Here is a 72,089-nt window from a genome sequence, read left to right on the forward strand (position 1 = left end):
AATAGCATCCTGGATATGTCTATGGTGAAGAAAAGCAAATTGCTCCTGGGATATGTGATTAGACAAGATGGGCTTTAAACGATTGGCAATGATTTTGGATATAATTTTATATAGACAGTTGCAAAGAGAGATTGGCCGGAAGTCATTGAAAGAGGCAGGGGAGTCAGTTTTAGGGATCAGAGCTAAGTAGGTGAAATTTAGAGGGGGATAGATATGGCCAGATATCCTACTTTCTTCAATGACTGCCAGTAGGTCCTGCCCCAGAATATCAAGAAATGCAGTGTAGAATTCGACAGGCCATCCATCCGGGCCTGGACTTTTGTCCTTCTTAAACCATTTTAGGGTGCTCTCAAGCTCCCCCATAGTGACCGGTTTTAGAAGATCTTCAAATTCATCAGGATCCACAAAACTAGGGAAATGGCCAGCCAGATTAATGATATCAGGGAGGGTGATGGCAGCGGGAGCTGTAAACTGATTTTTGAAGTGTGATATACCCAGCCTTGCTAACTGGGGGTGAGTGGAGGCCCAGCCATCCTGATCCCTTGGCAGCTGCCAAATGGTGTTTGTAGCTTTTCTACCATTGGTGAAATTATGAAAAAAATTTGTGTTGCCATCGCCAGCTTGAAGCCAAATAGCTCTGCTTCTAAGCCTCCAAAGTTCTTCTTTTTCTAATAAGATCTTTGCTTTCTGTGTTTCTAGATTTACTAGTTGAAGCTTTGTATCATTTGAGAGGAAACCAAGCCCCTTTTCATCCGTTAGATAGGCAATCTGTTCTTCTATATCCTTCAGGGTCTATTCATCTCTCACTTTTTTCCTTTTTGACCAGTCCATAGTAAGTGTTCTGAGTTTGTTTAGGCGACCATAGAAATCAGCAGCCATTCTCTGCTCCCTGAGAGGGGGTTGAGCATTCCAAAAATATGAGACTAGTTTGATATAGTCTGGGTCTTTTAAGTATCCAGAATTGAATTTGAAAGGGGCTTGAGGCTTTATAGAAGGGCCTGAGACTTGTAAGAAGATGGGTGAATGGTCAGATAGTCCTCCAGTACCAACCCATTGCCTGTATAGGGTGAGGGAATGGAGGAGATCTTCATGAATTAGAAAATGATCCAGCCTCCGACCCAGGGCAGCCTCACCGGTTCTTCTATTATGCCAAGTAGGCATTTTCTTGTTCATGGGCACATCAATGAGTCTATGGTTCTCCAGAAGTATGCCCATCTAGTCCGTAATAGGGTCAATCTGAGAGTGATGGCCCCAGGATTCCTCGTTCCCCAGTGAAAAATTTAAATCACCTCCGATGATGGTGGATCCCGTAACAAGAGGGTAGTCCAGCAAGGAGTGCCAAAATTCAAGTCTGTTCTGGTTTGGAGCATATATGTTTATGACTCTTAATTGAATCCCCAGTTCACTCGCAAATACATCCATGCCTAAGAACCCTTTCCCACCCCAGGATGAAATAGATTTGACCGATTTGGGGTTGATACCCATGGCAAGACCCCCAGATCTGCCTACAGCATCCAAACCTTGGAAATACCAGCCTGGGAGGAGGGAGTGAAGGGTTTTGGATATGTATTCAGATGATCCAAGAGTTTCTTGGAGGAGGAGGATGTCGCAGTTGGAGTTGTTCAAAAGACACTTGAGAGCCAATCTCTTATTGGGGTTGGCTAGTCCCCTACAGTTGAAGGATAGCCAGATCATGGGGGAATAGGAGCAGAGGGCTCAGATGCTCTAAGTGCCCTTTCAATAGTGGATTGTCGACCCTGTGCTACATCAGCCACCACCGATCTGATGGCTTTTGCAATCTTGGATGGGCACCCTCTGGTGGGTTTTGAGTCAGTTGAGATAGGAGTTAAACCCAATCCAAGGAGGGGAGTATTTTGCAGGGATCTGGATCAGAGGTTATAGGGATGGGACCCCAATGCAGAGGGGGAGGAGGTAGGGGGGGAGGGGGAGAGTTTCCCTAGAACAATGGAGGTGTAGTGGAGAATGTGGGGGGGGGGGGGGGGTTTATGATGTTGCAAGAAATGGTGGGGAGAGGGCATGGGGAAGTGGCAAGGGGGGGGGAATGGAATATGAAGAGTAGTATGCAAATCATTTGAAAGAAAAACAGAGGTAATGGGAGAAGAGTCATTACCTGGAGGGGGAGCCGATCCCGCAGCCGATTTGGAGTGTTTGCGAGGTGGTGAAGGAGGGGTCTTCCGCGAATTTTTTTCCTTCTGTGTCGACACCCCATCAGCAGCCTCAGGAGGGACTTGTCCTTGTAGCTGGTCGCTCATGTTCCGCTCTTCTGAGAGGCGATGTTTGACCCCTCGAGTAGTCTCTGAAGCCGGCGATGAGAGAAGTGGGCAATCCTTGTACAGATGCCCCACTTTGTGGCATCTTCTGCAGCGGAAAGGCACTCCTTCATAGTCGAGGATCTGTCTGCGAGAGAAGTGCCTCCTGTGGAGTGTAATTTTCTCCTCAAGTCCCTCCCTGGTATCAAGATGAACCAGGATCCTGGCCATGGTCATGATTCCAGTTTTTTCGTAGGACTGGTCGTGCTCAAGGTAAGTCCCCAATGCATCGCCAATGCGCTTGAAAACCTGAGGGGTCCAGAATTGCATGGGTAACCCTGGCAGTCGGACCCAGATTAGTCCCGCTCCCAACTGCTCTCGTTCCGGATCAAACAGAGGATCCCATCTCTTTAGTAGCACAGGTGCCATCTCAATATGCCAGTAACAGGAAAGAATCTAGTCCGTATACTCTTCTCTATGAAAACGGAGGGAAAACCAACCATGTGCCAAAACCCTGATGACTGGGAGTTCTTTTAATATGGAACCCCAAATTTCCATAGTCCATTGTCGGAATCACTCCACCAAATATTTTATTCCATGCACACACCCAACGAGAACCTTCCTTTCCATATCAACCGCATCTCCCATCGGAACGTCCTTGCCGAAAGTCAGATTAATGTCTGTATCCACTGCCTTGAGGCACCTTCCCTTTTTTGGCTTGTCCGTGCACCGTCCCGTGGGGTGCTCTCTCAGTAGACTTCTGCATGCCTCAGTGGAACTGCGAGGGGTTGACTGAGTGGATCTAGGGTTTGGGATGGGAGAGCTAAAACATCCGGAGCGAATCAGAGAAATAGGGTTAAAGCTGCTGGACCCAGGATGAGCAAAGGAATGTGCAGGGTGAGTAGGGTTTGATGGACCAGCCGGTGCGAAAGAGTATGAGGGCACGTTCAATGGCATGGAAGGAGGCAGAGACGAAACCAGGGGTGAGTCAAAAGTGGGGGAGGCTTGAAGGCTGGTGCCGAGCAGGTTAAGGGTAGCTAGAGAGAGTGGAGGGCAGTCCAAACTGGGGAGGTCTTCAATGTGGACATCAGTTGGGAGTGATTTGCCAGTGGAAAGCGGGTGGAGAGGCGTCAGTCAAGCATCTGTCACCTGATGAGATTTTGTAGGCCTGGGACCAGTGTCGGGGCCAACTTGATATGCCCATATCTCTTGGTCGGGTGACGGGTCCTTCTCGTAGTCCACGAGGTCCTCCTCAACCATCGGGAACCGACAGTTAACAGACGACTGTAAAACCAGGGGAAGGTAAGACAAATGATGAAACGGGGTTCCCGCAAATCCAGGTCAAAAACCAAACCACAGTAAAACCAACAGAATATGGGTTACGAGGGTCAAACTTGAAGAATCAGGAGAAATGTGGTTAGACCCACTAGGATTAACCCCCTGAACTGCCATGAAACCTGTCGCGAGTGAGCAGAACTAGGTCTTACATCGAAACCAGACAAACTTCCCGTGGATGGTTTGACTTATAATTAATCACGGGTTGATTAATTATGTCAGGTTTTACTGTAAAGTTTATTTTTCAAACTTTCAGTCGGGATATTAATATTAAGGGGTTTAAATATATATGGGAAAAGGGAAATTTTGGGAATTTAATACATATAATTAAAATTAGGAGTTAATATGAACATTGCGGTAAATTGATTAGCGCTAAGTATAATGTGTATTTGAAACTTATTTGTTTTTCACATAGAGTCATTCATTACAACTTAGGCTAAGTGCGTTTTGTGGGTTTTTCATAAAAAGGGGTATCCATGGGGGTGCTTGCTTTTCCTTAGGAAAATGGTGTTTTGACCTTAGGAAAAGGGATTTATTAGGGAAAATGAATGAATTTGAAGGGGGTGAATGTTTATGAGGGGTTTTTAGTACTTAAGATCTATAAGTCATTGGGCTGAGGGTCTGGTCCCTCCAGAAGTCAGAGAAATGCTCTGAGCCCCTTTAACTTAATATTTTAGTTACTTTAAGACTTTCCTTGGAAATTAGTTAATTGAAAAATGTAATGAATGAGGGAGGTTAATCAATTGACTTTGTGTACATGATACATGCTCAATTTTCATCCATACTTAGAAATTTGATGATGAAGGTGAATGATATGACCTTATCTAATTAATAATCATAATTCTGCAACCATACAACTACTTACCCATCTACTCATCCTACCATTTTTACTTCTTTTTATTAAGGTGCACTTAGACTGGAAAACCCTTTATCAAAACTTTTTCTTTTCTTTTACAAAAGTAATCTATCTAAGTCTAACCTTGTTACATCCAAGGGTTTAGATTAAGTTGTTGAGCTCCTTTTATTTACTATACCTATCTACTTATCTACCAATATTAAACAATTTGGTCAGATTTTATTCTCTATATCTAAGCATAAAATTGAAAACATGAAATAGCCAAGTTTAAACATTTTGACCATCCATGGATTGTGGCAAAGGTAACAAGTTGCACACAATCTTTTATTCTGCATCAAAAGTAAATAGTAGTGGCATTTTTAATTGCACACTATCATGGTATTTTTTCTTTCTTGGGGTTTGTTTTTCCATCTTTTTTGACATTTTTTATTCTTTTTGTCCTTTGATTTTTCTTTTAGGACATACCCTCTTTACATTTTTTTATTTTTTTGATTTTTTGAATATGGAAAACATTTGCAGAAAGAAAAGCTATGTACATATTACAGATTTGACCTCAACCATTCAAAAATTATGACACCTATTAGTATAGGAACATAACAGATTTACTAGTGGTTTTCCAAATGTTGTATCCACTACAACAACACCCAAACTTTTCAACTTGTATATCTAAATTTTGGGTCCCCCCTTCTCTTTTCAAGGCCTTTATTGATATCCCTGGCAATTGTAATGGTCCAACTCCTATCATCAAGGGTACAAGTGTTAGTATGTCCACGACGCACACTACATTTTCTTGATTGTTTGACTTCAACCTCAATATTGGGGTTTATGGAATTTTTCATTCATTCATTTAACAGACAATATTTCATCAATGCCTCTCCATTTGTGTTTAAGATTTGAGAAGTTAGGGTTTTTAAGAAATTTCTAAAACCATATTTATGTGTACCTTTTGTTCCCAAAGTGTTGAACGAGGTTGCAATCAAGCTAGGATAGTTTACTGCCATCAGAAGCATCTCATAATAAGAAAAGATACTATTATTCCAACCAAGGTAATTCTAGGTATTTATGAGGACACTTGTTTCAAGTCAAAGGAAAAGAAGCCTTTCACCAAGTATTCAATTTTTTTTATACTTGGCAGTGGTCTTGAGTTTGAACATAATTTTAAGTATGTCTAGCAAGTTGTCCCAGCGTTGTTCTAACTAGGCAAATTTTAAAGGCACCTACAGATGTTAATGTGAAGAATTGGACACAATATTTGTAAATCCTCCAAAGTTCATTCACCTTTGCTACTAGCTTCTAACTGTAAATGTTAAGACCAAGCTTGCTATAGTTGGAAGAGGATTGATATTTGGTTACAACATCAAAGTAGGATAAGGTTACGTTGATTGAGAAAAATATGGGAGGTTTTTATTTCTCTATCACCATTCAAACAAGGCCCTCTTTAAGTATCCACACTTAGAAAATAATTAAGGATTAACAAGACCACAATCACTAGGTCTATGGAAGTTTCACTTGTGCTACTTTGTGATAACAAAGCTTAGGTTGCAAACAATGTGAATCAAAAGATGAAAGAAGAACTATAGTGATTTGATGGTTGGTGTGTTCTATTCGTATGATTAAAACTCCAAATTTGAGACATCTGTACATGATGAAGGGCAAGACATGTGGCAAGTTCATTTGGAGTTGAAGGAATATGTAGCTACTCTAAAACACTATGAGAATGTGTTTCAAAGGGACCAAGTATACTTAGCACAAGATGAAGTTTCTTTCTCTGCTAAAAATTTCATGAGAACAAAGTCCTTTTATGCTAAGACAAATTATATCATGTAACTTGAGGAAATTTCCATGGATTTAGGAAAGTTAAACACCTTTGATCCAAATAATCATGCACTAATCTATTTCGAATCCCAGGGATCCCCCTTACACCTTCCTTATGATTTCTCAGCAACATAATTAGCTTGTTTAATAGTAGTGAATGAGTCTTATCATGGCCAAGTTGCTTGTTACTAATAAAGTGAATAGATCACACCATCATTTTGATAATTACGAAGGTAAGAATAACAATCATAAGAAGATCTACTAAGAGTGTTCTTTGGGAAAGGAAGAGTTACCCAAAACAAATATGTAAGACTTATATTCATTGAAGATGAAATGTTTTGCACTCTCCTTGTGCCTCAAACTATGTTGGCATTTGACATTGGAAATTACTCCAACGAGGTATAGATTCATCATGGTACGAAAAATGAAGAAGCAATGGAGTGAATTTTTGGTTGTGTAGAATGAAAATGGAAATGTTAGACACGCTGATGGATTGGTAGCAGAGAGTATCGGTGATAATGTTTATAACATTTCACCAAAGTCACTTCTTTTTTAGGGAATAGAAGTTGTGAGAGGGCTAAGTTTGTTTCCACATTCTTCCAAATTATCTAGTAACAATGAAGTAGGGGTCCCAACCACTAGGCAAGTAGAGTATCTATCTTAGATGAAAGATTTGAAACTGATTTTACTCCAAGGCACTTCTTTTGGCAGTGATTTTAGTCAATTTTTAAAGAATCTTGTCTTTCTCCATTGGTGGGACTTCCCTTCTCAATCTATACCTTCAAAACTTTCATTATGAAATTTGTAGGTTCTGGACCCTGGAAGAGGAAGAGTCGTAACATTGTGGGATGAGGATGATTGTTGTCAGCTTCCTTTGAAGTTACATGAGCTCAACTTAACATAATGAAACCAGCTTCAAAGTGCTCCAAAAGAAATAGACCAAATAAGGGTTCTAAAAAAGGTATTTTTTAAAATATGTAGACTTCTAAATACCCTTCCAAAAGCTTTTTCTTATCTACATTTCCTAGAACATATAGATCTGGCCAACCGAAGAAGTCTTCTATCATTGCCTAATAAATTTGGAGGACTTAAACATTTGAGACATTTAGATTTAATATTTTTATCTAATTTGAATATGTTACTAGATTCATTTAGTCAATTGTTACTGATAAAGTACCTAATGTTTCAAAATTGTAAAATCTTGAACTAGACCCAATATTCTTGGAAGTCAACCAGCTTAGAATAGTTGGATTCCAGAGGTTGTGAAAAGTAACAAGTGTTCCCTTGCAACATCACCTCCTAGAAGCACCTTAAATGGCTCAAAATATTTTACAAGTGATTTAAATAGCTACCAAAAGACTTAAGAGAACTTACTGGTTTGAGATATCTTATTTTGGAATTCCCCCCAGATAACCCAAATTCTAGATTCCCTTGATAACTTAATTCATTTGAAACATGTCAATTTTATATCAAGTAAGTTTTGCCACATCTCTAAAAGTTCTAGACGGATTAAACTCTTGAAACAATTGGGAATTTGTTGATGGTCTTGGATAATGCAAACTTACAGGGGGTCTCCTTGATGTGAAGTCCAAATTAGATCTCACACCATTTGGAGTAGGAGCCCCATCCAGAGTATCGGCCCAACCAGCATAAAACAAAGGCTCGACTTAGTTTCAATGAATAACATAAGAGATTGTATGCATAAAACTTGAATAAGCAAGTAAGTTGACATTGTGAAACACTAATTGCAATGTGTGAAAGGAGACCTTCACGAGTGGGAGACAAGAGTGAGTCTCTGGAAGGAAGTAATAGTACTAACCTAAGAGAGACACACGAGAGCATGAAAAGATTAATTAGCAAAATATTTCACATAATGATTATTAAAGTGAATAAAAAACACATTCAACAAGATGAATAACAAAGCCACCAAAGTAGTTCAATTTATCCAGTACATATGAACACAAAATATATTGTAAACATCCCAAGAATAGTCCTAAGACATTTGTGATACATGCATTAAAATGTGTTGGCTCATTGAATTCCAATTAGGTGAAATATCCAAGTACATAGTTACAATTATGAGGCACTAGTTCCAGTAGTGGAACATTAAGTCACTTCCTATTTCTCCAAAGCATAGTTTTCTCTCCTATGCCAAGTATAGAAGCCAAGACTAGCTCTCCAAAGCTTTAAGCCTCCAAAATCCTTTTGCTTGAGTTATGAGGTTTCTTTTATAACAAGAGGAATGCCCTTTCATCCCCCATTGACTCTTGGTTTTACCTCATGACTCTTAGACTTCTAATTTTTCCTTTGGACTTCTAAAAAAAATTTGAACTTTTAAATGACATTTGGACTTCTCTATGTGACATTTGGACTTCTTTATGTGACTTTCTTCCATATATGACTATGTGACTCTTCATATTCCACATATGACTCTTGGACTTCCACACATTACATTATTTCCTTTTCCTTGAAAATACATCATTACATTCCAAATGATGATGTGGCATGACACATGAAAATATATTGAACATTACGATGACACTTGTACAAGTTACAACTTGACAGTGATGACATGAACTTCATGATGAGGTGGCAATGCCAAGCTATCTTCCTTGTTGCTTCATCTTACATTCTTGATGGTAGATCTGATCTATGCTTCATATTCATGAAATATCCACTTGGTTTCTTATCTTCACCCTCCTAAGGATCTTAGGTCAACATTAGAAACCTGTAAGTCATCATGCAATGTCTTTTTTCTATTTTGGTCCACGATCTGCTTCATATCTCCATGATCGCTCCCTTTTGTTCTTATTCTCCATAAGTGTTTCTTTATGCTTTCTCCTTGCTATCTACTTTGAGCATTACCTTTTCATGCTAGGAAGCTACTTTTTCCAATGAAAATAATTCATGACAAAGAAAAATCATTCTTAAAAACATCTATTTTATCACTACCTAGCTCATGGAATGATCAGCTCATGATAGGCCTGCGAGAGGGTTGAAAGAAAGAGGCTTGATTAAGAGGGAACAGTAAAACTCATCAGTGGCTTAGAAAGGCTCTACTATTAATTTTTCTTATGTCATGCACTATGAAGAGAAGCTCTCTTTGGTCAAACACAGTGGGGAATCTTAAATGAGGAAGGATGAAGGCTTTAGGCTTCAAGATTATGCCATGCGCTCTAAGGGGAAGAGAGGAAGAGTTAAAAGCATAGTTTGACTAGTCAAGGCTGAGAGGAGACCTCCTTCAGCCTTCCCTATTACACCATCAGTAGAGGAGAAATTCATAAAAAAGCTTGAGAGCAGTGCACATTGGGTAAAAGGTAAGGTGAAATCTTTAGGCTTCAAGATTGCACTATGCACTAGGAGGAAGAGGAGGAGGCCTTAAGGAAAGTGTAGTTTGACTGGTCAAATATAGAGAGGATGCCACCTTCAGCCTTCCCTACTATGCCATGTACTCTAGAGGAAGAGGCTAATATATGATTGGGCATAGAGCGCATTGGGGAATCGAGAAGGGTGAAGCATTTAACTTTCAAATGGAGAGGAGGCTTGAAAAACAATGCAAATTTATTCAAAAATGGGTTATTGTTACTTTTAAATGTGATTTTCATCCTAGGCTAGCACATTTTGACCCAATAGTTGGTGCTTTACCATTTGGAATTCACTTTTCATTGAGGGGGGCCATAGGAGGAAGCCACTTTGCCTAACTTGGGGGTTTTCACTACACTGGGAGGATAGGAGGGCCTTTGCATTGCATGTTTTTCCTCCACAAAAGGGTGGAAGAGGTCCATGTTTATACATATGATTTCTCTATGTTTCATTCATGGAAGAGGAGACCAAAACTTAGTGTAGTGAGCTAGTATAAGCAAGAAGGATTAGGTGACTTCCCTTGGGAGGTTCATAATGTGCAACAGTTTTGAAGTGATCTTGAGGAGGACTTAGTGCACCATTCTTGGTGAGTAGGATTAGATCACTAAGGCCCATGAATATGTTAAGTTCCTCACTTGGTAAGAGGACTAATGCCTTCACAACTTGCACTAGGTTGAAGGGCCAAGAAGAGCTCCAAAATGGCTAAGTGTGAGACCAACAGAGTAAAAGAGAGAAATGCATTCAAAACTAACTCAAACATGGATCACATACACAAAACCATAAATACAAGCCATAATTATACACAGGACTCAAAGATAACAATCACACCTCAAAACGACAATGAATCGACACTTATTTCTAAGTGTGATAGTTGAAATGACACAATATGACACTTAGAACACAACTTACAACAGAAGTGACGACTGTGAACAAAAGGTACGCTAAGCTATAGGAATTTGTCTAGCACATATTATGATGATATGTAAGACCATATCGTGCAAGTATTGCAAAATTAAATTTTCTAATGTGCAAATTTGTGACACATGGAGGAGTGAAAACGACAAAAGCGACACTTGGGACAGGAGTAAAACATGAAGACAACAATTGAAAAATGTGAACGACCTTGAAAGAGACACATTCTAGAGTGAAGATAACATGAAAATGACACTTATTAAAGTGAAAGTGAGAAAAAGAAATAGCCACAAACATAAAATGACACTTGTGAAAGCTACAGTGTGCAAAAGTGACAACTAGGAAAACTCACCGTAATATAACTACAAACGCATCCAAAGTGAGGGAGACTGTCAAAAAAAGTCTGCACTGACTGTCAACATGAAATGAACATCACACAGGCACTGTCTTGAAGGATGATGTTATGTGTGTTTAAGCTTGCATAAACAAAGTTCACTCATGAGTTCAACCAGGATTGTGCATGTGTGAGCAAGTGACTTTTAAATCGCAAAACATTAATCAACCACGAAGGGATTATGGAATGAAAAATTGTAAGATCCTCAGTAGGCTCCAAAATTCAAGTGTAGGAAAAATTTTGGAGGGTTTTGATCGTAGTGTCAATAGAATCAAATTTCATAGACTCTCTCATTTTCCTAATGTCATGGGACAGCTCAATAATCTCCAAAGTCTCTTTCTGGTGGGTTGTAAAACACTTCAAGACTTGCCTCCTAGTTTTTAAAACCTTACGAAACTAGTAACCTTGGATATATATGATGTTCATAATATTCAGATTACTCTTGGAATTTTGGATTGAAAATTATAGAGGTGTTATCCTTATATGGATGTAAATCACTAGCTAAGGGTTTCATTTTTTCATTTTTCCCAAAGGTAGAGGCACTTGAAATTTTAAGACTCTGTAAAATAGAAGTGGAGAACTACCTATAGGTTCTAGAGCATACTTATTCAAGTATTAAAACCCTCAAAATTTACACTTGTAAAAACCTGGTCTGGGCTGAAATTTGTGCCACCACCTTGACATAAGTCAAACCCAAACATTGCCTCTAGTTGAGGACAATTTCATGGTTTTCAACTGACATGAGGCTAACTAAATTGCGTCTAAGAAATTGCCAAGAGTTATTTGAGGTGATGAATTTGGGAAACTTACACTTCCTAGAAACTTTTCACATAAGTGGGTGTTTAAATATGTTCTTTGAAGAAAGCCATAATTTTTTGAAGCAATTAAAGGTGATAGATATTTTTTTCACCCATGAATCCCTTCGAAGTCAATGTAAATGGTTACAGAGATTCCCTCTCCAAGAGAACTCAAAATAAGTGCAAATTCAATTTTCCCAGATCCAAATGAAGGATTAAGCCAACTACTAAAGCCTTTTACCGAATGGAAAAGGAAAAATATGGGCATGGGTTAGAATTTAAAATACCTACATACATAGAGATGACATGCATTGTAGTTACAATATGTTTTTTTTCTTCACGTCTTGTAAATGACAAGGATGACTATGAGATAATGTTGGAGCTTTATCTTTAGTATGAACAAAGAACAAGGCGTGTTTCTCACTATTAAATGGAGAATGAAAACCTTATTTTTCTTACATATATAATTTGTTGATTTATTTTGGGTCAGAGTCATGAGAAGTGGAGATGTTATAATCATAAGGCCCATTCTAACAATGAATGGTGTTCCTATGATGTTGGAAAAAGAATAGTGCATATCGTTCGCAAATGAGAAGAATTTGAGATTCATTATGTTCGCAATGTTTTTTTTCCTGGAAGATACCGGGAAGCATAGTTATCCTCACTAAAATCTAAAATTGTGACTTGCGACCTTTTTGGGTTGAAAATCACACCTTTAACTCACAATTGGTTTCACTATACAATGTATATGTGACCTACAACATATCTGTTGCATGTGGTAAAATTGTTATGCACTTCCAAGTTGTGATCTCTCCACAGGTCGCAAATCCTGAATGTGATCTCTCCACAGATCGCAATTCTCAAATGGGATCTCCATAGGTCGCACTTCCTAAATGCGATCTCCACAAGTCGCAATTCCTAAATGTAATCTGGCATAACAATTTGGAGATCACTTGTGACCCTACTGTTAATTTCAATTTCATCTAGCCCCTTTGTTAATCCCATGAGGTCGCAAGTCACAATATTAGTCCTCAGTGGCATTAGAATTTGGAATGCGACAAAAAACTTGAGATTTATCTAGAATCCTATGTAGGAAATAGCCTCACTACTAAGAGGGAGGGTGATCAGTAGTGATAGGGTTGATTAAATCTTTAATTATTTTTACCCAAAACACCCAGTTGTTAGCATGTTAAATCAAAATATAATAAAACATATTAACACCATGAACAACATCAATCATGCACACAAGGGAACACAATTTTTTCTAGTGGAAAACCCCCTCCAAGGAAAAAAAACACTTGTTTCTATTGCTACTCAAATATTCTATTATGATGAACATTTTTTTTACATAGAGGAGCTACCACCCATTAGTTGGAAGACTCAACTACTAAGATAGTCTACTAGCAACATCAATTGGAAAGACTCTTCTCTCATGAATCTATGAACAACCATTAGCTAGAAGCCACCACAACCAACGAGTCTCACCCAACTCTACTGGACTCTAGAGAAACTGCTTCTCGTACTGATTTGTCTACTAGAAGGCCCCCACCTTATATACACATTGCCTGTTATGAAGCCTTAATTCCTTCAACACCTCCATGTGAATCACGTTTTATGCATTTTCAAAATGGGCTCTCAAATCTGCTCAACATGAGAAACCTAGCATCCTCACCAGTATGAATCTAAAAATGATATGTTGATCTCCACCATATACTCAACACAGCTACAGATATGCAATATATTATACACAACACTATAGCACCCACTCACAGCCTCATACATACACACACCATCAATAAAAAAAATACATCCTTCTCACACAACTATAAACGAAAATATCCTCAGTTATACCCATACCATGGGCCCCTGTACCATGGTAATCTTTAGCTTAATAACTTGGGTAAATACCATGGTTATGCCAATACAACAGACCCTTGTACCATGGTAATCTCTAGCTCAATACCATAGGTAAATACCATGGTTATGCGAACACCACGGACACTTGTACCATGGTAATATCCAAGTCAATACCATAGGCAGATACCATGGTAATACCAATACCTGCAATTCCAAAACCAAGTTTCGACATGGACCACACACAAACCAATACTAAGGTAATTCCAACCATCTGTGATACACCAAACACCATCTAGTGCCTACACAACCGTACCATCTTCACATAATCCAAGCACACCCACATCATATTCAAGTCAAACTGCAACACAATCATCTGCCAACACATGCCCAGGTTGACATCAATGCCAACCATCAATCGCTGAAACTAACAACAACATCAACAACGGCATCATGAATGCCAACAATCTCCCCCTTTGGCAGTGATGACAACCCATGTTGAACCATCAGAGGAAAAGGCTTCACCTCAACAATGATGAAACTGACAAAAAATCTCCCTGAACATTACTTGGGTCAAGAAGAAATGACCATAAATCACTCTGTCATGAAGCAGCAATAGAAAACTCAACCCTCATATGAAGTAGTAGTAACAAAGAATGTAGTCTAGTAACAACAAACCCAATCAACCGCTCCAACTACCTCAACAACAACAGTACATCATAAGCACCTGTTGTGGCCATCAACAACCCCCCTCTTTGTTTAGTATTAGCAATAACACTAAGCAAAGGGGGACCCTTAATAAAAAAAAATTAAAAAAAACATTTTATAAAACTTTTTGTATTCTACTCCTTGAAATTATGTCGCATCACGCGAAGAAGAATAAAGCATTTCCTTATGAGCATAATAAACTGCGAAGAAGCGACGCGAAATTCATCGCATCGCATCATTAAGAAGCGCTCTTAAATGAAAATCTTAAGAAATCTCTGACGGCCGATATGCGACGTCGCATATCGCAATATCGCATAAGCAGCACACAATGATTTAACGACTTGTCGCGATCTGTGATCTGCGATAAACGCGATCTGCGATAAACACGATCTACGATCTGCGATAATTTGATCTGAAAAAATTTGCGATGACACATCTAGGTAATGTGATGACGCGATGCTGCTATCACCCATCGTGAATTTCCTCGGCTCAACATTCAAGAAAAATTGTCTATAAACCAAAATTGGGCGCACGCCTTAAAGGAAATTAATGATCGTACACCAAAGTGTTAATGAAGGACAGTTTTGTGTTTTTCGAAGAGTCAGTTCACGATGGGTGTCATGATTTTATACATTCATAGAGGTTAGAGCTTTCATATCAGTATTTATTATCATTACTCTTTTCCTTTGCGTGAACTGCAGGAATGAAAAACAGGAAACAATATGAAGCAATGAGCAGGAAACATCTAAGGAAAAGGGGAAAGCGTCAATGCTCGGAGAATAGAGAAGAGATGCCTTCATAAACAGATGCCGCATGCAACAGAACCACAGATTCCAGAGTATCACTCAACAGATGCTGAGGTCAATAGGTGATTCAACATTCAGGGTCAGAAAGCTCACAAAAGCAGCATGTTTACGAAAAATCCTGAAACTTCTACCCGATGAAGGAAAAAGCGCTAAAGGCGGAAAACGCACCAGAAAAGCCCGGATCAAAGAACAGAGGCAGTTTTCGATGCGCGATTAGGCACTAAGAAAATTGTTCAGAAAGCAAAGTCCCTAACTTGCTTAGTCATTCGCAAGTCCGAAAACCGAAATAGCAAAAGCAGAAGCAGTTTGAGGGAAATTTGGGTTGTTGCCAAGTATATACGCAGTAAATTCGCCCAACCAGAAGATGATTCTCAAAAATATCTTCTAGTGTACTAAAAAGTGGTGCCAGTGCTTGCCATTTCTGTTTGCGTAACTCAAACAAAAGCAGAAGGCAACCATCCGACTCTTCCCAGGCGAATGTTGAATGTTCGCAACACTAAGGAGAAAATACAGAAATAGTTAGGAATTAGATTCAATTTGTAGAAATAGTTTTTCTTTAGAAGAAGGGCGGTCATTTAAACCGCATCCTAAATTTATGTAATTAAGTTAATTAGTTAGCAGTATTTAAACCCTTCTCATGCATTTGGAGAAGGGTCCAGAAATTTGTCAAAAAACTTGTCCTCAGAACATGCACTTTTGCACCCTCAGAGGGGGTTTTGATGAATGGATGGATCAAGGTTTATTAATGTTTTCATTTGATATCTGCTACTGATGTTGCACTTCTGTACTCTTAGTAGATGTTAGAGCAAGGAGAGATAAATCATTGTTGCTTGAAGCTTATGAGTAGAACCAGTCATAAATGGTACTTTTATCTCTTGACCATTTCTGCTTATATTCTTAAGGTGATATATAGTTTGTAGTTGTTTATATGTTATTGCATGAATGTGTGAGTTACCATTTGGCACTTTTGTACGGTGGAGCCATTTATTTATCTCTGATATATGAATAACTTATTATGCGATATGTTGTTCACAACTGTTTTGCCTAACTTTTTATGCAAAGTGGTTTATCTTAATTGATTTCCATTCTTATGATAGCTGAATGATCTTTATTACCAGTTATTGTTTGAAATCTTTTTAGATCACATAAAAGAAGAAATACACCCCGGGTTAGCATAGACTAGATGTGTTTTTTTTCATTAGATTACAATAGCATAGAGTTAGTTTAAAAGTTTGAATTAGATTAGCTTTAAGTATTCTTAGATCAGCAACATCCAACTCTGCACACACACACACACCCTTAGATTGGGAAACTGGTCCCATTATCCCCAGTCGGACCCGCTATACCAAACGGATAAGGAGCTGCCAACCAAGGTCCGGACCGAGTGGGTATCCCCCTTGTTGTCGACCCGATTTTCGGGGCTTCAACATATTTGGCGCTAGAAGGAGGGGCTGAACTATGAATGGCACCCAAATCAAAATCTAAATACCATTCTGAGAGTAAATCGCCCTCATCAACTCCCCTGACTTCCCCAGTACGTTTAAATCCAGAGTCAGAAGTCGCTCGAGTATTAACCGCTGCTACACACCCTAATATTTATGACCAATCTACCATTGAACCCCCTGAAGTTCAAACTCTGATTCACAAACTCCAGGGATTTTCCATTTCTACTCAAAGGTCTGATAAATCTCAAAGCAGCGTGACTTCGTAGTACAATCCTGCTCATCCCCTGACCAGATTAAAGAGTGAAAAATTTGGCATCCAGCCAACTGAATTCCCTCTCCCCACTAGGAAAAGAGCAAGGAAAACACCACAAGAGTCTGACAGTGAGACTCTTTCATCTACATCGTCCATTTCAACTCCCTCACCGCGAAGTCAGCCACCCACATCTTCATTCCAAACCATCATCCATCCGCTTACTGGAACTCCCACAACCCCTCTTCAATCATCTACGATCATAGTATCCTCATCTTCCTAGCCACAGGGATCATCTTCTGCACTTTCATTCACTAGCAACTCAACGATGGCCCAGTCTCCATGGAACAATCCTGGGGCAGTTTTAATGCCCCCACCCTTGAGTCAAATACCGGCCCATCCTGAGAAATGGCTACCCAAATTCAATCCAGAAGCAGGCATGCTAGCAGAAGAACACATAAACAATTTCATGCTTTCTGTCAATCTCAACGGAGTTACTAACGAAGATGCTGTTGTTCGGCTTTTTCCCTATACAATGCAAGGAACAGCCGGGTCATGGTACTTTTCATTACCCTCTGGGTCTATCACAAGTTGGGACATTTTCCAAAGTCAATTCCTTACCAAGTTTGGTGATGACAGATCAACGACAACGTTAATCAATGACCTATCCAATCTTAAAGCCGAGGCTAGAGAACCCATCAAAGATTTCAATTTACGGTTCAATAAGATCCTCAACAAAATTTCCACTGCTTCCCAACCCAGTGAAGAAGTACGATGTGAATGGTTTATTACGGCCTTACCATCAAACTTAGCAATCTTCGTGGATAGGGCAAATAAAACAACCTTAGTTGAAAACTTGACAGAGGCGATAGCAGTAGAGAAACGCATAATAGCCCTGGAAAAGAGATCTGCGATAGAGGAACGCAAGTCTAAAAAAGTCACCTTCAAGGAAGACTCCAAGAAGAAACAAACGAAAGACCCTTTCGATTTGGAAGGATTGCAGAAAGTATTAAAAACCATGTCCAATGAGATGCTTGACATAAAAAAACAAGTAGCATAAACTTCTTCAAAAAAGCCCTACAGAGCTTTTAAAAGAGGTCCTTCAATGGATGTGAAACCACCCAATGCTATTTCAAATGTCGAATCCGAAGAAGAGGAAGAAGAAGAAAGTACCACTGAAGGGTAGACTGATGACGAAGAAGTTGTGGAATTACAAGGAATGTGGGATTTCATCCTCCCACAAGAAGAAGATCAAGAAGCATTTCTGGTTAGCACACGAAGCAAAAATCAACTTGATCCTCCCCAAACTACCCCTAAGCAGAAGAGCGCAAGCTCTGCAATAAAAGATAAAGTCGCAACAAAAAAAACGACCACTAAAGCGACTCAACCTAGCCCGGTCCAATCAGATCAAACAACTCCATCAAGAACACTAATAGTGTCGGATGAAATGGAATACAGTATTATTGACGACATGAAAAAGACTAGGGCTAATATTACCCTTTACGAATTGAGCAAATTGAAACATCAACAGAAGATAATGATGAAAGAATTACATGCCGTGGAAATTACATCTTTGCCTACAGCTGTAGCTTCCCACAACATGGGAAGGCCTCCAACCAACGTGCTCAATAAGATTGATCCAAATGACATTGCCTTGATTGGAGGAAGATCAAGATCTCACACTCCCCCTTTTCTTCTTACTTATGAAATTTTCAATAAAAATGTGCACAATTGTTTGGTAGATTCTGGTACTTCAATGAATATTTTACCCAGATCAATATGTATCAAGTTAAATGTTCAACCACAAAAATCCGCAGTGCGCATAGTTCAGCTTGATCGATCTCAAGTCGAAGTGATTGGTGAACTTAATCAAGTAACCATAAGATTGTCATCCAACCCAAAGGTATGTCAGGTTATTGACATTCTAGTGGCTGATATCCCATAATTCTATGGCTTAATTCTTAGTAGGGATTGTTCTGAGAAACTCCATGGATACTTCTCAACCGACTGGTCGCACATGTGGTTACCACACAACGGCAAACCAAATCAAATAAAGGTTGAACGAGAGTTACACCAGAAGTTCATAGTAACGGAATTAGAGGGAGAAAATGAGGCAGTAGCGTATAACAGCAGCATCATAGGCAATTATTCGGTAGATTCTTTTCTCGGCAATTTCAATGCTCATACATCACCTTACTTAGAAAATTCAGTTTTATCCCAAGTCGAAAATTTTTCCCAAACTGATAATTCAAAGTGTGTTAATTTTGTAGATAAACCTGTAAATACATCTTTGTTTTGGAAATTATATTTTGATGGCTCTAAATCTAACGAAGGAGCAGGAGCAGGATGCATTCTGATTAGTCCAGAAGGAAATAAGACCGTGCTTACGTGTAGACTCGAATTCGATTGCGTAAACAATACAGCAGAATATGAGGCCTTGGTGCAAGGCCTATACAAAGCAATCGGGTTGAACGTCAAGTATCTTCAAGTCTTCGGAGACTCTGAGATTGTCGTCAAACAGGTACGTAATACTATACATTGCCTATCAAGTCATTTAAAACACTATCAATCTTTAGTACAAGATCTGACTGAGCATTTCATAACATTCAATATTTCGTCAATCCCGAGACTCCAAAACGCAAGTGCAGACCTTTTGGCTAACGTAGCCTCTAGGCTTATTCCCTTCGAAGAGTTTTGTCCAGATAGATTCTCAATAGAATTAATCTTTCGACCATCCATCCCTGACAACATTACAAATCGGAGAGTATTCAACGATGACCCTGATATTGTAAATTTCCTCACTTCCGAAGGATCCTACTCCAATCAGATAATTGACGAAGACCATCACGATCGACAAATACAACAAAATGGCACTGATAATGCTATACCTAAATCAATGGTTAAGTTAGAAGGCTTATACGATTTGAAAAATCGGTTTAAAAGTTCTGCCAATTCAAAGCTCTACAGTTCAACTCTGAACTACGAATTAGTAAACCTAGGAACCGATGATATACCACAAAACGTTAATCTAGGCATCGGCTTAGCCCCTGAAGAAAATCTAGCATATATTCGTCTTTTGAGACAATATAAAAATGTCTTTGCCTGGAATTATGATGAGCTGAAGACATACGACACTTCTATCATTCAGCACACTATTCCTATGATTGACAACGAAAAACCTGTCCAACAGAAACTGAGAAAGATCCACCCCAATTTAAAAAATCAAATAAAAACCGAGCTAAATAAGTTATTAAAATCCAGAATAATCTTCCCCGTCAGACATTCCAAATGGGTCTCCAATATGGTACCCGTTAGAAAGAAAAACGGAGATATTAGAATCTGTATCGATTTTCGGAATCTTAACAAAGCCTGTCAAAAAGACAATTTTCCTCTTCCACCTATGGAACAGATATTACAGGCAGTAGCAGGCTCAGAACTGATGTCTTTCTTAGATGGATTCTCAGGATATAATCAAGTGCTGGTACATCCCGATGATCAGTTGAAAACCACATTCAGAACTAAATGGGGCACATATGCATATCGGAAGATGCCATTTGGTTTGATTAATGCTGGCGCTACATTTCAGAGAGCCATGGACATCGCATTCAAGGGTTTAGTCAATAAATCCGTAGTAATTTATTTGGATGATATAACAGTTTACTCCAAGAAGCGAAGCGACCATCTCAGAGACTTAAAACAGATCTTTCAACGATGTTTAAGGTATGGGATTTCACTTAACCCAAAGAAATCTTTTTTCGCATTAAGTGAAGGAAAACTTCTAGGATTCATAGTGTCAAAATCTGGTATTCACATTGAGCCTGACAGAATCAAAGAAATTTCTGAAATATCCCTACCTCATAATAAAAAAGCCATGCAATCTTTCCTTGGTCAAATCAATTTTGTAAAGAGATTTGTCCCAGATTTTTCACGAATTGTGTCTCCTTTGCAAACCATGATTAAAAAGAATTCAAATTTTAAATGGGGTCAAGATGAACATGAAGCATTCAACCTGATCAAACAAGCTATTATTAATGCTCCATCCTTAGCAACCCGAATTTCTCAGAATCTTTTATCTTATACACATTTGCCTCAGAGAAATCATATGCTGCGATTCTAACTCAAACAAATCAAGAAAAAGCGGAAGCTCCAATTGTGTTTTTTAGCTCAAATTTACAAGGTGTTGAACTCAATTATTCAGACGTAGAGAAACAGGCCTATGCTATTTTCAAAGCGGTCAAATATTTCAGACCTTTCTTACTTAAAACCCATACTAAGATCATAGTACCGTTTCCAGCGGTAAGAAATCTTCTAGTACAAAAGGATGTGGGTGAGAAAAGAGCAAATTGGATCACTGCTTTACAGGAATACGACCTTGAGATCAAGCCAGCAAACATTGTAAGAGGTCAAGGCTTCTGAAAAATGTTGGCCGGAGCATCGCAGATTTCTGAAAATTCATCTGAATAGGTACAACTATATGAGGTAAGCCTAAACGATGCAGAATCATTATATGCTGACATCATTTATTATCTTAAGAACGGATATGCTCCATCACACCTAGATCACACTAAGAAAAGAGCTCTGAGATTGAAAGCTAAACAATATCAGCTCATAAATGATGTTCTTTTTAGAAAGAATTATGATTCTGTTCTTCTTATATGTCTTGAAAAAACTGAAGCTGAAAAAGTTTTGCAGGAACTCCACGATGGACCAGCGGGCGGACACTACGCTGGAGATGCTACCGCACATAAAATCCTACGTGCAGGATATTACTGGCCTACGCTGTTCAAAGACTCACACAGTTACGTGAGGAAATGTCAAGTCTGCCAAACAACTGCTGGAAGACAAAAGAAGCCGTCCCTGCCACTACATCCAATAAACATCGAGCAACCATTCAGTCAGTGGGGCTTGGACATAATAGGTGAGATCGTTCCTCACTCTTCTAAGCAGCATAGATACATCCTCGCGGCAACAGATTATTTTACTAAATGGGTAGAAGCAGTTCCTCTCAAGACAGCTAATTCTGAAAATATTATCGAATTCATAGATCAATTTATAATCACTAGGTTTGGATTGCCAACGGCTTTAATGTTTGATAATGCATCATACTTTTCTGGAAATGCAATGACTGAGTTTGCACTTAAAAGAGGGTTCAAACTGAAATATTCAGCCAACTACTATCGGCAAGGTAATGGGTTAGCTGAGTCAACAAATAAAAACCTAATCAGGATTATTAAAAGAACAGTTGACCAGAACCAAAAGAATTGGCACAAAGCTTTGGTAAATGCTTTATGGGCAGATAGAATAACGAAGAAAGCTTCGATCGGCACTTCTCCCTTTAATTTAGTTTATGGGAAGGAAGTGGTTCTTCCAACTCACTTAGTCATCCCCTCTTTGTCTTTAGTACAATACATCGATGAAGTATCTACTTCCTCCATACAACTAAGACAAATGGAAATAATTAAATTAGAAGAACAACGAGAACAAGCTAAGAAAACCCATGCTCATCACCAAGCGCTAATAAAATCCTCTTTTGATTCAAGCATAATGACCAAAAAAAAATTTTCAGATGGGAGATTTAGTTTTGAAATGGGATAAGGCTCATGAAGAAAAGGGCAAACATACAAAATTCAAAAAGATGTGGCTTGGTCCTTTTCAGATTGTTGAAGTCATAGGCCCATCAACATTCGTGTTACAGGATTTAGCAGGTAGAAGGGATTCTTTGCCTATTAATGGACAAATTCTCAAAATATACTTTCCATAGAAGATTATTCTTCTATTTTTTTTTGTAAAATAGTTTTTCTTTTCCTTTTTCATAATAAAACCAGTTGTAAATGGTTACTACAGGTATTCACGGAAAAGACACCAATTCTCTTTCAGATTTTGAGCTTTTCGCTTGTACAAGTAGCAAATTTTTTTGAAAATATGATCTTTATTATTGACAGATAGAGTTAAAATTTTTAGCCTAGATATGATACTAGTTTCAAATTTAAAAGTTTGATGAAAGCAACCTTTAGCGAAGAAAATTGTTTTATATCATCACAATGAAAGGTATCAATAACAAAATAAATATTCTCTGTAAAATTGTTGTTTTCAAACTCTATTATTGTCGTCCAGAGCTTTCTTAAGGAAAACAATGATTTCCTCCTTGTTAAAGAAAATCGCAGCATTCAGAGGAACGATCCAAGAAACACTGTATCTCAAAGAATAAGAGGTCTCATCACGAGCCGGCTTATCATGATCACAAATATTATAACTTTGCTGACTTTGCCAAATACTGTCCATTAAAATAGGGCAATGACTCAAGATTGTTGAAATCAAAAGACAAGGGGTCTCATCACGAGCCAGCTTGTTCAGCGAAAGTGTAAATCAAGTGAATGACTGTGTCATAATTTGGCCACCAAACCAAGACATTGTTCTTTGAGAATAAAAAAGGAAAAAGTGTCAATGTGGATTTTTCTTCGAAGGGCCTTAAGCAGGATAAAGGATCATTGTTGGGTAACAGGTAACCCTGTCGAGGCTATGGACGCATGTTGGCAGCAGAGGCTCTACCTACGACAAACGGGTATATTTTAAAGCCGGCACACAGAGAAGACTTTACTTTATCTTTAAAACACCAAGTAATGGTTGATGTAAATACAAGGACAAAGCCTGAGGAAGCAAACAATTAGAATAGAAAAAGGTTGAAACAAAATATCATTAATAGGATAAGGCATAATGTACTCTATCTGTCCATAACGAAATTTAGACTTATGAAAATTTTTCTGTTTTGGAAGTTAAAATTCAATAGAAAAACAGAGATAACTGGTTCTTCCAAGTGAATCGCCATTGTTGTGGCCATCAACAACCCCCCTCTTTGTTTAGTATTAGCAATAAAACTAAGCAAAGGGGGACCCTTAATAAAAAAAAAAAAATTAAAAACATTTTATAAAACTTTTTGTATTCTACTCCTTGAAATTATGTCGCATCGCGCGGAGAAGAATAAAGCATTTCCTTATGAGCATAATAAACTGTGAAGAAGCGACGCGAAATTCATTGCATCGCATCATTAAGAAGCGCTCTTAAATGAAAATCTTAAGAAATCTCCGACGGCCGATATGCGACGTCGCATATCGCAATATCGCATAAGCAGCACACAATGATTTAACGACTCGTCGCGATCTGCGATCTGCGATAAACGCGATTTGCGATAAACATGATCTGCGATCTGCGATAATCTGATCTGAAAAAATTTGCGATGACACATCTAGGTAATGCGATGACGCGATGCTGCTATCGCCCATCGCGAATTTCCTCGGCTCAACATTCAAGAAAAGCTGTCTATAAACCAAAATTGGGCGCACGCCTTAAAGGAAATTAATGATCGTACGCCAAAGTGTTAATGAAGGACAGTTTTGTGTTTTTCGAAGAGTCAGTTCACGATGGGTGTCATGATTTTATACATTCATAGAGGTTAGAGCTTTCGTATCAGTATTTATTATCATTACTCTTTTCCTTTGCGTGAACTGCAGGAATGAAAAACAGGAAACAATATGAAGCAATGAGCAGGAAACATCTAAGGAAAAGGGGAAACCGTCAATGCTCGGAGAATAGAGAAGAGATGCCTTCATAAACAGATGATGTATGCAACAGAACCACAGATTCCAGAGTATCACTCAACAGATGCTGAGGTCAATAGGTGATTCAACATTCAGGGTCAGAAAGCTCACAAAAGCAGCATGTTTACGAAAAATCCTGAAACTTCTACTCGGTGAAGGAAAAAGCGCTAAAGGCGGAAAACGCACCAGAAAAGCCCGGATCAAAGAACAGAGGCAGTTTTCGATGCGTGATTAGCACCTAATCGCACATCGCTAAGAAAATTGTTCAGAAAGCAAAGTCCCTAACTTGCTTAGTCATTCGCAAGTCCGGAAATCGAAATAGCAAAAGCAGAAGCAGTTTGAGGGAAATTTGGGTTGTTGCCAAGTATATACGCAGTAAATTCACCCAACCAGAAGATGATTCTCAAAAATATATTCTAGTGTACTAAAAAGTGGTGCCAGCGCTTGCCATTTCTGTTTGCGTAACTCAAACAAAAGCATAAGGCAACCAGCCGACTCTTCCCAGGCGAATGTTGAATGCTCACAACACTAAGGAGCAAATACAGAAATAGTTAGGAATTAGATTCAATTTTTAGAAATAGTTTTGCTTTAGAAGAAGGGAGGTCATTTAAACCGCATCCTAAATTTATGTAATTAAGTTAATTAGTTAGCATTATTTAAACCCTTCTCATGCATTTGGAGAAGGGTCCAGAAATTTGTCAAAAAACTTGTCCTCAGAACATGCACTTTTGCACCCTCAGAGGGGGTTTTGATGAATGGATGGATCAAGGTTTATTAATGTTTGCATTTGATATCTGCTACTGATGTTGCACTTCTGTACTCTTAGTAGATGTTAGAGCAAGGAGAGATAAATCATTGTTGCTTGAAGCTTATGAGTAGAACCAGTCATAAATGGTACTTTTATCTCTTGACCATTTCTGCTTATATTCTTAAGGTGATATACAGTTTGTAGTTGTTTATATGTTATTGCATGAATGTGTGAGTTACCATTTGGCACTTTTGTACGGTGGAGCCATTTATTTATGTCTGATATATGAATAACTTATTATGCGATATGCTGTTCACAACTGTTTTGCCTAACTTTTTATGCAAAGTGGTTTATCTTAATTGATTTCCATTCTTATGATAGCTGAATGATCTTTATTACCAGTGATTGTTTGAAATATTTTTAGATCGCATAAAAGAAGAAATACACCCCGGGTTAGCATAGATTAGATGTGCTGTTTTTCATTAGATTACAATAGCATAGAGTTAGTTTAAAAGTTTGAATTAGATTAGCTTTAAGTATTCTTAGATCAGCAACATCCAACTCTGCACACACACACACCCTTAGATTCGGAAACTGGTCCCATTATCCCCAGTCGGACCCGCTATACCAAACGGATAAGGAGCTGCCAACCAAGGTCCGGACCGAGTGGGTATCCCCCTTGTTGTCGACCCGATTTTCGCTGCTTCAAAAGCACCAACAACAACACTCTCTCCATAAGCATCATCAACACATGTCAAAACTATCAACAAAAACATCCTCCTTTACGTTACGCACCCATTCGCCACTTTGCTTGTTGTGCCCCATGCTCGCATGCATATCATTTGAGTGAGCACGTTTTGCTAGGAGGGGGAAATTATTCTGAATAACTAAATCTGATTATGACTCACTTTCTTTCCCGAGATGCAGGCCTCACATTTCATTCACTCACACAGATACATGAATGATATCTATACGTAATAATGCTTCCACAGCAAGATGAGATAATGAGATTCAATTTGGTTAGCCTTTTCCTAGTTTTTCTATTTTTTCTTCTGATGAGGTGATATCCCACTCTAAGTAGAAAAGTGGTTCAGTCAGCCTGCGGCATAACCATTAGCAACACATCATAATCATAGCAGCAAAAACATCGCTCTGGCCAATGCATAATAACTAAAAACATGATAATCCTCAAGCAACAACACAATATCCACCTAGTCAGCAAGCACATGCAAGACATGCTCCCCCTAAACATCATAACATCAAACAATAGTAACATGCCAACAACAAACTCATGCATCAACTCCATCTATGCCAAGATCAATCTCAGGCCAAAAACAACATGCCATCATCATCATCATCATTCTCTAACTCAATCAATACTAGCAGCATCTTTTGACAAAAACACAGTAGTAGCAAGCATGATGACAAAGGAAATATAACTCCCTCAAACAATAATCATTACCATCCATGTCAAGCAGCTTTATGACAATAAATTTGCATTCCAATGCAGTAATAGAAAATAACTACCATTGAAAATTATTTGGGGTTTAACATTTCATAAGTCCGAATGATTTACTTTGGAGAAAACTAATATTAATATTGGAGAGCAACAAAGACAAGGTATGTTGTTTACTACAATAGATCGAGTTAAATATTTGAATGGTCTATGCTTCCAACTACTCTTTTCATATGATCGATAAGAGAAAATGGAAAAACTAATAGGTGTGATAATAGAAACAATAGAAGAAAATAGTTTCAGATTGATTGCAATGAAGATTGTTTGTAATAGACTATATTCTTAGTATTCACATTTTCTATCTATCAAAATTGTTACATTGACACTTTGCACTCAAAATTTGTATTTCATCATTTTTCATCATTCAAGTTACTAACAGTCTCTCTCATCTCAACAAACTGAGGTAAATAAGAAAATTTTAAATTAAAATGACCAAGTTAATCTTAGACATATATAGCATATTTAAAATGATAAAATAATTATATGTTTAAGAAATTTTGTATGACTGCACACGACTGAAACTAGCCTAGATCCATCTTAACATCGGATCTATCAAGCGCCAAGAGGGATCAAATCTCTTGAGGTGCAAACCTTTCCTGAAGTTTTGCACTCAAAAATAGGTTTGCACCTAGAGAGATTTGATCCCTCTCGACGCTTGATAGATCCGGTGTTAAGATGGATCTAGGCTGGTAAATAATATTATGGGCACTATTTAAACCTGTCACTTTTAAAACAAGATAAATTGTAATCACTGCTATACTTGCAAAGTAATGGCTCTTCTCTGGGCATTCCTTAAAGAAAACAAGATTTACCAAACCCTAAATTCCAAGTGTTGTAGTTTTATTTGTCACCTTACATTCATCTCATTTTCCCAACATCATCGTGACAAAATCCTCATAGTTGACTTGACCATCTCCATCAACAGCCTCATGAATCATCTCATCAACTTCTTCATCAGTTAGTTTTTCTCCCAAGCTGGTCATCACATGCGGCAGCTCGGCTGCAGATATGAAACCATTTTGATCATTGTCAAAAACCTTGAAGGCCTCTTACAACTCTACATCTGAGTTAGTATCCTTCATCTTTCGAGCCATGAGAATCAGGAACTCTGGAAAATCAATTATCCCATTTCCATTTCCATCAGCATCAACTTCATTGATCATGTACTATAGTTCAGCTTCAGTTAGATTATGTCCTAGAGAGCAGATAATAGTGCCCAATTCTTTGGTGGTAATGCAGCCATTGCCATCTTTGTCAAATAGACTGAAAGCCTCCTTGAACTATGCAATTTGATCCTCGCTCAACTAATCCGCCATCTGCACTCGATAGTTCGATCAAAACAGGAAAACACAAATTAATTAGCTTCGCAAAAATACCAGAGAGAAAATTGTGGTGTATGATGAAATCCCTCGTAGATTTTAAACTCGATCAGCTGAGAAACGAAAGTGCACCCTGAAATTGATGTTAGAAAAATTCATAGGGCAGAGGAGAGGAGAAAAATTCACAGGGCAAAGGAGAGGAGTCTGGCTCAGAATTCGGTAAAGTCAACTTCAGTTGCAGCAAGGATATTGCAACTACACAGAGACTTAATTAAAACATAGAAAATAACTCAAACACGGAAAATAACTCACGGAAAAACAGAGAAACCAAAAAGGTGTAAATCTACTCATGAAGGTTTAAAACCATATCACAATGGAGGGTGCAACTCCAAGTGAAAACACAAAAACTTAATGCGATTTATGCTTCACTGGGGTTGCAGAGTAACTGCCTATAAAACTAGTTTTCACGTGCCCACCACAAATTTCTCCACGATTTTCTCCTCACTACTTCACTGACTTTCACCTCTCTCTCGCTCAACTTTGCAAATGAATTTTACATTCATATTTATCCAAAACATACATTTTTTGACATTAATACATGACAGAGAAAATATTTAAGACACAGGATGGGCGATTATACAAAATGAGGGATTCCCTGATCTCACAGAGATTGTGGACTGCATTACGCAGTAAATGTTTCACCCATATGTATTTACCAACCCTCATTAAGTGCTTTAACTTTATGATGTGTTGCGGAATGGTCTGCGTTATACTTGTGCTCAAACTTTAGTCCTTTCACCTACAAACGAAACCGCAACCTTTAAAATACTTCTGACAAGTATGGTTGCCGTCAAAGTGTTTAACAGGGTTGTTGGGATTAATTTTCCAACACTCCCCCTTAATCACAAATGCCGCCATTGACAATTCCCAAACAGTTTCTAAGGTAAACAAAACTTTCACGTGCCAATGGCTTTGTGAAAATATTAGCAAATTGTTCCTGTGACTTGCAGTGTTGCAACATAATTTCATCATTGTTAATCAACTCTCTAATAAAATGATATTTAGCATCAATATGCTTGGTCCTCTTGTGAAAGACAAAATTATTTGACAATGCGATTGCGGAAGTGTTGTCGCAAATATTTGTTGTCATTCCCTCTTAGTCGTGGCAAAGATCCCTCAAAATCCTTCTCATCCAAACTGCCTAACATGTTGCTGCTATTGTGGCGACATATTCATCTTCTATTGTTGACAGTGACACTATTGGATGCTTCTTGGAGGCCCATGAAATGGCTCCGGAACCCAAATGAAAAACATATCCTGACGTGCTTTTTCTGTCATCGACACTTCCTGCCCAATCACTATCAATGTAACCAACTAGCCCGAAATCATCTGTTGCGGTGTACAAAACGCCATACTATTTTGTCCCATTGACATACCTTAGAATCTTTTTCGTTTCTTGCCAATGTGTTTCCTTGGGTGTCTCCATGAACCTCGACACCGAACTCATTGCATACATTATATCTAACCTAGTTTCAGTCAAATACATCAAGGTGCCTATCATACTTTTATATAATGTTGGATTGACATAGCTGCTGCAATCTTCTTTGGTCAACTTCAACCCCATGACAGTTGGATTTGGTGTAGGCTTGTTGTTCTGCATATTAAACATCTCCAAAATGTCTGCTACATACTTTTCTTGAGAGATAAAAATGCCATTTTTTTTTTCTTTACTTCTATGCCCAAAAAATACCTTAACAACCCCAAGTCAGTCATTTCAAATTCACTCTTTATGACTTATTTGTAATCAGCGATGAGGAAATCATCACTACCTGTAAAAATAAAATCATCTACATATAAGACAACAATAAGAATTACCATCGCTCTCTTTGATATAGAGAGTGGGCTCACTGTCACATTTGTCGAAATCTTTGTCCAACAAGTAAGCATCTATCCTGTTATACCATGCACGCGGTGCTTGCTTCAGCCCATAAAGAGATTTCCTCAACCAATACACTTTGTCTTCTTTGCCTTCAACCTCATAACTATGAGGTTGCACAACATACACTTCCTCTTTCAGCACTCCATTTAAGAATGATGATTTTATGTCCATTTGATACACTTTCCATTTATGTTGCATGGAAATCACCACAACTATATGCACTGTCTCCATCCTCATGACTGGCGCAAACACTCCGAATAATCTCTTCCATGTTGTTTCTTGTATCCTTTGACAACTAGCCTTGTTTTGTGCCTTTCAATCTTTCCCTCAATGTTGCTCTTGGTCTTATAGACCCACTTCACTCCAATGACTTTTTTTCCTTGCGGAAAGTTCACTAACTCCCATGTGTCATTCTTTTCTATTGCTCCTATTTCTTCCTCCATTGTCACAACCCATTTTTCTTCTTTGACTGCATCTTCAAAATGGATTGGGTCATATACATGACAAAACAATGCAAATAAGGAATTCAGACCAGCACTACTATGAACTTCATCTTTCTCATAAATTTCATTTAAAGTTCTGAATTTTTGGTCTTCTTGTGCTTGTTGAAGATGGCCTTGACATGTCACTTGGTGTTGCGCTTTGTGGCATGCTTAGGGAAGCACTTGCTTAACTATGTGATGATGTCCTATTATTTGTTGATATTGTTGCTTGATGCCTGATTTGTTGTGCTTTAATAGGAGTAGAGGGAGTCATTGTTGAGGAATTTCTTGTTGCTATCAATTCCTCTTTGTCCTCATGTGGTATACATGCTTTCACATTGATTGTCTTCTCTAAACTTCCATCCCATGCTTCCTCTTCTATGAATGACACATCTCTACTGATTATGACCTTCTTGGTTGATGAATTGTAGAGCTTGTATGTCTTGGATTCATCATTGTATCCACCAAATATGTATTTCTCCCCCTTGTTGTCCAACTTCTTCCTCAACTCATCCAGGACATGTGCATACGCCACACATCCAAAGACTCTCATGTGAGTTACACTATGTTTTCTTCCACTCCATGCCTCTTCAGGAACTATGTTCCGGATGCTTTTGGTTGGACATCTATTCAAGATATATGCTACAAAAGTGACAGATTCAACCCAATAATCATTTGGACAATGCCTTGCTAGTTTGATGTTGTATCTCTGAGATAGTAATGGTCAGCTATTATGCCAGAGCATCTAAGATAATTGTTTTGGGGGTTTTGTTTTAATTTGGGAGACCAATGAATGAAACATATATAGAATTGATATGCCTAACCTCTTGAATAATATCAATATCTCAGCAGAGGGCTGCTATAAATATTTACAAAGTGAAATAGCTTTTATGATGATGAACAAAAACAAAAAAGTAATATGATTGCCACAGTTTTCAAATTGAAAGCTAGATAATCATAAGTATGAAAAACCTCGAACTATGTTTAAAGGTTTGAGAAAATACACATGATCTTACAAAAGATGTTGATGATTTATTGATTTTGAGGGAATTAATTAAACAAACAGTCCATTAATTCATTCTCTTTACAGATTATCACTTCAGAAAGCTTATAGGAATAGATTGAAATACAATTATTCCTACCTAGTTATCTCTGCAAGACACAAGTATATGTAGAAAAAACATAATGAATGACACTGGAAAAACTTACAAGAAACACAAACTGTGCAAAACAGAATTCAGAATCGTTTGCTTCGTATTAATGATCCAGAAAGCTTAATTACATTAGATGTTTAGAAATGCTTCTTCAAGGGTGCAACCCTTAATAACTCATGAAGGGAGTTACTTATACAACAGTAGTATGAAAAACATCTTGAATTGTTTTACAAAAATAGATTATTTACTCAATCAAAAATAAAATTGTCTAATGATCTGGCACTATTTTGGAGCTGCGATGTTTGATGACTATTACTAAAAAAGTTGAAAAGTGGTTGAAGCTGGCTGACTGTTCCCTCAAAAACTGAATGATGTTCAATTATCCTTAATCAAGTAAATATGTTAATTCTTCCCAACATTTCTTATCTGGGATAGAAATCTTTGTTACCCTCCTGTATATTTCATCCATCTCGGTGTATTTAGTAAAAGTGGGTTTTACCAAAAATATATGCTTGATTTCATCTAGGATGAAGAAAGAATCCTTGAGTGTTTTTACTATGAGAGTTGGCGTTACTGATCCTTTGATATTGGCGACTGAAGCTACATGGGTGCCCACCTCTGTTAACTTCTTGACATAATCCTCAATTGGCATCAATTTATCATTAATAACCATCATATAAGGTAAACCTTTGCTGACCAAAGGTTCAATCTTGTTGAAAAAACTCTGAACTATGTTGTTAACATTGCTGCACTTTTCTTGTAGCTGAAGGGTGAGATTTTTCTTAGTAATAATCTTCTTTACCTCTAATATTGTTGCAATTCGGTCACTTATTCTTAATTCCTCAAGCTCATAGTCATCCTTGGAATTTAGAAATTTGATTATATCAGAGGCAGTCTCTGGCATATCCTCCAGCTACTTAGTTATGGTTTCCCTTGATTCCTAAGCTTTTTCCAAGAGATGTTTCTTATTGAATATCATCTTAATGGAGGGCCAAATCTCCTTGATTTATTATGTGATTTCTTCCCACATAATTTCTTTTGCTAAACGCAACCTGTTTTCTATGAAGGAATCTATGAATTCTCTCTGCAACATTTCCACTTGGCCTTTAAGTCTGTTTGTTTCAGTTGTATGTGAACTGTCTGATATAGACTTCATAAGTCGTAATTCTTTGAGTTCATCCTTTAGTTTATTGATTTCTCTTATCTAGATAGACAGGTTATGAATAGCTTTAGTAAGCTGTTCAGCTCCTTCTGTTGTACCTGTTGCTGATGTAGTCGCTGAAGTAGAAACTATGGAGATGGGAACTGCTGCAAGAGAGACTACATCCACTGAAGTTTGAATGTTCCTAATAGATTCCTCCTTCTCCTTAACCAATTTCACCATCTGCTCCTCCATTTGTTTTATTTTCAAATTATGTTCTATGATGAGATTCATCATATCTGACTTTTGAGTCTCTGTCTCCTCGATTTCTTTGGCCATTGGATTCTCAGATGTTGGTAGCTTCAGTTGTTTCTTTAATGCTGCAACCTCAATGTTATTTTTCTTAATGAGCCCCTCTTCAACATTTATGTTTGAGGGATCATATCCCATCCTTAGCACTAGGTTTTCCAAGGATTGAATCTTGGTATCCTTTGCTAATGAGGAGGCCTTCTCCAAATTTAATTGTGACTGAATGTTGGCCAATGTAACCTGCATTTTTTACAAACTCATAGCAGTGTTCGTCAAGGTTGAAGCAATCATATATCCAGTTTGTTTGTGCATCTCAATTTGATCAATTGGATGCACATCCTTGACATTAAACTCAAAAGAAGTGTGTTTCTGGTATTGTGTTGCAGTCCTAAGCTGAGGAACTTGGGCCTGCAAGAAATCCATTTGCATCTTCGCCTTCTCAGAGTCGAAGACTGAAAGAAGCCCAACTTGAGAGCTGGAAGAATGCTTCCAGAACTGGGTGTAAGTATTCAACTTCAATTCTTCATTCTTTCTTTTGATTTCACTAAAGACATGGAAGATGTCTTCCTCTTTATTCTCTGGAATTCCTCCAACAATTTGGACTATCTGTTGTTCATAGGAAGTGGTAGATTGAGTTGGAGATTGTATAGACTATTCACCAAATTGTGATTCAATATTCATAGAGACCCTTTGTTTCTTTTTCCTGTGAAAGACTTTGAGGCCTTGGCTTGTTGCCTCCATTGTAGGTGAAGATTGTTCCTCCCTCCCTCTCTCGGCTGTCTTTTCCTGTGCAATGGGAGTTTGCATATTTGATGTAAAGATTGCTTGCTCCTTAGCCTCTTGGAGGGTATTCTCTATCCATTCCAACTGATTCTTGAATTTTTCTATCTCAGACCTAGCTGTATTATGATAGGGTGTGAACTTATTTTCCACCCTAAGTTTGGAGATGACTCCCAATGGGTCATATGACCAAGAGAAACTGAGAGAAAATTTCATTTCTTTTAACAACTTATCAGCTTCCTCCCCTACTGCCCTGGTATTACAAATGAAGGGACCAACTTGAGATTTGAGCTTAAATTGCAATTTCTTTTTGGCAGCTACAAAATGTACTCCATATGCATTCAATATTTTCCTCAAATACTTCAGTGCAATTATTCTAACAAGAAGGTACTTTGGCAGTTTGTAGGGTGGAAGCTCACAACAAAAAAGCCTAATTTCTGTGTAATTTTGGTAGCAATACCAATCTCCTGTTGCAGCTTGATCTATGAACTGAAGTTCTTTGACAATCTCCTCACTAATCCTTGGTAATGGAGTGCTTCTCATAAGGCTGAGGGCTGGATGAATAAATAGTTCTATGAACTGCTTGTATCTAAATTCTTCCTTCTCCTTCATCCCCATTGAAGTCCAGAAAATCACTGAATGTTGTTGTCCTTCTTCATCAAGTTTCTGCAAAGGAAATGGGAATTTGTCTCCCTTAAAATATATAAAAAGATACATAAGTACTGAAGAATACTTGAATACTTCTTCAGTGTTAAATTTGACAAACTGCTCATGTATGGTCTCAGCTATGAAATGACTGAAATCATAAGTAACAGTAGACTTAGAATCAGAAGAAAACATGGATAAGAAACCAAGGATGGCTTCATTGACAGACTGATCAGAGTGATAACCAAGCAAATAGGATAGGATAGTAGTAATATGCCTGGGATTTATCTTTGGTAAAGGACTACCAATTGCTAAAAACAGTTCCAGGGTTTGGGATCTCTTGGTAAAGTCCAATTTGTTATAAGATTCTATTAGTTTTTCATGGGAAAAAGGATGAGTTGGTATAGTGGTAGGGGCCTGCAACATTTTATCAATTGAATTAACGTTAATGGGACAAAGGATTTCTCCAGTAGGTGAGATAATGGCTCTCTGGTTGGGATCATAGGATTCATGGCATTTCCTCACAAACTTTGGAGCTCTGTGTATTTGTGGAAAAATATCGTGGGCTAATTGGGATTCCTAGAGCCCAATTTCATCGCTCTAGTCAATCAGCTGCTCTTCCCACCAGCAATAAATTTCAAAAAAATCAAATTGAGAAGAAGTCTTAATGATTTTGCAATCCTTGTCAACTAATGGAGTATGGTGGAAATCAACCTGTGGTTGAATTAGAGGATTTGAAACTTCTACAATTGTTTTTCCCATGGGAAGCATTTTGTCAAACGAAACTGTGGACTGTAAATGACAAAATGGTAAAAGGAGTTACCAGAGTGGAGATAGGCAACTGACAAGTGGACCTGGAAGATGTGCTTGCGAATAGGACAAGTGGCTGAGTTGTACGAGCAGGCGGGCTTGAATAGTAATATTGGTCACATAAGTTAACTGTGTAACCTTTGAAATGCATGCCACAGTGTTTATAAAGAGAAAAAATGGAGTGGGAGAGTGGCGCCGAACATTTGAAACTTCATTAATTATCTAACGAGTTAATTAACGGACATTTGGTTATAAATGCGCGGGAGCGGAAATGAATGGGCAAAGGATAGGCGGCAGATGGTTGGATAGGAGATATGAAGAGAAACGTGATGTGGAGGTGACATGGGGCAGCGGTAAACAACTATGAAGAATACCACGTTTGGGGTAAGACGGAGTGGTTTGTGGTTTTGGGATTTCTAGTCTCGAAAAACTAAAAGGTAAGTTTTGTGGTTTATGTAGGCGGTATTAAAGACTGCCCATTTCGACCCCCCGCCCCCCCGACCGATAAACTTCGAACGGAAAATGAGGGCCGAAAGGGAGTGTGGACTATAGGATTGCGCAAGAGTGTGCGGGATGAGAGGTGAGGTGGAGGGAGTTTAACGTGTGAGAAGGGAATGAATGGTGGGGTCATGATATGATAGGCAGACGCGGCAACTGTGGGTCCGAGTGTTTTAATGAATGGAGTGATAGCATATGAATGAAATAACATAAAGTCAAAACTTTGGTTATTCGAACTCCCGTCATCAATATGTTTCCTAATGTTTTGATCTTTAGGAAATAACCATTTCAACATCTCAAACTTTCACATTTCTACCTACCCTTCTATTCCTAACATTTTTACTTATCCTTTCAAAGTGCATTTAAACTAGCAACCCAATATTTTCTTTTTATGAGCAATCTATCTCTATACCTTATTCCCTCCATTGGCTCAGATTAAACTGTTGAGCCAATTTATTTTCTACCTATGAGAATTAATTTAAAACAAATCCAATTATGATGCAACTGTATAATTGGATAAAATAACCTAGTGTGGCATCTAAACAAACTGCACACAACTTATTATTTTCAAACTGCATTTAGAACAAAGTAGTGGAATTTAGATTTGCAACACTTTCAAAGTTGATTTCCTTTTCTTTTCTGTCTAACCTAACATTTTATTTTGCCTTCATTTTTTAGGCATCTACCCTAACATTTTCTTTGATATGGACATATTTATCAAAATATTTTCCTAACATTTTTTATTCAATATTCTTTTTTTCCACATCCTATCTTAACATTTTGTAAATATATTTTCATTTTTTTTCTAATTTATTCTAAATGATCAAAACCAAAAAATGCTACAACATTGGCTCCAACTGGGGACTGCTTTCTGATGAGCCCCAATTTTTGGTACAATTTGGGCTCATTTGGCCTACTTGCTCTGCTCAAACCATTCATTTTTTATTGCTTATGCATTCATTTCTTGGTTTATTCACGTTGTTTGTAGGAAGAAGGGTAGGCATTCTATCCATGTGACTAATTCATGATGATTTCAGGTTTTGGCATTAAAAGGGAGCAAAGACCACGAAAAAGGAGACAAGGAGACAATGAGGTGGCACTGCTGGTTTTTAGGAGAGGATGTCCACGGTCTTGGGGACCTTCCTTGTAATTCCCACCATAGCTCCGAGCTCCAATCCATCTCCCCACCGAGCTTAGAGGCAGCCAACTGTTCTACAGGAACAGCAGTTATAACTGTTCTACAGGAACAGCAGTTATGACTGTCCTACAGGATCAGCAGTTTAAACTTCAGTTGGACAGCCAAGCTCCACAAATCAAGGACACCTGTTGGATGATCATTTTGCATAAATATTGAGGCTGTAGCCTTGGATAGGAGCTTTTTGAACTTTTGTATTACTCTTGTAATTGGGAAGTACGAGCTACAGCTCGGTTTTTGTTCCTTTTGTAAGCCAATTTTGGCATGTCATCAGACTTTCGTTTATGAATAAAGGCAGGCAGATTTTGATCTCATTCTGAGTTTCTAAGGGAGCTATAGCTCTCAGGTTAGGGCCCAACCTGAGAGCAATAGATCTCCTCGGTGTTGTAATGTTATTTGCATTTCGTTCCAGCACTTTGAGTTTTTACTTTGACATGCAATTTGAATTTACAGTCTGTTAATTTAGTCTTTTTCATGAGCTGAGATAGGATTAGTTTATGGTGATTTGCTTTCAGTTGCTTAGGTTCGATAGGAGGATAGTTATAAATTATTGGAGCTCCAACAAAAGGTTGTTAAGGCTCACTGCCATCTCTGTTAGGGATTGGGGTGCAGTCCATAACCAACCACCAAAAAGAAACGCAGTTCTTCTCACTTCCATGCAAGCTGCAACATAGACATTTTCGTCAAAGATCCATCCATGCACTCTTGATATTGAACCATGCTTCTACATTTCACTTCCATGCACGAGTTTCATTTCTTGGTTTTCCATTGCTGTTCATAGGTATAATGGCACAGTTATCATAGGTTAATGAATTCTCATTGTTGATGCAATACACAAGTCATTTGTTTCATTTACGCTGCTCCATATCATTCCACTTTCTTCTTCTTCTTCTTGATCTCTCCTCAATCCACCTACTCAGCCTCTGTCCAGCTCATTTATCCTCCAACTCATCTATTGCCACGTAGCTTCATTTACTTAACCTTTCGTTGACCCCATCCTTCCAAGCCATCAAACCATTACATGCACTCTTCCTCCATTTGACTTCTCTGCTCCTAAGCCATCACCAGCTCCATCTCCATCTCACCTATCCTCCCACACCACTCCAACACTTCACCATCTCCCAAAACCTCCACGGCCAAACATCCTGTAGAATTGCACAGACTTCCTGTAGAAACCCCTGAGTTTCCTGTAGGATCCCCTGCAGACTTCCTGTAGAAGCCTGCAAACTCGGTTGCTGAGCATCCGAACGTGGTAGACTTCTATGGACTGATGCTAGAGACCCTCTGGGACCTCCCCTAGCCATCCTGACCTTGCCCATGCTTTCCTTCCATTCCAACCGCTCCTGCACAACCAAACCCTAATCAAAAGCATCATCACAATAAATCCAACCACTTAATGAAAAAATACAAAAACATGTCTTTTCAGATGCAAGTAGCTTAGATGCATGTATTTCAGTTCACTGCAAGTAATGGCATTCTTGGTAGTAGTTTCATTCACAGTTTTGCATTGTAAGGGTCTAGCTAGTCAAATTAGGGTTTACTAGGGTTTTCATGCTTTATTGGCTTTCAGTTTCTTTCTACAATTAGACTAGTCTCCTTTGAGTTAGCTTTCGTCCATCATTCATAAAGCTTCTTCTGTGAGCATATAGAAGTTGGCTTGAGCCCTAGCAGACTTGTGTCAGCTGACCAAGTGACAGCTGCGACAAGAGCTAGTACTTGTGCATACAGCACCGTCGCTTCCAAGTTTGTACGAACTACCGGGTTGATAAAATTAGAGATAGGAAGCTCCAGGAGTTGTAGCATTATTGCTACAATACTGGAGCCCACCATCTTTTTGGCGCTGTTGCCGGGGAAGCATCAGAGTATTAGTAATTGTTGCTTTTCTTCTACTTTCTTACTCTTGCCTTCTGCTAAGTAGTTTACTTCATTTCCATTCTGCAAAAGTAGCATAGACATTTCCTGCTTTCAGTTTAATTTCGCATCTTTCATAGTTAGTTGTAGATCAATCTGTCTCATTTTTGCAGGTACCAAAAAGAAAAGAAAAGAAAAAGCAATCAAAAGAAAAAGAAAGTCTTTTCCATTTCATGCCTCGTAGGAACCGAGATAGATCAGGCAAATTCCTACCAAACACCCCCACCACATCACTAAGTCACCCTTCTCTCTTCTTTGGTGACAGTGACCCAGAAGAACCTATAGGTGAACATCCTGAGATATCCAAAGACCCTATAGTAGAAGAAGAGTTAGAGACCACTCCATCTGAAGCTATGGCTGACAATAGAAGAGAAGATGAGAGAATAGAAGGTGCCTTCCCCATCCGAGAGACCAATGGAGAGATGAAAATGAAGAACATTAGCCCCTCCGCCTTACCTCACTTCCATGGGCTGACCACTGAAGATCCGGATACCTTCCTGTTTGAGTTTGTTGTCCTTTGTAGAACCTATGACTATACTGAAGATGAGCAAAAGCTGAAACTTTTCCCTTCCACTCTTAAGGATGCAACACTACGCTGGTTCATGGGCTTACCTGGGAATAGTATCACCACTTGGGCTCAGATGCAGCAAGCTTTCAATACCAAGTACCGAGATTACTGTAGGTCCAAGGAAACAAAGGGGGAAATCTTTCGGATGTCCATGGGAAATGATGAGTCCTTAGAGGATTATGAGGAGAGGTTCCAACTAAGCTATAAGCGGGCCAGGTGCACACTTGACCCTGAATCCCTCAAGTTGGTCCTGCTCTGAGGAGTCCCTGAAGACCTCTTAGATACCCTTCACATGTTAGCTGGGGGGGACATTTACCAACTGCCTTATGAGGACATCAAGACTGTGTTTAGAAACCACTCCAGGGCAGCTCGGAAACGAGGTAGAGGAAACCACCTCTCAACTAGTGTCCCTTTCTCCAAACATGAGCTTGCAAATCAATTAGAAGATCTTAAGAGTGAGGTGAGACAAACCATTGCCATGCATCTTGACACATTCAGGATTCAGCAAAAGAAAGAAGAGGCTGAGAGAGCCTTGGCTGTCTTCTGCCCTAGGTGCACAAGGAGGCACCCTAAGAACGAATGTCCATTGCATTCGGTTGAAGTGTGTTTCGTTTGTGAGGAGGACCATCCCACAAATCAGTGTCCAACCTTACCTGGGTTTAAAGCCATGTACCAAGGGACAGAAGCTCCCACAGAGCCTCTCTATTACCTCAACCAAAGGAGGCCACAGGGATCTAGACCTTATCAGCAGGGGATGCAAGGGGCATCTCAAGCTTATTACAGCCCCAACCAATCGACTCCTATGCCTTCCTGGGGTCCCCCTGCTCATCCTTCATGGTCCATGCCTCCTCCATGGTCTTATCCACCTCAGTACCCCACTCAACCTACTTCTCATTCATATCACTCACATGCCCAACCGCAGCCTCAATGGAATGCACCTCAGTCGGGGTGGAGGCCCCAATACAACACTCCTCCTGCCATCTTGCCTCCACCACCAGTTCAACCTCAGCCATTACCTCCTGCTCCTCCAAGGCAACCTCAAATGCCTGCTCAACCGAACCCGAACCCCAACAATAGACAGGCCCAGCAGGTATACACTGGGGAAACCTCATGCCCTACCTATGCTGTGGAGATCCAGGAGATCAATCTTCGATCTGGAAAGACTCTACCAGATCGCCAACCTCCTCCCCCAGAGGATGAGGAAGATAAACAGGAAAGTGAACCGAAGATTATTCCACCCTTTCCTGAGAGGCTAACAGCCACCACACAACCCAACCCAGAGGAGGATGAGCTTATGGGTGAGCTCAAGCAGTTGTGTGTAAAAATCCCACTTCTCCAAGCCATCAAGGATGTGCCAATATACAACAAACTGGTTAAGGAGAAGTGTTTCAAACACCCAGGCAGACGGAAGAAAGATGCCTCAACTATCAATGTCATAGGACAACTGTCTGATCTTATGTTAGGGCAAGTCATCTGCCCAAAGTACCTAGATCCTGGAAGTCCTGTAGTAGATGTTCACATCAATGGCACCATTATACCTCACACCTTGATTGATCTGGGGGCTGCCATTAATGTGATGACCAGGGATACCATGCTTAATCTTAATCTTCAGGGTTCCTTGAGGAAGACCTCGACAATACTGCAATTAGCAGATCGCTCCACCGTGACTCCCGAAGGGATTGTGGAGGATGTCTTGGTCTCTATTGACTCTTGGGAATACCCTGCAGACTTCCTGGTTCTGCAACCAAAGGCCAAGCTTACTGGATATCCTCTCATTTTGAGAAGGCCTTGGTTAGCTACTGCAGATGCTTACATCAATTGTCGTGCGGGAAACATGACCATCAAAAATGGTCCCATGTCCAAGCAGCTAATCCTATACCCTCCTGCCCAACCCTCCTTGGAGCATGACTTACCACTCTGGTTGGAAGAAGGAGAGGAAGACGAGGTGTACTCAACACCTCTGTGCACCTTAGATACCACTAGAAGAGACCCCCCAACCGAGGATGACTTGATCGAGACTTTGATCCAGAATCCACCTTCCAGTGCACTACCCTTAGAAAAATTGGTGGAGGATGCCCAAGCTAGCACCTTAGTGGATCTTTGTACAACCAACCCTGTTACTCCCAGAGTCAAGAATGTGGAGTTCGGCCCTGAGAAAGCATTGAAGATCAGCTCCTCCCTATCTCCTTCCCAGGAAAAGGAGTTGTGTAGTCTGTTGGCCAACCACCTTGATGCTTTTGCTTGGAGCTATAAGGAAATGAAAGGAGTCCATCCTTCGGTCTATACCCATCATATATACATCAAAGAGGATTGTAAACCAGTTAGGCAACCTCAGAGGAGAATGAATCCAGCCCTTAAGGACATTTTCAAGGAAGAATTGCAAAAACTGTTGGATGCCGGATTCATCTACCCCATCTCAGATAGTGAATGGGTGTCCCCTCTAGTGTTGGTTCCCAAGAAAAATGGGAAATGGAGAATCTGTGTGGACTACCGAGAACTGAACAAAGCTACCAAGAAGGACCATTTCCCTCTACCTTTCATAGATCAAGTGTTGGATGGACTGGCAGGAAAGAAGTTCTTCTCTTTCCTGGATGGGTTTAGCGGGTACAACCAAATCCAAATCAGCCTAGAAGACCAAGATAAGACCACCTTCACTTGTCCTTGGGGTACCTTTGCCTATCGAGTCCTTCCCTTTGGGCTATGCAATGCTCCTGCTACCTTTCAGAGAGCTGTTTTGAGCATCTTCTCGGAGCTGGTCCATGATGCGGTAGAAATCTATATGGATGACTTTACTCCTTATGGGGCCAACTTCCAGGAAGCATTGTCCAACCTGGGAAAAGTCCTAACCAAATGCACCGAGATGAACTTGTCCCTTAGTCCTGAAAAATGTGAATTCCTAATGACTGAAGGGACCGTGCTAGGCCATACCATTTCTTGCCAAGGATTGCAGGTGGATCCTAACAAAATTGCTCTCATCAAGAGGGTTCCACCTCCTCAAAAGGTCAGGGATGTCCGGAGTTTCTTGGGATTAGCAGGATACTACCGGAGATTCATTAAAGATTTCAGCAAGCTAGCCTCGCCATTGTTTGGCCTGTTGGAAAAAGATGTGGAGTTTAATTGGACTGACGATTGTCAGAGGGCTTTAAATGAGTTAAAGGACAAGTTGGTGTCAGCCCCAATCCTGAGAGGTCCAAACTGGGCCCTACCTTTCCACATCCACACTGATGCCTCGAACAAAGCCATAGGTGCAGCTTTAGGACAAGTTGAGCAAAAACTTCCATATGCCATTTACTTTGTTAGCAAAAACTTGTCCAAAGCTGAGCTGAATTACATTGTAACCGAGAAAGAATTCTTGGTTGTGGTCCATGCATTGAACAAGTTCCGACATTATATTACTGGTTACCAGACCTTTGTACATACTGACCATGCAGCTATTAGATATTTAATGAATAAACCAGATGTGAATGCTCGTATTATTAGATGGTTACTTTTATTGCAGCAGTTTGATTTGACCATTGTTGACAAACCATGTAGAGAAAATGTTGTTGCTGACTTTTTATCTAGATTGGATTTGTCTGCAGATGAGGATGGAACCGTGGATGACCAGATGCCCGATGAACATCTGTTTGCTATTTCAGTACTCTCTCCATGGTTTGCTGATATAGCAAACTATCTTGTTTCAGCACAGTTCCCTCCACACCTATCTTCCAGAGAGAAGAGCAGAATCATCAGAAAAAGTGCCTCATTTACTTGGATCGGGGGCAATCTGTTCAAGCTTGGCCCCGATCAGATCTTAAGGCGTTGTGTAAGGGAGGAGGAAGTCTTTGATATCCTCCTCACTTGTCATGATGGGCCTTGTGGAGGACATTTTGCAGCAAAGAGAACTGCCTTCAAAATCCTGCAAGCAGGCTACTATTGGCCCACACTTCATCAAGATGTCAGAAGATATGTCAGTCAGTGTGACCAATGCCAAAGAATGGGGAAACCGACCCAAAGGGATGAGATGCCTCTCCAACCTCAAGTGACTCTTGAGCCATTTGAGAAGTGGGGCATGGACTTTGTGGGCCCAATCAACCCGTCTTCGAGGCAAAGGACTTACATCATTGTGTGTACTGACTATTTGACAAAGTGGGCAGAGACCAAAGCAATCAAAGCAGCAACAGAAGAAAAGGTGGCCGAGTTCCTAAGAGAAAACATCTTCTACAAGTTTGGCTATCCAAGAGAGCTGGTCACCGATCAAGGGAGCCAGTTCACCTCCAACCTGGTTGAAGATCTCCTGGCTCATCACAAGATCAAGCATAGGACTTCCACCCCTTATCACCCTCAAGCAAATGGGCAGGTGGAAGTCACCAATAGAGCATTAGAAGGGATCTTGACTAAAGTGGTGAGCAGCAGCAGAAAGGACTGGGCAGATCGCCTGGTTGAAGCCACATGGGCTTACAACACCACTTGGAAGACCACCACCGGCTTCACACCGTATGAGCTGGTCTATGGGAAGAGAGCTTTGCTGTCCATTGAGTTTGAATACAACACTTTGAGGATGGCAGCTCAGCTGGACCTAGATCTCAGCCATGCACAACAAGAAAGGCTACTGCAGCTGAATGGACTGGATGAGCACCGAATGCAGGCCCTCCTTCACTCAGAAGTGGTTCAACTTCAGAGAAAGGTGTGGCATGACCAACATCTCCATGACAAGCAATTTCAGTCGGGAGATTGGGCTTTGTTGTATGACTCCAGATACAAAGATTTCAAGGGGAAGTTGAGAACCAGATGGCTAGGACCATATGCGGTGGAGAAATGCCATGACAATGGATCTGTCCTCATTCGAACCATTGATGAGGAAGCCATTCCAATGCTTGTCAATGGGCATCGTTTGAAGATCTACAGGAGACCTCTCTCAAGACAAGAGTTCATCAAAACTATGGAGAAATCTGTATTGGTCATAGAGAAGGGTTCTGCCTCTGCTTTTGGCACACCCTGAGGGATATGAGAAAAAAAAGAGAAAAAAAAAGAAAAAAAAAAGAAAAAAAGGAAAAAAATAAAGATCCTTGGGTGAAAACCTCTCTGAGGCGCCCAAGGCAGGTAGTAGGGGTGAAAACCTCATTGAGGCGCCCCTATTGTCTTTCAAAAAAAAAAAAAAAAAAAGAAAAGGTGAAAAAGATCCTTGAGTGAAAACCTCTCTGAGGCGCTCAGGGCAGATGGCACGAGTGAAAACCTCTTTGAGGCGCCCCTGTTATCTTTCAAAAAAAAAAAAAACAATAAGCAAAATATGGTAAAATTGCATGCAGGTTGCAGATGTTATATGGAGGAGAGGAAGCCTTCAACTCAAAGCCAAGGGTCCGTATCATGCTGTCAAGGAACCTCACCAGCACCTCCTCCAAGGGTACCCATGTTTTTTCAAGGTATGTGCAATTTTATCATGGTTTGAATCTTCTACAGGAAAGTACAGACTTTCTACAGGAAGGCCGAACTTTCTACAGGAAGCTCTGTGTTCTACAGGAAACTTCCTGTAGGAGTTTTGGACGGCCAGAATTCATCTTAGAAGGAGATTTAGCGACTATGGATTGGTTTGGATGCATGCAAGCCTTTGTTGGCACCCTTACACATTGTTGTCACCTTGCTCCACCATCCTTGTCGACATGCGACCAAGTCCCTGCACCAACAAAGAAGATCGATGAGTTCTCGCGGGAAAGCCATTTTCAAAGTTAAACAAATGATGGGATCTCATACCGCAGGCATCAAGAGCTCCGGGAACGTGATTGAAAAGCCAGAGCCTCTGTCGTGCAGCATGCACCCAAGGAGAAAGGACTGTTATGAGACACCTCGCGGGAATCCTGTAACAGTTCAACCTGCTCGAGTGGATACCATTCATAGCACCGCCATCTGAAATGAAACGCGGGCGCATGCAAGCAACACATCCACTCCATCGTTGGCAGCCTGTAACCACGAGCCTCCGGGTCTGTGTAAGTCGCATGCAGCAGGTAGATCCACTCACCATCGCCCAAGAACTGGAAAAATCGTGTGCAGCCACGCAGGTAAGTGTCTCAACCCTTCCTTCCATCAAATCGCATGAATTTTACTTTGAAATTGTTTGCATAGCGTAAAATTGAATGGTTGAGCGGCTGTATGGCCCGTCGACTGGCCACGTCAGCTAGTTAAAGTGTAATTGGATGTTTGGGTGGCGGCCACGACAAAGAGAATGAACGGCACGCACGTGAGAACACTCTCGTCAGAAGCATGAGTTTAACAGGAAAAGGCGGCGGTAAATCTGTGGGAATGGATGCGGCAGCAAGTGAATACGCAGGCGGATGATGGATGACGTCGCCCAACGGTCCGGCGGGGACAGCTCATCCCCCGCGCCACGGATTGCGCCGATTCAAAATCTAATCGGCTAGATCATGCGCATGCATTTATCATCCAACACTTCAAACTCGGGTGGCTATTCTGATCTCCTCTGCACTTTGATACGCCGAGCTGTTGGCTACCAGAATGCCGGTAAAGCACACCTCGAGCGCGGGCCAACTACAGTCCTCCCCGAGAATTACGCACTGCTTCTACAGGAACGCAGTTCTACAGGAACGCAGTCTACAGGAACACAGGCTACAGGAACACAGTCATCTACAGGGAAGCGGGTGCCTCACGAAAAAGGTGGCCAATTAAAGAGGTAACCCTGAACTCTTCATGCAACTGGTTAGTAAAAGTGGCAAGACCATCGTCCACAGTCGGGTCATAAAGATATTGGTGGAATTGTTGTTTGCTGTGCCTATGCTGTCGTTCTACAGGATGTCGGTATAAGTAGACTGTGTTGAATTTTGTGGATTATGTGCATGCTCTGTCTTAATAGACCAAATCTCTTTTGCATTTGCCACCTTTAATTAAAACGACCGTGTTCATCATGCCGGGTGGGTTTATAAGACGGGAACCCACTGATTCAACCAAACTAAGGGAAAACCCGGCAGTGGTAGAGCTCTTCACCAGAGCACAATGGATGCCTTTTTGTGATAAGCTGCAGGGCTACGATGATGAAGTGGCCGAAGAATTCTTGCAGGCTCTGAAGCCTAAATCTCAGACACTGGCCACAGTGAACTTCAGAGGTCTAAGCCTCAAGCTCACCCCAGAACATATCAGTCGGATCACAGAACTTCCTATGGGTCTGCCGTGGGATAAAGAGGAGAGAAAGCTGAGTCAGCAGGCAAAGAAAGAATTCTTTCCACCTGAGGAAGAATTCTCGGAGGACAAAAATGGGGTGCGAAGAATGAGCCTGTTGCCACCTTGGAATGAAGTCAGTTTGCAAATCATGAAATATATCACTTGTGAAGGCCATTTCAGCATCATGTATGCATATCACTTTCGGCTGCTCACTGAGTTGAGGCACCGAATTGACCTTCCTGTAGAACAAAAACTGAGCATCCCTTATTACCTCCTGCAGTCTCTAATGGAGTGTGCTACAAAGCTGAAAGAGGGTATACCAGATCAGATAGCCCACCATGGGTTGATCAAGCTTCTTGTGGAAGATGCATTGCACTCATATAAGGTCCCCCTCTCATGGGAATCCTTCTGGAATTTAACAAAAGATGGGGACATTAAGATGTTGATCGAAGAAACGGGTTCCTCCAGCAGTGAGGAACAAGAAGCAGTGGCCGAGGGACAGAGAGAAGAAGGCCAAGAGACCCCGACAACAGTACAGAAGAAATAACAAAGGAAGAAGCATGAGGAAAAGGAGGACAAAGAAAAAGGTGGCACACCAATCCTATCAGCAAGGGAAAAGAGGATGAAGAGAAGAATGGACAAAGCTGAGGTGGTCCACGTCAGCCCAAGTACCTCAACAGCACCTGCAACCAAAGCAAAAAGAAAAACTCAGGTAGGCAAGCAAGCAGAGGTGGAGACACCTGTGTCTACAGGAAAGAAAAAACAGGCTTCTACAGGAAGCCCAAAAACAAAAGCAAAGGCTTCTACAAGAAGCTCGAAGATCATTGAGAAGCAGGCTTCTACAGGAAGCCCGAAAATCGTTGGGAAACAGGCTTCTACAGGAAGCCCGAAAACAGAGACAAAGGCTTCTACAGGAAGCCCGAAATTGCAGAAACAGGCTTCTACAGGAAGCCCCGAAAAGGTGAAACCCAAGGAGAGAAAGGTGGATATTCTGGCACGGGAGGCAGCAGCTGTATTAGCTGGCCTCAGCACGCCACCTAAGCCAAAAGGAAAGAGGAAGAGGGAGACCCCTCTATACTTTAAGGCTCGAAGAAGTGTTAGGATAAAGACGGGCAAGCCACAGGCCCAATCCAGCAGCCCGATCGTCATCGAAGATACACCTGCTTCTCCCAAAGAAAAGTCACCCTCCAGGATCACAGTCACCTACGAGAAGGGGAATCCAAAGAAGAATACGTGGCAAGAAAGGCTAGACTTGTTGACTGAACAAACGCGGCTACAGGAAGCTGAAAATGTTCTACAGGATACTCTGGCCCGGCTACAGGAAACGGAAAAGAAGGAAGGGGAAGGACCCTCATCACCACCAAGGGAGGGTGAGGTAGAACCGCCTGAAGAGATAGAAAAAGAACATATACCAGAACCTAGCCCTTCACCTAATCTGAATTCATACTACGCCTTTTTAGAAGCGGGCAATATCATACCGCAGAAATTTACTGTGCCTCTACTTTTTTGAACTAGAGAAAGAAAGAGTCCGTTCCCACACATGGATGTAGATCGCCAAATCAAAGGATGTGGCGGACATAGGCCCTTTACAAGAGAAACTCAAGGAGGTCAGGAGTGAATTCACCATGGCTAAACATGTGGCTAATTGCCAATGTGTGCTTCTACAGGAAGAAAATCAGAAACTGAGATTGCAGCTACAGGAACTAAAGGCAGGGGCAGGAACATCCTCCAAGGATATCACAAATGAACAACAAGGCAAAAAGGAGCTAACCACCAGCCTTGAAGGGCCAATGACACTTCTACAGGAAGCAGAACAACAAACAAAAATTGAAGTGCAAGCCCTAAGAGAACAGCTGCAACAAAAGGAAGCACAATTGGCCTGCATGGCCAGTTGGGCCATGGAGGCAATTCAGTGCAGAACACCTGCAAAATCCTATGGATTGTTCTTAAAAGATCAATGGCTGCAGTTCCAAATAAACACCTTGGCACAAAGAGGTATTTCACATATCCAAAACCCACAACAATTTTCTGAATTGTGCAGTACTAGTTCGTCTGAGGACAAAGCCAAATTAGCAGAGTTTTACCTCCACAATTTGGCTTTGCCTAATGAAGTCTCCTGGGATCCCAATGTTGCCTTGGGTGATATGCAATTGATGGCGTTCGCCTCATGGTTAAACCATGAGGATCAGAGAGCAGCTGAAGCAAAATCGGTTATGAACCGAGAAGTGAGTGAACCACTGTTCATTCGACCAGAACTAGAGGACCCGGTGGCACTCATCTCAGCCCACCAACAGTTGGCTACAGATCCCACAGCTTCCTTGAGATTTATGGACCAACAGGCCCAAGCCATAGCCCACTTTGAAGACATGGAAAGGTTGTTGGGAGAAAGTGCTGCCCAAGCATGTGCACGCAGATGGAATACCCTGGCACACAGCTTGAAAATCAGAGAGTACCATACCCCCATTCGGATGAGGGAAGCTTTGGCAAGGGTTGAGCTTTACAAGAAATCCATGCAAAGCCTCCAGGCCAGCTGGATTGGCCTTAAACTCAGCCCACCTCTACTGCTAGGACTGACTGAAGGCAATACAGAGGAAGATGACAGTCAACAATGGGAAGAGGTGAACAGGAAAGCAGGGTTTCATATCCACAGAGAAGACACCACCACAGAGCCTTGGGATGCAAGGGAAGCAGTGAAAGCAATGAAGGATGAAGATTTGGACTAAGTTGCTCAAGGATGAGCAAATAGTTTAGCTGGGGGGTGATGATGAGCCCCAATTTTTGGTACAATTTTGGCTCATTTGGCCTACTTGCTCTGCTCAAACCATTCATTTTTTATTGCTTATGCATTCATTTATTGGTTTATTCGTGTTGTTTGTAGGAAGAAGGGTAGGCATTCTATCCACGTGACTAATTCATGATGATTTCAGGTTTTGGCATTAAAAGGGAGCAAAGACCACGAAAAAGGAGACAAGGAGACAATGAGGTGGCACTGCTGGTTTTTAGGAGAGGATGTCCACGGTCTTGGGGACCTTCCTCGTAATTCCCACCATAGCTCCGAGCTCCAATCCATCTCCCCACCGAGCTTAGAGGCAGCCAACTGTTCTACAGGAACAGCAATTATAACTGTTCTACAGGAACAACAGTTATGACTGTCCTACAGGATCAGCAGTTTAAACTTCAATTGGACAGCCGAGCTCCACAAATCAAGGACACCTGTTGGATGATCATTTTTCATAAATACTGAGGCCGTAGCCTTGGATAGGAGCTTTTTGAACTTTTGTATTACTCTTGTAATTGGGAAGTACGAGCTACAGCTCGGTTTTTGTTCCTTTTGTAAGCCAATTTTGGCATGTCATCAGACTTTCGTTTATGAATAAAGGCAGGCAGATTTTGATCTCATTCTGAGTTTCTAAGGGAGCTATAGCTCTCAGGTTAGGGCCCAACCTAAGAGCAATAGATCTCCTCGGTGTTGTAATGTTATTTGCATTTCGTTCCAGCACTTTGAGTTTTTACTTTGACATGCAATTTGAATTTACAGTCTGTTAATTTAGTCTTTTTCATGAGCTGAGATAGGATTAGTTTATGGTGATTTGCTTTCAGTTGCTTAGGTTCGATAGGAGGATAGTTATAAATTATTGGAGCTCCAGCAAAAGGTTGTTAAGGCTCACTGCCATCTCTGTTAGGGATTGGGGTGCAGTCCATAACCAACCACCAAAAAGAAACGCAGTTCTTCTCACTTCCATGCAAGCTGCAACATAGACATTTTCGTCGAAGATCCATCCATGCACTCTTGATATTGAACCATGCTTCTACATTTCACTTCCACGCACGAGTTTCATTTCTTGGTTTTCCATTGCTGTTCATAGGTATAATGGCACAGTTATCATAGGTTAATGAATTCTCATTGTTGATGCAATACACAAGTCATTTGTTTCATTTACGCTGCTCCATATCATTCCACTTTCTTCTTCTTCTTCTTGATCTCTCCTCAATCCACCTACTCAGCCTCTGTCCAGCGCATTTATCCTCCAACTCATCTATTGCCACGTAGCTTCATTTACTTAACCTTTCGTTGACCCCATCCTTCCAAGCCATCAAACCATTACATGCACTCTTCCTCCATTTGACTTCTCTGCTCCTGAGCCATCACCAGCTCCATCTCCATCTCACCTATCCTCCCACACCACTCCAACACTTCACCATCTCCCAAAACCTCCACGGCCAAACATCCTGTAGAATTGCACAGACTTCCTATAGAAACCCCTCAGTTTCCTGTAGGATCCCCTGCAGACTTCCTGTAGAAGCCTGCAAACTCGGTTGCTGAGCATCTGAACGTGGTAGACTTCTATGGACTGATGCTAGAGACCCTCTGGGACCTCCCCTAGCCATCCTAACCTTGCCCATGCTTTCCTTCCATTCCAACCGCTCCTGCACAACCAAACCCTAATCAAAAGCATCATCACAATAAATCCAACCACTTAATGAAAAAATACAAAAACATGTCTTTTCAGATGCAAGTAGCTTAGATGCATGTATTTCAGTTCACTGCAAGTAATGGCATTCTTGGTAGTAGTTTCATTCACAGTTTTGCATTGTAAGGGTCTAGCTAGTCAAATTAGGGTTTACTAGGGTTTTCATGCTTTATTGGCTTTCAGTTTCTTTCTGCAATTAGACTAGTCTCCTTTGAGTTAGCTTTCGTCCATCATTCATAAAGCTTCTTCTGTGAGCATATAGAAGTTGGCTTGAGCCCTAGCGGACTTGTGCCAGCTGACCAAGTGACAGCTGCGACAAGAGCTAGTACTTGTGCATACAGCACCGTCGCTTCCAAGTTTGTACGAACTACCGGGTTGATAAAATTAGAGATAGGAAGCTCCAGGAGTTGTAGCATTATTGCTACAATACTAGAGCCCACCACTTTCTCCTGTAGAATGCAGAGAACCTGCATATCCATGTGCCTTCTCCTCGGGCTATGGAGTCCTTTGTTGTAAAAAATCTCACTGACAGCTTGAAAAGTAAAAGAAACCAGAGTTTTTACAATGAAATGTATTCCAACTTCTTAGTATTGAATGAAATGTTTGAGAAACCTACAATTTATAGGACAAGTGGAATATAGTCCCTCGAGATTTTGTAGAACAAAAGTGTTGTTTCCCTTCACTTCAACAATTGCTAAAGGACCAAACCATAAGTTATCAAATTTGCCATGCTTTCCCTTTTCTTCCCTGCTGGAGTCCCATCTTAGAACTAGGTCACCTTCCTTGAAGTCTCTTTCCCTGGCTCTTCTGTCAAACAGGATTTTCATCTTATTCTGATATTTCTTCAATTTGTATTGAACTTCATCTCTATTTTCATTTAGTTCAATAATATGATTTATCCCTCTTGAAAAATCATTAGGTTCATCTATTGAGTCCTGCAGGAATTTTAAAACTGGGAAAGCCAAATTGGTGGGAAAAATTGCATCTTTCCCATAGACTAACTGAAAAGGAGATTTCCCAGTAGATATTTTTGGAGTTATTCTATTTTCCCATACTGCATAAATTAAATGAGAGTCCCAACTCTTTTTGTGATCTGCCAGGGTCTTTTTGATTACCTTCACTAGACTTTTATTTGAAGATTTTGCAAGGCCATTACCTTGAGGGTAGTATGGAGTTGAATGATGTAATAGAATCTGATATTTCTGCAAAAATCAATCATTTTAACACTAGAGAATGTTGTTGCATTATCTGTGAAAATTTGAGTTGGGCAACCAAACCTAGATAAGGTATTTTCTTCAATGAATTTAATTACTACTTCAAGTAATCAGAACAGATGGATCCTCACAGAAACAAACTACTTCACTAAATAGTAATGTCATCAAGATAAATAACCACAAATCTATTTACCTGACCCATAAAAACTACATCCATAGCTCTCTAAAATGTTACTTCAGCATTTGATAAGCCAAATGGCATTCTAGCGTACATAAATGTACCCCAGGGTGTAGTGAAGGTTGTCTTTTCCCTGTCTACTGGATCAACATTTACCTGATTATAACCTGAAACACCATCAAGTATAGAAAGTCTTTGTGCTCTTGAAACGATTTGAAGTAACTAATCCATTTTTGGCAAAGGGTAATTATCCTTTAATGATGCTTTGTTCAAATTTCTAAAGTCCACACAAAGTCTAATTTCTCCATTTTTCTTCCTAACAGGAACTAAATTTGCAACCCAATTAGAATATCTAAGAGGGAGAATGATTTGGGCATCTAGCATTTTCTTAATTTCCTTTTCTATAGTTGGTAGAAGGGCTAGATTAATCCTCCTAAGATTTTGTTGATAAGGTATTGCTTCTGGCTTCAAAGGGATCTTACGTTGTATTAATGAAGTATCATAGGTTTTTAGATCAGCATAGGTCCAAGAAAAAACATCCTTATAATTTTGAAGTAACTTAAGATATTGAGTTTTAATCTCAGGGTCTAGAGATGCACAGATTTTGATGCTTTTGACATCACCATTTGTTCCAATGTTAATTTCCTCTATGTCCTCTTCCGAAGAAATAGACTGAGGATTTCGAAGGACGTCATTTTGATCAAACAATTTTTCTAAAGGTATCAAGCCTTTGGGAATAAAATTGTTAGACAGTTGAATAATATAATGATCAACAATTTTTGAATTGAAATCTGAAGTATCATTCCCACTTGTATTTTCATTTATTTCGGATCTATCTTCATCAATTTGTAGAACAGAAAATTGATCTACAAGTTGGAGAAAAGAATTCAAATGTTCATCATCTTCAAATATCTGCCAGTGTTTTAGATAGTCTGGGATAGAGGGTTTATACTTGACTTTAATTTGGTAGAGTAAAATAGTCTGATCAGGAATTTTAAATGAACTAGAAGAAACAGCTAAGGCATTTGCATGAATATTCTGATCTCTTGGAATATAAGTCAAATTAAAAGCATCAAAGAAGTTTTCAACTGAATCCCATACTTCATTTCGGTAATACCTAAGTCTAGGGTGTTTAGTCTGGCAAATATTTCTCACTTGTTTGACAATAAGTTCTGAATCAGTAAAACACTTAAGTTTTGAACCTTTAAGATTTTGGCTAATTTCAATCTCAAAAGGAAAGCTTCATGTTCAGCCACATTATTTGTAACTTTGAAGTCGAGCTTACATGAGCCATCAAAAAATAGTTTCCATATATCAGTTTGATTTGGTGTTTGACTTTCAATTATATCTTTAATTTTAACTTGAGTTTCATGCACTTGGTTTGAAGAGAGTTGAAAGAAACCAAAATCTTGGTCGATTGCATAAATGGGATGGTTCCTTGGCTGGTTTGTTTTGCAAACAGTGTGCACAAATCTCACCTCTCTATATAATCTTAGTTTTTCTCCCCCATAAACTGGAATAGTAGCATAAGACATATCCATCTGAAGAGTTCCCCCTAATTTGGCACAGCAAGACCTAGAAAGGAGCATTCCAAATTGGGAGGGATATATGTGAAAACTATATCAAGTACTACACTTTTCACTGGAATTTGGGCAAGGGTGACTACGAAATCCTTAATCAGTCCTAAGCAAGGCACCCTTTTAGAATCAAAGGTGTACAAATCATGATAGGATCTAGTTATGTCAAGTTTCGAATGGTCCATGATAGTTTTTGGCATGAGGTTATGTGATGCTCCAGAATCAAGCATATAATTATACAACATGGAATCATTTGTCATAAGAGTTACATAGAAAGGAGGCACTATTTCATCTATCATATCTGAGCTAGGGCCAAAAGCAACTGCTGGTTTTTCATCTTGCAGACTGATGATATCACCTTCAGCATCAACCAAGGTATTTTGTATCCATTTGCAGACCTGAATTTTATACCCAAGGTTTTTAGAAAGTTCTGAAAGAGGAATTGGGATTTTAACTCTTTCTAACTTTTTTTCAAAATTAAATGTAGTCAAAGCATTTTTGTCATTTTGAGGAGTATCAATTGACTTATCTAATGGTCGAATAAAAGTCATTTGAGTTTGAGAAGTTTGGGCACGAGGTTCAATTACTAGAGTTTCCTTAGGAGGTCTTTCAAGGCCAAGTCTAGGCCTAAGGTCATATCTTTCGTTCAACTCTGCAATTAAAAATTCAGAGAAGGCATGGTATTTAGAAACCTGTGAAGATTCTTGATCTTCTTGAACCTGATTTTGTTATGTAAGAGGAACAATAACTGTTTGATTAAGGGAAGTATCCATATTATTTATATCTTCAGTGATGGTCATAGTATTATCATCAGGTTTTTGATCATCTATCAACAAAGGAGTGGGAATCTGCTGATCATTACTAGGTCTCTGAAGAATTCGTAATTGTGGATTTCTTTTATATTGACCTTGATTTTGATTTTGGGGTCTGGTAACTATTTGTTGAATTATCCTAGGTTGAGTCTCAATCTTGGAAATTCTATTAGATAGATTTCTAAGAAGAGAAGTTATTTCATCTATTTTAGAATCTTCAGTTTTAGTCTTAGAGGAAGTAGAAGCCTCTGGTGTCAATTTGAGTTTTCTTTCGGCGTTTTCCTCTTTCGCTTTCAAAGAAGTTGAAGCAGCCCTATTTGCTTCTACCTCAATAGCATTTGTTTGCATATCTTCAAGATTTCTTGAAGTTCTCTCTCTCAGCATAACAACAAAATCATCATCAAAGGCTTTAGAAAATCTAGACTTTGTTTCTGCTACAAGGGGTTTACAATCAGGGGGCATTATGATAAATCTTATTGAATATTTTTATAAAGTCTGATACAAGTTCACCAAAATTTCTTTTAAGTTCATCAAACTCAGTGAGAAAGTAAAGAGGATCTTTTTTCACACCCCACTGGTTTTTAAATATGTTTGTAAGTTCTTCCCAATTTCTAATGGAATTTGCAGGTAACTGCCTAAACCAAATTCTTACATTTCCTTCAAGTGATTGTATAAACAACCTCATGTAAACATTTTCTTGTTCAATATTCATGTTATCTGCAAAGTCTAAAAAGGCTTGAAGATGGTCTTCAGCAGAGGGACCGATTTCTCCATTATACCTGGGAAGGTATTTCAAGTATCCAGCTGGGAGTGCATTGAGATTAGGAGGTAATACTAAAGCTGCATATCTAGCCTATACAATAGGTTGGAAAGCCATAGTAGGAGGTGGTGTATGAGGTGTTTGTGTGGATGAAGAAGTTGAAGAAGATGAAGAAGGGGTTGAAAAAGGTGATTGAGGGGGTGAAGAACTGGTTGGAGGTGAAGAAGGAGGGGATCTCCTAATTGATTTCAAAGGAGTCTTAAGAACTATCTTTTGGACCTGTGGATGAATACCCTCCTTTGTTTCAAAGAGTGGATTTGAATACACAAAGACGGTCTCTTCAGGTTGTTCAGAAGTAGAAGCTTCAGGTTGTCCAGAAGTGGGAGGAAATGAATAAGTGGTAGGGGATATGAAATCTGTTGGTTTGTATTCTAGTAAATTAACACCCAAATCAGACTCAGTTTTCGGTGATCCTGGTGGTAGTGAGGGTTCTTAATGAGATTCAAATGAATGAATAAGGAATGCTGATTTAAAATCAACTCCCGTGTTTAAGAGTTTAGCAACCCTAGGTGATAGGTGGGAGTAATCTGGATTGGATGGAATGTTACTATAAGGATCAAATGATGTTAAATCTTCAGACTGCAAGATTGAAGAGGAAGAAGAAGAGGGTTGATGTCCCCTTTTAGAACTGGCTTTTCTCATAATTTTTTCAAGGTCTGACAGAGGATCAACTAAGTCATCCTCTGAATGAGATTCGGTGTGCTTAAAAGGTGCCAATTTGGGAGAGTGGAGTCGCGGGGTCAAGGATTTTAACCTTTCTATACCTTTAATCACCTTAAAGGAATAGAATACATATCATTGCCCCAGGAAAACCTAATGAAATTTGAATCCCCGTCAACGACGCTAGTTTGATGTTATATCTCTGAGATAATAATGGTCATCTATTATGCCAGAGCATCTAAGATAATTGTTTTAGGGGTTTTGTTTTAATTTGGGAGACCAATGAATGAAACAGATATAGAACGAATATGCCTAACCTCTTGAATAATACCAATATCTCAGCAGAGGGCTGTTATAAATATTTAGACAGTGAAATAGCTTTTATGATTATGAGTAGAAACAGAAAAGTAATATGATTTCCACAGTTTTCAAATTGAAAGCTAGATAATCATAAGTATGAAAACCCTCGAACTATGTTTAAAGGTTTGAGAAAATACACATGAGCTTACAAAAAATGATTATGATTTATTGATTTTGAGGGAATTAATTAAGCAAACAATCCATTAATTCATTCTCTTTATAGATTATCACTTCAGAAAGCTTTTAGGAATAGATTGAAATACAATTATTCCTACTTAGTTATCTCTACAAGACACAAATATATGAAGAAAAACATAATGAATGACAGTGGAAAAATTTACAGGAAACACAAACTGTGCAAAACAGAATTCAGAATCCTTTGCTTCATATTAATGATCCAGAAAGATTAATTACATCAGATGTCTAGAAATGCTTCTTCAAGGGTGCAACCCTTAATAACTCGTGAAGGGAGTTATTTATACAACAGTAGGACAAAAAATACCCTTAACTGCTTTTACAAAAACAGATTATTTACACAATCAAAAATAAAACTATCTAATGATCTGGCACTGTTTTGGAGCTGCTTTGTTTGATGACTATTACTGAAAAAGTTGAAAAGTGGTTGAAGCTGGCTTACTGTTCCCTCAAAAACTGAATGATGTTCAATTATCCTTAATCAAGTAAATCTGTTAATTCTTCCCAGCATTTCTTATTTGGGATAGAAATATTTGTTACCCTCCTGTAGATTTCATCCATATCAGTGTATTTAGTAAAAGTGGGTTTTACCAAAAATATATTCTTGATTTCATCCATGATGAAGAAAGAATCCCTGAGTGTTTTTACTATGAGAGCTGGTGTTGTTGATCCTTTGATATTGACGACTGAAGTTGCATGGGTGCCCACCTCTATTAACTTCTTGACATAATCCTCAATTGGCATTAATTTATCATTAATAACCATCATAGAAGGTAAACCTTTGCTGACCAAAGGTTCACTCTTGTTGAAAAATCTCTGAACTATGTTGTTAACATTGCTACACTTTTCTTGTAATTGAAGCGTGAGATTTTTCTTAGTAATAATCTTCTTTACCTCTAATATCATTGCATTTCGGTCGCTTATTCTTAATTCCTCAAGCTCATAGTCATCCTTGGAATTTAGAAATTTGATTATATCAGAGGTAGTCTCTGGAATATCCTCCAACTGCTTAGTTATGGTTTCCACTGCTTCTTGAGATTTTTCCAAGAGATCTTTCTGATTGAATATTATCTTAATGGAGGGCCAAATCTCCTTGATTGCTTCTATGATTCCTTCCCACAAAATTTCTTTTTCTAAACCCAACTTGTTTCCTATGAAGGAATCTGTGAGTTCTCTCTGCAACATTTCCACTTGGCCTTTGAGTCCGTTTGTTTCAATTGTATGTGAACTGTCTGATATACACTTCATAAGTTGTAATTCTTTGAGTTCATCCTTTAGTTTATTGATTTCTCATGTCTGGATAGACAGGTTCTGTACACTCAGTAAGTTGTTCAGCTCCTTTTGTTGTACCTGTTGTTGATGTAGTGGCTGAAGTAGAAACTCTGGTGATCGGAACCGTTGCAAGAGAGACTACATCCACTAAAGTTTGAATGTTCCTGATAGCTTCCTCCTTCTCCTTAACCAATTTCTCCATATTCTCCTCCATTTGTTTTATTTGCGAATTTTGTTCTATGATGAGCTTCATCATATCTAACTTTTGAGTCTCTATCTCCTCGATTTCTTTGGCCATTGGATCCTCAGATGTTGGTAGCTTTAGCTATTTCTTTAATGTTGCAACCTCAATGTTATTTTACTTAATGAGCTCCTCTGCAACATTTATGTTTGAGGGATCATATCCTATCCTTAGCGCTAGGTTTTCCAAGGATTAAATCTTGGTATCCTTTGCTAATGAGGATACCTTCTCCAACTTTAATTGTGACTAAATGTTGGCCAATATAACCTGCATTTTTTACAAACTCATAGTAGTGTTCATCAAGGTTGAAGCAATCATCTATCCAGTTTTTTTGTGCATCTCAATTTGATCAATTGGATGCACATCCTTGACATTAAACTCAAAAGAAGTGTGTTTCTGGTATTGTGCTACAGTCCTGGGCTGAGGAACTTGGGCCTGCAAGAAAGCCATTTGCATCTTCCCCTTCTTAGAGTCAAAGACTGAAAGAAGCCTGGCTTGAGAGCTGGAAGAATGCTTCCAAAACTGGGTGTAAGTATTCAACTTCAATTCTTCATTCTTTCTTTTGATTTCACTAACGACATGGAAGATGTCTTCCTCTTTATTCTCTGGAATGCCTCCAACAATTTGGACTATCTGCTATTCATGAGAAGTGGTAGATTGAGTTGGATATTGTATAGACTATTCACCAGACTGTGAGTCAATATTCATAGAGACCCTTTGTTTCTTTTTCCTGTGAAATACTTTGAGGCCTTGGCTTGTTGCCTCCGTTGCAGGTGAAGATTGTTCTTCCCTCCCTCTCTTGGGTATCTTTTGCTGTGCACAGGGAGTTTGCATATTTGATGTAGAGACTGTCTGCTCCTCAGCCTCTTGGAGGGTATTCTCTGTCCATTCCAACTGATTCTTGACTGTTTTATCTTAGGCCTAGTTGTATGATGATAGGGTGTGAATTTATTTTCCACCCTATGTTTGGATATGACTCCCAATGGGTCATATGACCAAGAGAAACTGAGAGAAAATTTCATTTCTTTTAACAACTTATCAGCTTCCTCCCCTGCTACCCAGGTATTACAAATGAAGGGACCAACTTGAGCTTTGAGCTTAAATTGCCATTTCTTTTTGGCATTTAAAAAATGTACTTCATTTGCATTCAATCTTTTCCTCAAATACTCCAATGCAAAGATTTTAACAGGGAGGTACTTTGGCAATTTTCAAGGTGGAAGCTCACAGCCAAAAACCCCGACTTCTGTGTAATTTTGGTAGCAATACCAATATCTTGTTTCAGTTTGATCTATGAACTAAAGTTCTTTGACAATCTCCTCACTGATCATTGGTAATGGATTGTTACTCATAAGGCTGAGGGCTGGATGAATAAATAGTTCTATGAATTGCTTGTATGTGAATTCTTCTTTCTCCTTCATCCCCATTGAAGTCCAAAAAATCACTAACTGTTGTTGTCCTTCTTCATCAAGTTTCTGCAAAGGAAATGGGAATTTGTCTCCCTAAAAATATATAAAAAGATACACAAGTATTGAAGCATACTTGAATACTTCTTCAGTGTTAAATTTGACAAACTGCTCATGTATGGTCTCAGCTATGAAATGACTGAAATCATAAATAACAGTAGGCTTAGAATCAGAAGAAAACATGGATAAGAAACCAAGGATGGCTTCATTGACAGACTGATCAGAGTGATAACCAAGCAAATAGGACAGGATAGTAGTAATATGCCTAGTTCTATCAGGAAACATAGATGAATCATAAGGGGGATTTCTCTTTGGTAGAGGACTACCAATTGCTAAAAATAGTTCCAGGGTCTAGGATCTCTTGGTAAAGTCCAGTTTGTTATAAGCTTCTATCAGGTTTTCATGGGAAAAAGGATGAGTTGGTATAGTGGTAGGGGCCTGCAACATTTTCTCAATTGAATCAACATTAATGGGACAGAGGATTTCTCCAGTAGGTGAGATAATGGCTCTCTGGCTGGGATCATAGGATTCATGGCATTTTCTCACAAACTCTGGAGCTCTGTGTATTTGTGGAAAAATATAGTGGGGTAATTGGGATTCCCAAAGCCCAATTTCATCACTCTGGTCAATTATCTGCTCTTCCCACCAGCAATAAATTTCAAAAAATTCAAATTGAGAAGAAGTCTCAATGATTTTTCAATCCTTGTCAACTAATGGAGTATGGTTGAAATCAACCTGTGGATGAATTAGAGGATTTGAAACTTCTGCAATTGTTTTTCCCTTGGGAGGAATTTTGTCAAACGAAACTGTAGACTGTAAATGACAAAATGGTAAAAGGAGTTACCATAGTGGAGACAGGAAACTAACAGGTGGACCTGGAAGATGTGCTTGCGAACATGACAAGTGGCTGAGCTACACGAGCAGACGGGCTTGAAGAGTAATCTTGGTCGCAGAAGTTAACTGTGTAACCTTTGAAATGCATAACACAGTGTTTATAAAGAGAAAAAATGGAGTGGGAGGGTGGCACCGAACGTTTGAAAATTCATTAATTATCCAACGGGTTAATTAACAAACATTTGGTTAAAAATGTGCGGGAGAGGAAATGAATGGGAAACGGATAGGCGACAGATGATTGGATGGGAGATATGGAGTGAAACGTGACGTGGAGGTGACGTGGGTGGCAATAAACAGCTATGAAAGACATCGCGTTCGGGGGTAAGACAGAGCGGTTTGTGGTTTTGGGATTTCTAGTCCCGAAAGACTAAAAGTTAAGTTTTGTGGTTTATGTAGGTGGTATTATAGACTGCCCATTCCCCCCGATAAACTTCGGACGGAAAATGAGGGCCGAAAGGGAGTGTGCAGGATGAGAGGTGAGGTGGAGGGAATTTAACGTGTGAGCGGGGAATGAACAATGGGGTCGCGATATGATAGGCGGACGCGGCAGCTGTGGGTCCAAGTGTTTTAATGAATGGAGTGATAGCATATGAATGAAATAACATAAAGTCAAAACTTTGGTCATCTGAACTCCCGTCATAAATATGTTTCCTAATGTTTTGATATTTAGGAAATAACCATTTCAACATCTCAAACTTTCACATTTCTACCTACCCTTCTATTCCTAACATTTTTACTTATCCTTTCAGAGTGCATTTAAACTAGCAACCCAATATTTTCTTTTTATGAACAATCTATATCTAGACCTTATTCCCTCCATTAGCTCAGATTAAACTATTGACCCAATTTATTTTATACCTATGAGAATTAATTTAAAACAAATCCAATTATGATGCAATTGTATAATTGGATAAAATAACCTAATGTGGCATCTAAACAAACTACACACGACTTATTATTTTCAAACTGCATTTAGAACAAAGTAGTGGCATTTAGATTTGCAACACTTTCAGAGTTGATTTCTTTTTCTTTTCTGTCTAACCTAACATTTTATTTTGCCTTCATTTTTTAGGGCATCTACCCTAACATTTTCTTTGACATGGACATATTTATCAAAATATTTTCCTAACATTTTTTATTCAAAATTCTTTTTGTCCACATCCTATCTTAACATTTTTGTAAATATATTTTCATTTTTTGTCTAATTTATTCTAACTTATCAAAACCAAAAAATGCTACAACACCTTCAGCATACACCTTTCCATTTCCATAATGGTCATATTCTTCCTTTATGCCACACCATTTTCCTGAGGTGTATATCTTGTTGTAAATTTCTAGTGAATTCCATACTCGCTGCAAAATCGAAGGGAGTCATTTGAGATGTATTCGCCACCTCTGTCAATCCTCAAGACTTTGATGTAGTGTCCACTTTGCTTCTCAACAAGAGCCTTGTATCGGCGAAAATGCTCAAACACTTCACTTTTTTGTTTTAGGAGATAGACCCATGTCCTCCTTGTGTAGTCATCTATGAAGGTCAATAAATAATGGCTGCCACCAATTGATGGTGTCTTCATTGGTCCACATAAATCTGAATGGACAATCTCCAAAGGTGCCTTTGCCCTTACTGACTTTCCTGCTGGAAATGTCTCTCTATGTTGCTTTCCCAAGATACATCCTTCACACAGGTTGTCTGGTTTCTCTATGAGTGGCAATCCCTTCACCATGCCTTTCCTATGCAGCAAATTCAAACCTCCAAAGTTTAGATGTCCAAATCTCAAATGCCATAACCAATTTTCTTCTTTGACCTATGCTTGATAGTTCACTTGTGTGACAGTTGCATCTTTTCCTTCATCCTCTTGTGAGTTCATTGATAGTTGTGCTTGTGCACCTTCTTCCTTAAAATCTAATCTTATCTTTAGGGGAAACATTCTATTGTTTTTCATATGAACCTTTGAAATTAGCTGTCTTCTTGGAGGCCTATCCAAAATTGTGCATTCTTCATTTTTGAAAAAGACATTGTAGCCCTTTTGGATGAGTTGTCAAATGCTTATGAGGTTATGCTTCAAATACGGGACAAAGTAAACATCTGAGATGTACTTCTTCTCCCCCTTCTTTGTTAGGATATTGACTCTTCCTTTGCCCATGACAGAGAATTTTCTATTAGTCCCCAATGTCACTTTAGATTTCACACTTTGATCTAGATTGGAAAACATTTCTATGTTCCCTGACATGTGGTTGCTACACCCTGAATCTAGATACCATATATCACTTTGTTTTTCTTGTGCTACATTACAAGCTAAAAACATGCTATCATGGTTCTGATTTTCTTTTATGAAATTTACACTCGGATTGTTACTAATGTCATATTGTTGCTTTCTACATTCATTTGCATAATGACCATACTTCTTACAGTAATGACATTGGACTTGAGATTTATCATACCTCTGACCTTGTGCTTGATTTTGGCTTGGGCTATGACTTGGATTTTGATTGCTTCCCTATCACTTGAGCTTGAAGGGCTACTTCTTCCACCTCTGTGTGGGCTTCTTCCTCTTCCTCTAGCATATGATCTTCGTCTACCTCGACCTTGACCAAATGAAACTTGTGTCTTGAAGGCATGCTCCAATGAGAAGCTTGTCACTCTATTAATTCTATGTTCATGAGAAATCAATGATGCATGAAGCTCATCCACTGAGAACTGTGAGAGATCATTTGTCTCTTCTATGGCCACAACAATGGCATCAAACCTTACTGGCAGACTTCTCAAAAATTTCTCAACTATTCTCCTTTCTTCAAGTGTCTCACCATGAGACCTGATTTGAGTAACCAACCCAATTACATGTGTAAAAAATGAGTCTACATTTTCAGACTCTTTCATACAAAGTGTTTCAAAATCTCTTCTCAAAATTTGTAGTTTTGTTGTCTTAACCTTTGCCATGCCTTGGTAGGCTGTCTGGAGGGTGTCCCATGCTTGCTTGGACTTCGTTTTTGCAACCCTTGGGAAAATACTTTCATGAACTGTTTGAAAAATGAAGAAGAGGGATTTTGCATCCTTCTTCTTATTGTCCCTTAACAAATCCGTTTCTGCTTGAGACAAGGCATTGTATGTTGTTGCATCTGCTGGTTCTTGAAAACCATTCTCCACCAAATACCAAATGTCTTGAGAATTAAATAGGGCCTTCATTGTAATATCCCAATAATCATAATTGTTGCCATTAAACTGAGGTATCTGAGGAATAGTCAAGCTTGTGCTTGATGTTGCCATTTCTGAGTGAAAAAACAACTTTCTACCTGTTGGTAAATTTGCTTTGAAGGAAAAAACAATATGCCCTCAAAAAAAAAATCAATTGCTAGTAAAAACACTTGTTTTTACACCAACAATATTTAACCCACTCCAATCCCATGTTAGAAAAATTCAGAGGGTAGAGGAGAGGATTCTAGCTCAAAATTTGGTTGTGGCAAAGTCAACTTCAGTTGCGGTAAGGATATTGCAACTACACAGACTTAATTAAAACACAGAAAATAACTCAAGCACAGAAAATAACTCAAACACGGAAAATAACTCACCACAAAACAGAGTAAAACCACAAAGGTTTCCATAAATCTACTCATGAAGGTTTAAAACCATACCACAACAAACCATATTTTAGATTATATTTCAAAGCATAGGAAAATGCATTCACATGATAAATGGAGGTTGCAGCTCCAAGTGAAAACACAAAAACTTACTGTGATTTACGCTTCACTGGGGTTGTGGTGTAACTATTTGTAAAACTCCATAAAACTAGTTTTCACGAGCCCACCACAAATTTCTCCATGATTTTCTCCTCAGTACCTCACAAAATTTCACCCTCTCTCTCTCAACTTTGCAAATGAATTTTACATTCATATTTATCCAGAACATACATTTTTGACATTAATACATGACATAAAATATTTAAGACACGAGATGGGCGATTATACAAAATGAGGGATTTCCTAAGCTTGTAGAGGTTGCGGATTGCAACTAAGATTTGCGTAGTAAATGTTTCACCCATACGTATTTACCAACCCTCATTAAGTGCTTTAACTCTCTTATGTGTTGTGGAATGGTCTGCAATGTACTTCTACTCAGACTTTAGTCCTTTCGCCTGCAAACTAAATCGCAACCTACAAAATACTTCTAACAAGTATGGTTGTTGTCAGATTGTTTAAAGCGGTGGTTGGGATTAATTTTCCAACAAAATTTCACGATATCACATGTTGCATTGGGTATCATATAAAAATTATTTAAGATATAGAGTAGGAGCTTCATTTGATTTCAAGCAATCCAGGCCTTCTATGGAAACAAACAGGGGAGGAGGAGCGTCAGGAGCAACAAGAAAAACAATGTGGAACACAAAGAATGGAGGGACAAAGATGCGATATAACAATCGAAGCTGATCAAAAACCATTGGGTTGTGAGGAACGAGTTTAAATTTAACCTCTTGTGGGGTTTTTGCAGGCGGGACTCTCGGACTTTAAATAAAACAGAAGCGTGGGTTTTTTTTTTGTTAGATGATCCAAAAATACTTTTTTATCATAGGTTATAAAATTAGAATAAAATTAGAATAAAATAATTATTAATTTAAGATATTAAATTAATAATTATTATTCTAGAATGTTTAATTATTTAATGGAGACTTTTAGAATTAGCATATTGTTGTAACTAGATATGACTCTCCAAATGAGTCGTATCTTAGGATCTATTATAGGAGATTAGTCAGCTAGTTGGTTTGAATAGCATTTATTGTAAATGGACACTTGTTATTGAATAAGTGATCCATAATTAGAGGTAGTTAGGACATGGAGCTTATAAATAGCTCATTGCAAGAGTGTTTGGGTTGTTCGGGTGTAAGCTCTTGCAAATCAATTATGTAATTATTTTTTCTGATTAATAAAATTATGTGTCTGAGGACACTTCTGCCATTATTGTGGTATCAGAGCTATGGTAATGCTGCAGTGGATTTGAGGAGATTTCAGCTCAACAAAGTCCTGGAAAACTCCATTCAGTTGGCTAGCAAATCATTGGTATGGAAATTGTCCAGTTTTATTTAAAAGGAAAATAAATTTTATCATTGATTTCGGATTTTTTTATAAAAAAATTTGCCTCTGCTATCTTGGAATTTTGTATGATTGTTTCAAATTGTTTGAGTAAATTGAAACAAAAAAAAAAGGAGTACAGCGCTAAAGTTGTTGTTTGAACAAAGTTGCTGTTTGAGTAATTGTAGTCGCTGGGCGTTCTTTTTTAAAAGTAATTATCTGCTGCAAGACTCTGAGAGAAAACGGAGATTCCCTGAAGAAGTCCTCGTTGGAGCAAAATACAAAGCAATTTAATTGTTTTAGCATTTTTGCGGGCATTTTGAGGCAGAAGGCTCGAATATTGGAAATAAAAGGATCATCTAGTTCATAAGTCCGGGATTATTTTGTAAAACATTTATGGATTCACTGTTTTCTGAATAAGAGATCAAGAAAATCGTTCAGTAAAGTGACTTCAGAGCGCAGAGAGTCACGCATTTGTCACAATTTTACACCAATTTGGTCGCGAGTTCGTTCTGGCAGCTACCAAAGAAACGCGCAGAGGATATAGACGAGGCCGTGTGCAGTTGAGAAAATTTGCTGTGTGCGTTTTTGGGACGAGGCCGTGTGCGGCTGAGAGAGTTTACTCTGTTCTTTTGGGACGAGACCGTGTGGAGTTGCTTCGGTAACCGCCGTTCCAGCCAAGCTTCCAAACAGCTTTGACAACCTGCGTGGATTGGTAAACTTACAAAGTAGAATTCACTTTTTAAAAGTCAACGTGTGTTATGAATTCTCCTTTAAAAGTAGAATTCACTTTTTAAAAAAAAGGCTCACGTAACATTCATTTTTTAATGGTTTTTTTTTTAAATCATGATAAGATGTAATATAAAGGTTTTGTAAAGGAGAAATAAGGTGAATTACAAAGTTTTTTTTTATAGTTTGTAATTTGGAGAGATAAGGTTTTGTAATATATAGTTTGTAATTTGTAATTGGGTGAGCTGTGGTATAATTATTTTATGTAATTGGAGTAATAAGGGTGATGTTTTGAAATTTATGATTTTTGGAGTAATAAGGAGTTTTATTTGTAACTTGGAGAGATAAGGTGTGTTTGATAATTTGAAGCTATTTTTTAATTGGGATCATCATATTTGTAACTCAAAATAATTTTACTTTGAGGGGGGGGTAAATTTTTTTACCAGATTGTGCAAAAGCACCCTTGTAAAAATCAAATTTTGAAAGTTGCCTTGTAAAATTTGATAAATTGACTAGAGTCAAGTGCAAAGCTCAGTCAATATTCTCCTGTTTTGACGACTATTCGAGGGTCAAGGCCAAGCCCCGATAGATCGTGTTTTTTGCGTGGTGTGTTGTGTTGACTATCTTGTCCTTTCTGTTATGCTTCTTGGTGCGTCTCTTCATTGCTAAAAATGTCTAAGTTGATTAACTTATTTTCTGATTCCGACAAACTTGAGGGCACTAAATCTTATAAAACGTGGCATCGTCTTATTGAAAGCACACTCATTTACAATGAATTATGGCAAGGAATATGTGATGGAGATGTAAAGCCGAATAAACCCACAGATGCAGATCCACTGGCAAAATGGGAAATCAAGAATGCTAAAGCCTTAGCTCTTATTAAATCGTCTGTGAATGATGAAATGTATGTACACATAGAAAATGCCACATATGCATGGACTGCCTTGAAAACTTTTAAAGACCTCTTTGATACTCAGCCAGAATCAAAGAAGGTTGATTTACAGTTAAAATTGTTGCAACAGAAATTAACTGAAGATGGTGATATTCTTGAATATCTCTCCAGACTTAAGAATATTAAGCAAGAAATTATTAATGTTGGTTTTCCCGCAATTGATGATAGCTTTATGGTCACAATTGTAATTGCTGGGCTTCCTTCTTCCTACACACACTTTTTAGAGACTCTACAAGTAACTGGGAAATTAGAGAAATTAAAGTTTGATGAACTTTGTGAAATGTTAAGTCAGCATGATAAAACTTTTGGGAAGAAGAAGAAAGTTGGTGAAGATGTTTTTCTCACAGAAGCCAGCACAAGTAAGTCTTCAGCAGATAGTTCTCGAGGAAGAGGCCGATGGAATCAGAATCAAGCAACACTTAATCGAGGTCGAAGCCAAAGTAGAGGCAACAATTTTAACAGAGGAGGAAGAAATAATTTTCAAGGTAGAGGAAATAACCAAGGAAGAGGAAATTTTCAAGGACAAGGCTACAATAATCAAGGTCGAGGACAATCTCCAAAGAGAGGTCAAAGCAGAGGCAGAGGACAATCTTCAGGACGAGGAAGAGACTTAAGTCAAATTGTATGTCGAAGATGTAACAAAGTTGGCCATTATGCAGAAGATTGTCGAACTTCACTTAATAAAATTCCCAAGTTTCAGCAGCATTCAGCACAATTTGCAAATGATCAAGATGAAGATAGCTCAAAATATGTTTTTACTTCCTCACCAGCATCACAAATTTCATCTCATCTTAGAAGTGACTATGAAGATGCCTGGATCTTGGATTCCGGGGCAACTCAGCACATGACATGTCGACGTGATTTTTTCTGGAATTTTCAAGAATGCCAACTTAATTCAATTTTTCTTGCTGATGATACAAAACATACTCCTTATGGAAAAGGAGTAGTGAAAGTTTTTCTCCCTGACATTGGAGAAAAATTGATTTCCAATGTATGGTATGTACCCAGTTTCAAGAAAAAGTTGCTCTCTTTAGTCACGATTCGACAAGCAGGACATCAGGTGATTATGGAAGATGGTTTAGTGAAGATTAATTCTGTAAAACAGAACTTGAAAACAGTCATGACAGGTTATGAAGATGGAAAACTGTTACGGATGAAAGGGACAGTTATTCCAAGGCATTTTGATTTTGCAGGGGCAGTGACTACAGGTATTTCACCTATCAGACTATGGCATGTACGATATGGACATTTGAATTTTGAGAGTCTTTCTCAATTGCAGAAACAAGGAATGGTTAAAGGACTTCCCACATTCAAAAGGGAAAATGCAAAATGTGAAGCTTGCATTTATGGAAAACAAAATCGAGAAAGTTTTCCAACAAGTTCATGGCGAGCAAACAGACGGATTCAACTAATTCACAGTGATGTTTGTGGTCCCCTACAAACCTCATTTGGTGGTTGCAAGTATTTCTTACTATTCGTTGATGATTTCAGCAGAATGACTTGGGTTTACTTCTTGAAGAACAAGTTAGAAGCATTTGATAAGTTTAAAAATTTTCGCCAACTTGTTGAAAATGAAGTCAAAGAAAAGATAGGTACTCTCAGGACAGATAATGGGGGAGAATTCACTTCAAATGAATTCAAAACTTATTGCAGTGAAAATGGCATAAGACGACATCTCACCAATGTTTACACTCCACAACAAAATGGAGTAGTCGAAAGAATGAATCGCACTTTGTTAGGAATGGCGAGATCCATGTTAACCTTCAAGAGGTTGAGTCCAACATATTGGGCGGAAGCAATACATACAGCTGTCTACTTAAGAAACAGATCTCCAACTGCTTCTTTAGACGGAATCACACCTTATGAAGCTTGGTTTGGTTTCAAACCTCGAGTTAAACATCTTAGAGTTTTTGGGTCAGTGTGTTATGCCTTAGTTCCGAAAGAAAAACGAACTAAGCTTGACTCAAGAAGTTTAAAATGCACAATGATTGGCTATTCTGTTGAGAAGAAAGGGTATCGTCTTTTGACCAATGGAAAATTCATTGTGAGCATGGATGTCATTTTTGATGAAACAGAGAGTAAGAGTGCTGAAGAAATTGAAAATCTTCTTCACAAATTAGAAACTAAGGGAAGTAAAAGAAATGGAAAAATGCAAAGTCAACCAACTTCACCAAATTGGTATGAACTTGATTTTCCTTCCTCTGAAGATGAGTCACCCAGTCCATCTACATCAACAACATCATCTGGGTCTTCTAGCAGTTCATCCGCATCTCCAAGCAGCAGCAGTTCTTCAGACAGTGAGTCTCCAGATTCTTCACCTGAACGACGAACATCAGTATATATTAATCCTCTTTACAATGATGGGGACTTTACAGAAGCACAAACAAGTGAGCACCAACTTCCGAAATGGGCAGTTCAACTTTTGAAAGATGTAAAGCCTGATGAACAGAATAAAACTGGCACCAGAAGGGCACATAGAAGTGAAGGCAATTTTGCCTTGATAGCAAATGATTTTACTGAACCTTCCACATACAAAGAGGCAGTAAAACATAAAGAATGGCAACAGGCTATGGTTGAAGAATATCAAGCAGTAATTGATAACAACACTTGGAAACTTGTTGATTGTCCAGCAAATGTTAAACCCATAGGATGTAAATGGGTTTACATAATTAAGTATAATCAGAAGGGTGAACTTGACAAGTATAAAGCACGACTTGTCGCAAAAGGTTTTGCGCAGCAGGAAGGCATTGATTATGAAGAAACCTTTGCTCCAACAGCTAAATGGAACACCATCCGATTAACACTTGCATTGGCCGCTCAAAAAGGATGGAAACTTCATCAAATGGATGTGAAAAGTGCTTTTCTCAATGGGGATTTACAGGAGGAAGTGTATATGACCCAACCACCAGGTTTTGAAGTTGAAGGACAAGAACATAAAGTCTGCAAATTGATCAAGGCTTTATATGGATTAAAACAAGCTCCCCGAGCTTGGTATGCAAAGATGGATGAATACCTTAAGAAAGTTGGTTTTCAACGAAGTGAATCTGATGATACTTTGTATGTGCGGCAACAGGGAAAATATCTGGTAATTCTTGTTATGTACGTAGATGATTTGATCATTACTGGCAACCATGATGATCATATTGCACAGGTGAAAAAGGAGTTACAAGCAGGTTTTAAGATGACAGATTTGGGATTACTTCACTACTATCTTGGAGTTGAAGTCTTCCAACGTCCACATCATATTTTCATTTCTCAGAGTAAGTATGTAGCAGAGGTTCTTCAGCGATTTGGCATGCAAGATTGCAAGCCCGTTCTCACCCCCATGGAGCAAAACTTGAAACTTTCAAAATTTGAAGGGGGGGAAAAGGTGGACAGTACAACTTACAGACAGTTGATTGGCAGCTTGATTTATTTGACAAATACTCGTCCTGATCTATCTTATGCAGTCAGTATTCTTTCACGTTTTATGCAGGAACCACGAGACAGCCACTGGAATGCAGCCAAAAGAGTTCTTCGATATATCCAAGGAACAAAAGATTTTGGTCTTCTTTACACAAAGACTAAAAATTTTGTACTTGGTGGATATTCTGATGCCGACTTTGCTGGGAGTATTGATGATCGAGCATCAACATCAGGCTATTTAATGAATATGGGGTCAGCAGCAGTATCTTGGAGTTGTAAGAAACAAGCTACAGTGGCCACTTCTTTAGCAGAAGCAGAGTACATTTCAGCATGGGAAGCAGCATGTGAAATTGTTTGGTTGCGCCGAATTTTGCAGGACTTGGGCATTTCTCAGGGAGAAGCTACATCATTGTTCATTGACAGCCAGTCAGCCATCAAACTTGCCAAGAACCCAGTTTTTCTTTCAAAGACAAAGCATGTGGACACCAAGTATCATCATATCAGGTCGCTCATTGCCAAAGATGTCCTCAAACTTGTTTATTGTCCTTCCGAAGATCAAATCTCCGACATTTTCACCAAACCGCTTGGCAGAATAAAATTTACTAAGTTCAGGGATGAACTTGGTATCTGTTGTAATGTATCTTTGGATCATAGGGGGGAATGTTAGATGATCCAAAAATACTTTTTTATCATAGGTTATAAAATTAGAATAAAATAATTATTAATTTAAGATATTAAATTAATAATTATTATTCTAGAATGTTTAATTATTTAATGGAGACTTTTAGAATTAGCATATTGTTGTAACTAGATATGACTCTCCAAATGAGTCGTATCTTAGGATCTATTATAGGAGATTAGTTAGCTAGTTGGTTTGAATAGCATTTATTGTAAATGGACACTTGTTATTGAATAAGTGATCCATAATTAGAGGTAGTTAGGACATGGAGCTTATAAATAGCTCATTGCAAGAGTGTTTGGGTTGTTCGGGTGTAAGCTCTTGCAAATCAATTATGTAATTATTTTTTCTGATTAATAAAATTATGTGTCTGAGGACACTTCTACCATTATTTTTTGCGACAATTTGTTCATATGGACATACATATTACTTTGATATTGTGGGATCTATGAAGCATTAAGATGGACGTAGAATAGCCTGCTTGCTACTAGCCTTACATAGCTATGTGATTTATGAACTTTTGTTTTTAGTGAACAATGTA

General features: G+C 39.1%; 2 pseudogenes; one reads left to right on the top strand and one right to left on the bottom strand.

Annotated features, from left to right (window-relative positions):
• The first annotated feature begins 6,639 nt into the window (after window positions 1-6,639).
• Window positions 6,640-12,397, top strand: LOC149168541 (uncharacterized; annotated as a pseudogene).
• Window positions 12,398-27,527: 15,130 nt separating this feature from the next.
• On the bottom strand, window positions 27,528-30,193 carry LOC149168542 (uncharacterized; annotated as a pseudogene).
• Window positions 30,194-72,089: the final 41,896 nt, after the last annotated feature.

Source organism: Pinus tabuliformis, chromosome 4_2, assembly GCF_031772625.1.
Source record: "Pinus tabuliformis cultivar Carrire ecotype Pingquan chromosome 4_2, CPIR1, whole genome shotgun sequence".
In the NCBI taxonomy this organism is placed as follows: domain Eukaryota; kingdom Viridiplantae; phylum Streptophyta; class Pinopsida; order Pinales; family Pinaceae; genus Pinus; species Pinus tabuliformis.